Source organism: Salminus brasiliensis, chromosome 4 (genome assembly GCF_030463535.1).
Source record: "Salminus brasiliensis chromosome 4, fSalBra1.hap2, whole genome shotgun sequence".
Classification (NCBI taxonomy): domain Eukaryota; kingdom Metazoa; phylum Chordata; class Actinopteri; order Characiformes; family Bryconidae; genus Salminus; species Salminus brasiliensis.
The window spans coordinates 14485400-14557198 of NC_132881.1; the positions used below are offsets into that span (position 1 = coordinate 14485400).

Genomic DNA, 71799 nt, shown 5'->3' on the forward strand with positions numbered 1-71799 from the left:
TTGGCTTGGGTGTCATCAGGTGCTTCACTTTTCTCAATGTTGTACACCTCATATGGCAATTTTAATGTTGCCAAGTAACAACATCCTGTCCACCCATATGGCAAAAATATATATGCCTTATCATCACAAACCCACCAAAGATCTTTAAAATTTCCTAGGGTCACATTACCTGGCAATGTTTCATGATGCACCCTCACTATTTTATTCTGGCCACGTGGTAGCCGGAAAATCACTTCAAACAAACCATCCCTATTTTTATGTTTATTATCCAAATGTATCGTATAGCTGTCACAATCTGAAATTCCCATAAATGTTCCAGACCCACCATGAGTATTATTAGAAGAAAAACAACCTTTAGCCTTTACTGCCTTTTTCTTCCATTGAATCAGGGACTGCTGTCTGTACATGTTCATGCTGATCATTTATGTTTACATATGGTAATTGCCTCATCCAACTACACTTCTCTCCAGGTCTAAACAAACCCACTGATTTAGCCATCCATATATCATATGCTGCTTGCTGTTTGTAGAACAGCCATGATAATGCATAATACTGACATTCTGTACTTAAAGGTTCAGGAACTGTTTCCAAAATAGAAGGCCAAGTGCCTGGTGTCAGGACTTTCACCACACATGGACCACTAATTTGTTTGCTTGTTCTTACAGAATGTGTTATCTGCTGAAACCATACGTTCCTGGCTGCCCAAGGGTCAGATATTTGCAACACAGATGAATCAAATCCATATGCCTTCCACTTAGCGCCTCTCTTTTTCAGTGCTCGATTCTGATCTATCACATCTACTGGAATCCAGTCTAAATCCTGTAATACATTTGTCACCTTGATAGAAGGCTCATGCATCATTACATCTCTACTTCACTCTCTCCCACTCTATCTCCAACACTCTCATCATTATTGCTTTCACCCCGTTCTATGGTTACTAACAATTTCTCAGTTGTATTTACTTCATCTTGCAGTGTTACTAATGTCATATTAGATGGATGGGTCACTTTTGCTACTTCCATTACTGGTGTTGTTATCCCTGTACCATTCACTGCAGTTGAGCTTGTTATATTTTCACTAGTTCTATTCCCTAAAGTGACACCTACAGGCGTTCTTGTCATCATTGTGATTTTTACAGGTTCTGTATTATTTATGATTACAGTAGTAACCTGACCTGTAACATTAACACTTTTAGTTGTTTCTGGAGCTACAGTTGTGACCTGCCTTGGCACAGTTTTTACCCCTGAGATGGTTATTACAGGAAATTGTTCCTGGTCCCCTTTTATCTCCTGTGGAGCTCTCAGTTAAGCTTGAGTTTTTAATGTTAACTATCATCTTACGAGTTACATACTCCTGTTTCCACACTTTTTGCACTGGTACAAAGCTGAACTCTGGCTCAAAGTAAGTACATGTATACTCCCCTTGATCTTCCCATGTAACATTACGCATAAGAATTGAACAATCATATTTAACTCTGAACCACCTCATGTCATTGGACAAAACATACTTTCTTTGATTGTAAGGCACCATATCAACTGTAGGCCCTGCTAACACAATCTCTTCACCACCATTTCTCCACTCAGGGGGATCATTACCTCCAGTATTAAATCTTCCACACCTACATGGAAGAAGAACTGATCTGCCTGGTTTGACTGTAATTACCAACTGCACAGGAGTTACTGTTACTGGAATCACCTGAATAGCTGATTCTGGTGGATGTGACACATTTATGCTTTTAGTAATATTTAATGTTAATAAAGTGGAATTTCTCACTGATACATTTACCTCAATCTTCGTAACGTTTAGGTTAGACCCTTTTTCGAACTGGTCTTGGATGTCTATTTGACTCTCTGACTTCCCCTATAGAGGAATCAGTGCCCTCAGCAGCCTTTGGTGCTTCACACTCCCCTGAAATGATTCCTGCTGTTTCTTGGACATCCCTAACCTCAATGTTCTCAAACCTTCTTTCCTGTTGATTAATTGCAGAGTCATTTCCGGCATCATCAGCAATGCCCACAGAGTCATCACCATTGTCCACATCATGGACAATCTCCTCTTCTGGAATTTGACCCTGGAGATCTTCCTGCCTTTCTCCTTCTGTGTGGCGTCATATGCAAATCATGCAGCTCACTTGAGCGACACACCATTAATGCCAATGGAAGTGCATCAACCCAATTCAAACCTGTGTGCTGACAGATTTTCACAATGCAGTTTTTCAAAACACCATTCATTTTCTCACAAATTCCCTGACTTTGAGGATGATATACTGCCCCAAGACACTGTTTTATCCCCAGTTTTTGCCAAATTAATTTCACTGTCTTATCCACGAACTCCTTCCCATTATCTGAGGATATCCGATCTGGAAGTCCCCACCTGCTTATGACTTCTCTGCACAGAAAGTTGGCAATGGACTGTGCATCTTTCCGTTTGGTTGGACAGGTCTCTGGCCACCTTGAAAAGCGGTCCACTACAACGAACATGTATCTCTTCCCTCCTATTGGTTTTATCATGTCAACAAAGTCCACTACTAACTCACGCATAGGACCCCTTGGAGTTGGGATGTGACCAGGTGGAACCATTACACCCCTTCGAACATTGTTTTTCAAGCAAATTGTGCATCTACCAATGACAGTCTATCTGCTCAAGCAAATATGGTGCCCAAAACCCATACTCCTTAATAATCTTCCTCCTTACCTCGCCCCTTGCCACATGGGCTAAACCATGCGCTTCTTGAATCAGCAGACCCAACAGGTCATGAGGTGCTACTACCAGCCCCTCATGATTGCTCCAAAGGCCAGTAGAGTCTTGAGTGGATCCTCGATCTCGCCACAACTGTTTATCTATCTCAGGAACTGCTTCCTGCATTAAGGTCACATCCTTAATTGTTATTCTGTCTTCCATGTCTACCTCATGTGTAACCAAAAAGACTTCACCCCATTTGTCTGCTCCTGTAACTGCCTTTGCAGCTTCATCAGCCGCTTTATTCCCCTGTGTGACCCTTGACATATCCCTTTTATGTGCTGCACATTTAGCAATAGCAATTTCTTTGGGTTTCATCATGGCATGTAACAATTTCATTATTTGCTCATGATGCTGTATAGGGGAACTATCTGTTTTCTTAAACCCTCGGTTCTTCCATACTGCCCCAAACAGGTGACACACACTATGTGCATAGGCAGAATCAGTGTAGATAGTCACTCGCTTACCTTCTGCCAATAAACATGCTTCTGTCAACCCTACAAGTTCAGCAAGTTGTGCTGAAGCCAGCTGTGGTATGACTGCAGCCTTCTCAACCACAAAGTTTTCTCCTTGGGCTTTTACTACTGCATAACCCACACACAATTTGTCTCCTCTCCTATAGCAGGACCCATCAGTCCAATATTCCAGGTCTGCCTTCTCCAGTGGGAGGGCTTTTAAATCTGACCTAAGCCTTGAGTATTTCTCAGCTTCTTGCACACAATCATGTGGCTCACCATCTTTTGGAGTTGGCAAAGTTTCAGCTGGATTCACTGTGGCACACCTTACTAGGGTGACATCTTCCTGCTCTAAAAGCCTATAATAATCTCTAAGCCTTGGCATAGTCAGTGTATATTTGCCATGGTTCAGTAGGTTTCTAAGGCTATGATGGGTAAGAATTGTTACTGGCTAACCCATCGTGATTGCTGATGCTTTGTCATACATTAGATAAACCCCTACCATAGCTCTATAACACAATGGCAGTCCCAACTCAACTTCTGAATAAGCTGTGGAATAATAAGAAACAGGCTGTGGACTTGTTCCTGTACCTGTCGCTTGACAGAGGACTGCACATGCATATTTACCTCCAGTAGAAGCAGACACATACAGTAAGAAACATACAGCAGACACATACAGTAAGAAATTCTTGGAGTAATCTGGAAACGCCAATGCTGGAGAGTAACCTCTGTTTCACTGTCTCAAATGCTAAAAGACCCTCTTGTGTCCAGGAAAGATTACAATGGAGTTTGGCATTTCCAGTATCTTTAATCATAGCCCTCAAAGGCCCCATTAAATGTATTGCCTTTTTGTTGTCTTACAGGCGTTCCATTGCAACTGTGTGTGTGGCTCGCTATCTATCTGTCTGCAAGTGTGTAACAGGTAGGTGATCATTCAGTTTCTATTCATGTATTGACTTTTTGTTGTCCTACAGGCTTTCAAGATCAATGGCTCCCCCCTTCCTGATGGTGGATCTGTCCTTCAAGGGTCTGTGCATCGGCAACTGTGTGTGACTCGCGACTATCCGTGTGGAAGTGTGTAACAGGTGGATGATCATTCAGTTTCTATACATGTATTGACTTTCTTTTTTTGTGTTACAGGTTCTCAACAAGTCAATCAACCTCTTCTTCTCCCTGAAGGTGTATTCTTCTAACAAATATATTTTCATCTGCAACTGTGTGTGATTCGCTGTCCATCATTCTGCAACTCTGTAACAGGTAAGTGATCGCTCAGTTTCTATACATGTATTTTCTTTTTTTGTCTTACAGGTTCATGACCCCATGAGCCCCTCCCTCCCTGACCATGCATCCAGCCACCACAGTCTGTCCATCTGCATCTGTGTATGGCTCACTGTCTATCTTTCTGCAACTGTCTAACAGGTAGGTGATCATTCAGTTTCTATACATGTATTGACTTTTTTTTTTTTTTTTTTTGTCCTACAGGTTCTGATGGTGGATCTGGTGGACAAGGGACTGTCCATGTGCAACTGTGTGTGTGTGACTCGCTATCTATCTTTCTGCAAGTGTGAAAGGTTAGTGACCATTCCATTTCAAAACTTGTCGGCTTTCCATTTTTTGTCTTGTAGGTTTTCAGGACCCCATCGTGATGGTAGATGTGGGCAACAAGGGTCTGTCCTTCTGCAACTGTGTGTTTTTTGCTTTATATCGGTTTGATTCTGTGTAACACATAGGTGATCATAAAGTTTCTATATATGTATTGTCATTTGTTTTGTCTTAGGTTCATAGGACGCCCCCCGGGCAACAAGGTTCTGTCCATCTGAATCTTCTTTTTGTGCTTCTTGATTCAGACTGTTGTCAGTCCACCCACTGCTTCTGACTCAGTCCCAGTGATGAGCTCCACTGGTAGAGAGACCTCACTTCTGGTTCTGTGGTGGACCCTCTGCTCAGAACTCCATCAGGACATCTCCATCCCTACAGGCTGCAGCTAGGCCAAGAAATTAAGCAGCGCCTGTGGGAGGAGTGCCGTTGTCCCGCTCGGAGTATGGAGGTCCAGATCGCAGAGGTCTTCAGCTCACCAACTGGGACAAGCTTCGCCCCTCACTTTGAACTGGACACAAGCAGAGAGCCACTGCCTAAGCAACCCAAGAGGAAAAGGAGGCAAAGACACTGAGATCAGGAAAAGCAGCAAACATGACTTTTAACTCATTTTACTATTTTAACTACTTTTCTTCTTCTTCTTTTTCTTCTTCTTCTTCTTCTTCTTATTATTATTGTTATTAAAATGTACTTTTTTTCTCTCATAACTGATGTACCGTCATGAACTTTGGCACAGAAATGTGCAATTGTGAAATATAAGCTTAATAATAGAACTGTAAATTTTACATTAGGGTTCACACCCTAATCTATAAACCTATTCTAAAGAAAAGTTCTTTAGAACTGAGCTTCTAAATTTCACTGAACCAAACTGGATTTAACTTCAACAAAGTACGGATACATAACATGCTTACCATTTGCACTATGATTATTTGCACAGCTGTACAGATGTTAAGTTTCTGTAGATGTTTATCATATCTGTACATAATAGTTTGTATATAGATGTCTACTCGGGCTACATATTGATGTACAGTATTCATACCTGTACAAGTACAGATTTCTGATTACAGATTTTTTACAGCTCTTTGTTACTTTTTAACTTATTATTTATTCGATTTATTGTTTCGTGTATTTTTCTCTTTTAGTATAATACTTGTTAACGGTCTGGTTTTTTGTTACATGTCATAGTTGTGTTGCTCTCACCAAGTAAAATTGTAAAATAGTTGGCAGAATAAAGAGATTCTGAGATTTGGGGTTTACTGTGTAAAGTGGTCTGTTTTCATCTATTTCCAGAGGTAAAAAGTAACATTCCCACTTCTTTTATTACAGTAGTTTTAATAAAGTATGAGGACATCACATATTTGGGCCTAGGTCATCTTCATTCATCTTTTTATAAAAGGCTATTAATCATCAGCTGCCAACGATGCCTCCCAAAACCTGTTAAAAAAATCTCTACTTTTCCAAACTGAGGATTACATCTTCATCTAAAATGGTTTAAACTGGTTTATGCTGGTCTGGTTTGCTTGTGTTTTCTGTTTTTTTTCTAGAAGGGCAGTTTCTCAAAGGTTTATAGTCTTTGTGATGCTCTTATATTGTAACACCTGCTGGTGCGAGGTGCATTCCACTGATGTGTCTGTGTGCATTTTTCACCACTTAAATAGTAAATAAGCCTGTTAAAGAATTGATTGTCCATAAAATACTCTTATGAATTATTCACACAGGATTATGAATTCTTTCTAGAAAACAAGCAGTACATTCTAATACACCAAATACAATAATAATTAATAAATACAATAAATTAAAGTCTAAATGAACTAAAATGACAATCACTTGTTAGTGTTACCTTTATGGTAATAGAAGGGAAGTGGTATTTTGAGGAACCAATATTCTGTAGTCAACAGTAAACAATTATTTAAATATACTTTTGGTATTATATTATAAATATAATATATAATATTATATATAATAATTATATATAATATATAAAATAAATATATATTTTCATTATGTAATATAACATAATTATATTATGATTAATTCATACTTATATGCCAGATTAAAATTTATGGAAAGATATTTATTGATCATTACTGAGATGTTTTTCTCTGAATAAAGTTTTGCTTTTATCTTAATATAAATGTATCTTTATTAATCAAATGTTAAACACTAGCATGTTAAACTGATGTAATACTGTTGTTGCTACACTGGCATTTAAAACTGATACTAACAGGTAAAGCTAGTGTGACCCATACTAAGGGTATTACAGTAGAAGAGCAAGTACACCTTTCTAATTGTTTGCTCCAATTATCATTTGGTTCAGTGCCAGGGACATGTGCAGGTAGCAGGAGGAGAGCTCTCGTTAAAGTTTAGCACAGCTTGGAATTCTTCATTCGGACGGTTTGGAGGATGTGGAGGAGTGAACTGCTGTACAGGTCAGGGAGTCCGGTATGCAGCATTGAAGGCCAGATGCAGGTATTTGCTGTTTGTTGGTTTTAGTAGTTGATGCTGTAACGGAGTCACAGTATCTGCTGCTGTTCAGCTTGTGTGAAAGCAGGTGTCTGTTGGTTCTAGTGTGCAGCAGCTTGGACTGCAGTTTTAGTGAGGCTTTGAGGGCTTCATTTAAAATGGATGGTGTTTGTGGCATTGAACCCGGTCTGCAACAGTGAGGCCTAGATACAGGTCCCTACTGTTTGTGTCCAAGTGAGCATGTAGCAAATGTAGAGTCTGCTCACTAATGCACTTGTCTTTAAAGCAAACTCTTACTGACTGCAGCGTGTAGCAGTGCCTGGGGTTTGGGACTGAGTCTGGGTTAGTGAGCAGAGAGCAGAGCTCTAAGGCAGATGCACTAAACCTTTGGTTACAGGTGTGTAAATGTATGTAATTGACTGGGGGTTTTGGTGGAAGCTAGAGAGCATTAATGTAGTGTGTTTCCCCTTACAGGAGTCGAATCCCCTGCTAGTTTAAATGAATCACTGCTCTTTCCTTCCCCTTTACATGCTTTTATAAATAAGAGTCTTAATCTCATTGTTTTATTGAGTGCCAATATTTTAGACCAGTGTTATCTTTAGATTAGTTGTTTCAATGTACAACAATTAGTAAATGAAAAGTAGTAACTCCTTTTTTTCTTTACTGTAACATCGTACATCGAAGTGAGTAACAAGCTTTGGGTCATTGTGGAATGTATAATTCACATGTATTTATAATTTGGTGGTTTTGTAGTGAAGTTTGTAGTGTTCACTTATTTATTTAATTAATTTATTTTATTTTATTGTTGTTGTGCTCTTTAAGTTCTTGTATCTCATTGTGTTTGTTTCATGGTTGTGCTCCTGACTTCCTATATATCCAGTTAAATGGATAATTGGTACTTGAGGTTGTAATACGACACTGTCTCATTTTTACTCATTTTTATGCGCAATAATTTTACACTAGTTATCGTGCGCTTGCTATCCGCTATCGAGCTAACCTTGTGTAAGATCATCAGATAATTGGGATCCAAATAAAATAATAAAGCAATAAAAAACAACTACCACTAGATAAAACACACTGTGGGGGGGGGGGGGGGACTCAGCTGGCTAAGCAGTAGCATGCTAGCTAATACAATCCAAGAGAACTTGTAGTGATGAGAAATATCAGAGACCCCCTACTGAGGACATTATATGACCTATACTATTAGACATTATTCTAAATGGATGAACCACTTGATTATGCCTTCCGTTTTGTTCGGACCCTAGAGGGCGCTCAACCACAAGTCCAAAATGAATGGGTCCATACAGAGCTTTTGTACAAAAGTAATAATGATTTTGATATAGATAACTGCTCACATTCTCCACACAATACATCATAAAACAACTCAACACACATTTTAATCAATTATAAGACATCATTTAAGACGTCAGTGAGTCTGACCAGCCAATAAGCAGTTCAGTTCACCAGTCAATCAGCACTCAGCAGCCAGAATGGGAGCGGTTTCTGCTCTACATCTGTTTCCTGTAGGGCAGGACGTGTGTGCTGTTACATTTTTTTCTTATTAATTTATGTAAGGATTTCTTCTGCTTTAGTAATTAAAGATTAAAGATGATTCCTGCCTGAAAGACCAGAAAAACATTCAAACATTTTTAACCACTGAAACCACTGAAGTCTTATAATTGTTGATTAAAAGTGTGTTGAGTTGTTTTCCTCTGTTCTGTGTTACAGTGAGAGCTGTTATCTGTATAAAAATGATGAATCATTTATAAATGACAATTTTGGGTCTCTGGTAATTCTTGTTCCTCCAGCAGCAGCAGAGTCACTGGGTCAAACGAAACGAGCCTCGTCATTTCTTTTACGATTGATACAGTCAGTTACAGATTCTGGCCGCTAGACGGCGACAAAGCGCCAATTACACGGGTGTTACTCCAGTAAGGGCAGACATATGTTTGTCGTAGCATCTCTGTTTCTGGTAAACGTGTTATTTATAACTGTATATTCAGTGCCAGCATTTAATAATTTATCTGGCGCCCTGGTGGTGTCCAGCACTTTTCTGATACAATCAACGAAAAAATCACCAATTTAATTTAATTTAATTTAAAAACATCTGTTAAAAGCCACCACTGTTAATACATTTAAATTCATGTAAAATTATTGATTGAATAATTCAATATCAGTATAATTGAAAAATGTTAAAAATGATAAACGCTGTGAGGGGAAAATACAGCGCTGATGTAATGTGGTTAAGTGACCAGCAGATGGAAAATATACCGTTTAATATCAGACTGAGTTAAACCTGTGTTAAAAGACCAGCAGCTGGAAAGCTCCAGTAGAAATCCTGATTTAATGATCATATAAATGATCAGGACAGACGAAGAGGTTCGTTAAGCAGGGTGACCAGACGCCCTCTTTTTACCGGACATGTTCTCTTTTTGGGATGTGAAAAATGTGTGCGCATTTATTTCACATCTGTGTCTCTTTCTACAGTCACTACTCAGTCTGTGTGCGGATTTATACACTGGAGTTTAATATTAGAGAACAACACACAATTTCCTAAAGGTCAAGGTCAGGAGTGAGCAGTATTTTAAACATACTTCATGAGTTGCATATATTCTAATGCACAGTATAAAAACGTAAATGAGGTATTTGAAAAAGAACACTGATCAAAATTAGAGAACACTCTCAGACACCTGCAAATTGTTGGTGTTAATCTGGCACGTGGTGCTAATTTCCTTAATTATCTGACAAACCCTATTTAACTGGCAGCATAACTTTCCTGTTTTCACTGACTTTGCAAAATGGAAAGCCGTTCCAAACCCTATCAGCCATAGCAAGAGAAGTTGGTCGTATCCCAAGTCTGTGATTTCTAGAATACTGCATCTTTACAACACCACAAACTCATTCAAGTCCCCCAAGAAGGCTGGTCGTCCACGAAAGACAAATGCAAGAGAGGACAGGATAATGTGGAGAATCTCCATGGGCAATCGGTTCAACACTGCAGCTGGAATTGCTCACCAGTTCAACGTTTACAAGCATTTGGACTGAAATCCCACTCTGCAGTGACCAAACCTCTCATTAGCAGAAAGAATCAAAAGGCTAGATTAACCTTTGCTGAGGAGCATGTTGTGTGGACAGAGGAAAAGTGTTCCAGATTTCACTTTAGTGATGAAAGCAAGTTTCATTTATTTGGGTCTGATAGGAAACATTATGTTCGTCGACAAGCTGGGGAAAGACTGAACCCAAAGTGTGTAAAGAAGTCAGTAAAAGGTGGAGGAGGAAATGTCATGGGTTGGGGAATGTTTTCAGCAGCAGGAGTTGGGCCTCTCATACAGCAGAGTGAATGCAAGTGTGTATCAGAACCTTCTTCAACAACACGTGGTTCCTTCCTTGAATTTGTCACTCAGTCAGCCAGCAATTTTCATGCATGACAATGCCCCCTGTCACACAGCAAAACGGGTAAAGCAGTTCCTTGAAACTGAAAACATTGAAACAATGAAATGGCCAGCTCAGAATCCTGATCTAAACCCAATAGAAAACATCTGGAAAATCCTTGGTGATAAAGTTATGGCCAAGAAACCCACTACAGTCACCGAACTGTGGAAGAAACTGCAAGAAGAGTGGACCAAAATCACACCAGAGCAGTGTGAGAGACTAGTGATGTCCTGTGGCCGCAGATGTGCTGAAGTCATATAAAGCACATGCCTGTACACTTCCTACTGACTGGTGACTGTTGTAACCTTCAGAAAATTTAGTTGTAATCTTTCTCTGTGCTACAGTCATTGCTGTTCTCTAATTTTGATCATTGTGTTTTTGTGAAATAAAGATTTGTTGTTGAATACTTTGGTTATTTTGTTAAACACTGTTTTGTTAAACACTCACAAGGATTTGAAATCCTTCAAATGTTGACCAATGAAGATTGCATTATTTCTGCAAAAATCAAGTGTTCATACATTGTTCTCTAATTTTGATTTCCAGTGTACAGCTTTAAACATGCCTGTTGAAGCCCCGCCTTCTCACCGACACGATTAGTCTACATGTACAGGGGTCTACAGCAACCATTGGTCAAACTGCTTCTCACCACAGTAGATTGGCCACAGCCTAAAACACAAATGTAAATAAACACAAATGAGCTCTTCTGTATCTGAGTTTTTTATTTTATTTAGGAATTTGTTTATATATTTTACATTGACATGAATCTGAAAAACTTAAGTAAACGGTGGTAAAAGTAAAACTTTGTTTTTAATTATTTTACTTGACACTCAAGTTGGACTGAAAGGAGATGATTTGGCCCTGTAAGCAGAGTAAGGCTATTTATTAGTTTTGTTAAATGAGTAAATGTACGTGCTTTAATGTTCATAAACAAACTTGCTTGAGATATTAAACATTACATATTAATGTCCTTCTCTTACTAAAATGACACTCAGTGGAGTAATAGTCATACTGTTCAGTAATGACAAACACTTCAATTAAAATAAAACCTTTATTCATTTTTAAGCTTCTCAGGCTGCAGCAGATTAGGGCTATTTTTACAATCGAATAATCTGACAATTATTCAAATAAATAACTGATTTAGCTTGAGGTAGTTTAAGGTATTTGCTAAGTAACAATTAAGTTCATAAAAAATTAATAACTTATTCAGAAATTCACTGTGTTAATGAATTACGCTGCTAATATAAAAGTTATATAATATAAAAGATTAATAAAACTCCAATACCTTTTCTCTTTTAAATTTTAAACCCAAGGATTAGTAATGTAGCAGCAATAAAATATAACAAAAATAGATCAGTTTTCCCTTAATCAGTTTTCATATACATTTTTGGATGAACAACAAAATAAAAGTGGAAGTGGGAATTAATGTAAGACAGTAATTTTCTCAGTCAAAAAGTATTTTATGTTGCAGATTCGTTTGTATTAGTCACTTTTATTTTGTGGGGTCTGGCCAGAGCCACAAAGTAGTCGAGAGACTTTAGCTCGTTACCGGAGAGCGGGACATAATCTGTAAGCAGCAACCTGATTGGTTGTTTTTGTTGAAGGGCGGGACATAAAGTAGCTGAAAGCATTGTTTAGAAGGGGTGTCCACAAATATTTGGACTTAGACACTGCTTAATTTACCAGCCTAGGACTGGAGGACTGGAGAGTGATCCATATTGAGGCCATGGAACAGCAGGGAGGCTCTCCACCAATGAAGCTCGTCTCTGGGACTGAATCAGGAGCAGTGGGTGTTCTGAAGGCAGTCTGAATCAAGAAGCACAACAAGAAAATTCAGAACCTAATTTCTGAACATCTTCAGTTGAGTCATGTATGATTGTTCCTGATCTGTTTCTTCAACTAGTTGTTTTTGGACCTAAATCTACATCTACAGAGGAGCTTCCATCTACTACCTCTGCTCTGAAGGAGGAGTATATTAAATGAGGGAGGATCATAGATGAAGGGTTTCTAGGTTGAGCTGGTGTGTGGTTTACCTGCTGAGGAGTACTGATAGACGTGGAGATGCAGACTAGGGCTGCAACTAACGATTATTTTAATAATCAATTAATCTGTCGAAAAAAAATACATTTCCATGTCTTTATTTAAAAATAGAACATTGAATAACAGAGCAAATAAGTGTGTACAATAATTCAATAATAATAGATTACATTATTAAATAAATTAAATAAATTACAAATAAAATAAATGAAATAATAAAGAAAAATAAGTGCATTGCTGATGCAAACACTGCACTGTATTGGAGTGAGGCGTGAGACAGGATGAATTGCCTTTAGTTTGTATGTTTTTTTTTAAAACTTTTATAAAGCACATTTAAACACTGCTTAAGCGAATTACACAGATAATAAAAGTAACACACACACACACTTACACACTCTATCATTGTCATTGTCCAGTTAAGCAAAAAACAGCATGTGCCGTGTTACACCGGTTCACATAGTGTGAGTGCACCGTTATGTTTCCTCACTTCAAAACAGAACTAACTGGGGTTATTGTAGTGACTGTGCTCCCACATTGGTGAGGATTTAAGCTGAACTTCTGTTCTGCGTCATTCATGTTTAATTTTTTGGAATATTTTTACTTCTTGATGTTAAATTTATTTTAAAGATTACGCCTCCGCTCTGACTCGCTTCGCTCATCTCCCTCTTATTTATTAATTTTTTCCAGAGTAGACAAAGCGCCACAGGTAACGTAAGCGGAGATGAGCTGATATGACAAGGCGAGTAACACATACATCGTGCGACACAACAAATCCATAATGAAATTCGTTGCCAACACTTTTAATAATCGATTATTATCAATTTTATAGATTCAGTGTAGCAGCTCTAATGCAGACATTTCCTCCAAGTCAGCCGTTTTGTAGATACTAGTGTCCTTCTGAAGCCGTACTGGTCTGCAGAGGAATGATTCCTTGAATTCTGAAACTAAAATACGAATGTTTAATTATTATTATTAATTATTTTGCACAGTTTAAAATATTACTATTTTTTACATATAAATGTACCATTTCTGTACAAGATGTTAAGGTTGTATAGAGGCCAAACCTTAATCCACTGCATTCAACCGATACTCACTTCGTAATCAATGCTAAACGAGTCTGCTTTCACTAAAGCTTTCTCTTCTTTTAAGCATATCATGAGTTTTAACTCTTTAAACAGTTTAAGAACTAGAGCTCAAGTTGTACGCACCTCTCCTCAGCCGTGCCGCAGAAGACTGGTGTTCTGCCGATTTCTACCCATCCAAATGTGACCTGTGCAAGCGCGGACCCACAACCCACCAACAAATGCTTTCATGTGTTTTTTTTTTATGATAAATCTGTTTTTCTCACGTGCAAAATACAATCTCAGCAGACATGTAGAAAGTACTAGAGACCCAGACTTGAGTAAAAGTACAAGTGCTCTATCAAAAAAGTGACTTGAGTAGAAGTAGAAGTGTCTTTAAGCTCCAGACTTAAGTGGAAGTACTTAAGTATTGCATGTAGTTACTTAAGTACTGAAAGTAAAAGTACAGTATTGTGTTCTGTAGTTCTTACAGAAAGCAGTCAAAAGTCTGAGTATCAGTGTTTCTATTATTTCAAATGCTCAGACTTAAGTACTGTCACAGTTCCTCTGGCTGTAGTAGAAGGACAGAACTGTAGAAGACTGAGTTCATGAACATGAACCATTCGGCCACATATGAGTATTTGAAGGTGGGGAAGGTGGTGTTTCTTCTAGTGGTTCTTCCATCTCGGAATAAACTACAGAGCTCTAGCGTTAGTGTCCTCACTGCAGCTGCAGCACATAAACATCTAACGGAGTAAAAGTATTAAACTCATCCAAAATATGTAGTGAAGTAAAAGTGGAAGTAGGAGATAAAATAATCCTCCAGTAGATACAGATACAGTATTTTAGTACTTAAGTACAGTACTGAAGTAGTTCTACTTCATTACTATATATCTCTGAATCTGAGGATTTACTTGGGTGTTAATATATATAAATATATAAAAATGATTTCTTATTACCATTATTAGCTTATATTTACACTGACATGGTGATTTACACTCTCCTGCTGGGAGCGTTCTCTCATATAATGATTTTAGTCTGTTATCATTTCCTACTTACTGGTGTATTTAGGCAGCTTTACCTGTAAATATACACTATGGTAACATTGACAGAAAACGTGATCCATGCACAAACCGTTCCTGGTTAGTGCGAGAAACATGAGTGATGACATCAACTAATTTTTTTTATTTAACTAAATGTAAAACTAACCTTAGTTGTTGCACCCAGACCTTGCAGAATAGTGTAAAATAGTGTGTATTTATGTGTATAGATTCTGGATTTGAATTTGTGTATCATATACTATATAATAAAAGTCACTTGACTTGATTTAGGTAAGCAGCCACTGAATCTGGATCATGATAATATTGTTAATGGTGATAATTCTGCAGATGATGCAGATCATTTGTCAGCCTGATAATGTCTCTGTCTGTCTGTCTGTCAGTCAGTACACACAGTGGCGGGGAAGGTGCAGGGACCCTGTCAACAGATCAGTGAAATGTGAGTACACACACACACAGACTAGCTTTCATCGAGCGTACCATCATCACCATCTCAGTGTATGTTCAACAGGGTAAAGTTAGTTAAAGGTTTTGGATTGGAATTAGGTTTATGAGTAGTGTTATGCTTTATTTTATAGGTGTTTGAGGTGTAGGATAAGTGAGACTCATGCACTACATGGACAGATGTATTGGGACACCTGCTCATTCATTCTTGATGCTGTTTTATTGGATTGACTGTCTCTAGTGTCTAGGGAAGGCTGGAGACAGCTTACTAGATTTTGGAGCATTGCTGTGAGGATTTGATTGCATTCAGCAAGAAGAGCATTGGTAAGGTCAGGATGTTAAATAATCACCACCCCAACTTATTCCAAAAATATTGGATGAAACACCATTAATCACTCCAGAGAATGTGTTTGAGCTGTGGCGCAGTGGAACATTCCACAGTTCCACTGTGCCACAGCTCAATACTGGGGGGCTTTATACCCCTCTGCCCCACGACTGGCATTAGGCAGCATGGTGCCAATAGATGAATGCTCCAGAGAGTCCTATTCTGTTGGCACTACTTCTCTACAAAGACTAAAGTGTGTGCATTTGCATATATGTGCAATGGGTGCAATTTAAAGTAGCTGAATGCATTTATTAGAAGGGGTGTCCACAAACATTTGGGCATATAGTGTGGGTTAAGTGAAAGGGTTTGCAAGTAGTTTTAGACAACCCAAATTTTACAAATATTTTTACAGTAAAATGTTACAATATCTGCAGTTTATTGAACAATTCTTCATGCAGCTCATGATTAAACATGAGAGAAAAAGTACATTTATTTACAAGAGAAGTGATCATTAAAGTGCAGTGGTTGAATGCAGCACCACAGTCTTCACCTCTTCTTCTTGTCCTGCTCAGGCATCCACTTGCGTGTTCCAGAGGGTGACCTGAAGACCTAAGTGATGCGGACCTAAATTTCCACACTTAATTAGTGTTGGACAGCGGACCTCCTCTTACAGACACTGCTAGATTTTTTTGGCCCAGCTGCAGACTGTAGGACTGGAGATGTCCTACCACATTCTGGTAGTCCCTCACACTGAGGTCATGGACCAGCCCGTCCGGGGGGCAGCCCGTCTCTGTGACTGAATCAGGAGCAGTAGGTGGTCGGCAGGCAGTCTGAATCAAGAAGCACAACAAGAAGATTCAGAACCTGATTATTGAACATCTTCAGTTGAGTCATGTATGATTTTTCCTGATCTGTTTCTTAAACTGGTTGCTTTTGGAAGTAAATCTACATCTACCTCTGAAGGAAGAGTCTGTTCATGAGGTCAGTATGGTCCAGCCTGGAGCTCAGCACCTGTATTGGAAACTAGGTACACCAGCACAACCTAGAAACCCTTCATCAATTCTCATTGATTTAATAGACTCCTCCTTCAGAGCAGAGGTAGTAAAGCTCCTCTGTAGATGTAGATTTAGGTCCTAAAACAACCTGTTTTTGTTGGATGTCTTTAGTGTCCAGGGAAAAAAGACTCTCTACTAGATTTTGAAGCATTCAGCCACAAGAGCATTAGTGAGGTCAGGATGTTGGATGATGAACACCCCACAGTTCCACAGTTTGCACATATGTGTCAAAAGTGTGTGCAACATAAAGTAGATGAATGCATTTCTAAGAAGGGGTCTCCACAAACATTTGGACATAAAGTGTAAGTTAACTGAAACGCTTGGTTTTAGGGGCAGCGGTGTCTCAGCGGTTAGAGCGTCTGGCTATCGATAACAGGGTTGTGGGTTCAATTCCTGGGCTTGGCAAGCTGCCAATGTTGGGCCCTTGAGCAAGGCCCTTTAACCTCTCTGCTCCCTGGGTCGCTGGAGTTGGCTGCCCACCGCTCGGGGTGTGTGTGTACTCCCTGCCCCTAGATCACTAGTGTGTGTGTGTTCACTACCACAGATCGGTTAAATGCGGAGGACACATTTTGCTGTGCAGTGACAAATACATGCACCTTTACCTTTTTCTTTTTTGGTAGGTCTGAAAGTAGGTTAGTTTTAAACAACTGAAAAGGAGAAATTTGAAAAAGATCTTTTTACAATAAAATTTAACAATATCTGCATTTCATTGTACAATTCTTCATGCAGCTCATGATTAAACATCTGTTCTGAGAGAAAAAGTACATTTATTTACAAGAGAAGTGATCATTAAAGTGCAGTGGTTGAATGTTCTTCACCTCATCTACAGAGGAGCTTTACTACCTCTGATCTGAAGGAGGAGTCTATTAAATGAGGGAGGATCATGGTTGAAGGGGTTCTAGGTTGTGCTGGTGTGTGATTTACCTGCTGAGGAGTACTTACAGACTTGGAGATGCAGCTGTAAGTGTGGACCAGCCTGGAGCTCAACACCTGTATTGAGATCTCTGGAGCTTTGGCCTTAGAAAGTCTACTTTTTAGCTGCAAGTACTTCAGCCGTCTAGTAGGTACTAGTTTCCTCCTGAGGCCGTACTGACCTGCAGAGGAACGATTCCTCAAATCCTGAAACTAAAATATGTATATTTAATAATTACACACAGTAACAATAATTAGTCTAATTTAATAAAAATACACCTCAGAAGATAAATGTACCATTTCTGTAGGAAATAAATCTTGCTGTTGTTAAAACAACCCTTGAGGAGCAGATCTGTGATACTCATCACACTGGTTCCTACAACAGCTTGCACTGCTAATGACAGAAAGAACAGAAAAACCAGAGGAAGCTGAAGGTGTGGAAGGCGATGCCAAGGCCCAGCTCATTTGTGTGACTACTTGATTTCAGATCCCCTGAGGTGGTGTACTGAAGCTAAATTACACACATTCAGTCACTGTCCAATTACTTATGACCCTGATTGTATTTAAATCAGCCCAACATTTTAAGCTCTAATGTTTATCTAATCTTGGTCTTGTCCATGGTTAGGTTTGGAGTCTGACTGTTTGAGGCTGTGGACAGGTGTCTTTTATACAGATAACAAGGTCAAACAGGTGGCATTAATACAGGTAACAGGTGGAGGACAGAATAGCTTCCTAAAGAAGAAGTTACAGGCCTGTGAGAGCCAGAAATCTTGCTTGTTTGTGGGTGACCAAATACTTATTTTCCAACATAATTTACAAATAAATTCTTTAAAAATTCTACCATCTGATTTCCTGGATTTGTTTTCCTCATTGTCCTCCCTTGTCTTTCATAGTTTCACACACCTCTTATTGTTCTAAGTAGGAGAACTTGCACAATCAGTGGCTGACTAAATACTTTTTTTGTCTCACTATAAATGATTATTAAATACAACAAATGAAAATCAAAATAAATGAACTAAAATGAAGAATGACGTTCACCTGTTAATGTTATTGTCATGGCGTGTACGGCCAGACCTGAAGGGATGAACACTCGCAGAAATGGAAATCGAAGCAAGATACTTTATTAACCAAATACAAAACAATGGGATCCAAAAAGCAAAGTGCAGCAACATGGGCAAAACCATGAACAGAACCAAAACGCAACAAGTCAGATGGCAAACAAAACAAACCTGGGACTGGGAGGAGCAGGGAGCTAAACGAGAGTGAAACGAGGGGGAAAACTAAAGGGGTATAAACACAAAGCCACAAACCTCGCTTGGGCAGAGAGGGGAGATACTAAGGACAGAGCCGAGCTCTGTGTACAAACAAAGGTAGCGGGGGAACCAGCTGCCAGACCAGAAAGCAAGGCCGACCTAACCTGAACCTGTAGAGTACTGCCTAGAACTTGGTTCACCATGGAACCTGAGCAGGAAGCGAACGTACCTGGCTTGCCTCCGAGTCGGACAGAGAATCTCTCCTAAACATGGGCCGCAAAACTAGAGCTGACCTGAACACGGCGGTAACGTGTGAGGAATCCCAGAGCGTCACAGGGATTCCAGTAGAGTCAATTCACGGCAGTGAACAAAGGGAACTACGCTCCTTTAGTACTCCCAGTCCCAGGTGAAACACATGAACAATGAATCAACACAAATGAACAGAAACGAACAGGAAGTCCTTATTATTATTACTATTATTATTTAATATCTTTTAATTATAATAATATTATTTTTGAACATCCAGTGAACAGTTTAAACTCACCTGGCATATCAAGAATCTCTACACCCAACTGAATGACGTGTGGAAGAAACGCCATCTAGCGATCATTATATGTCAGTAACAGCTTCCTTGTATAAATATAAAGTGGTATGAGGAGTTTAATTGAACCCTACGCCACTGTTTCCTTAAACTAGAAGCTGAGTGAATATTTACTGCTGGGAGGTCTAATTTACATTGGAGAGTGATATCATTTTTCTTTATGCTTTAAAAATTTAATTCTTTAGAAATTTTTATTCAGTTTTTATTACACACTGTGCTGTAATGGCTCTTGCAAGCTTAAGACTCTCCACAGGGGGTGCCATTAGTGCACAACTAGCTCTGTTTGAGTCGATTCTGCGCATGCATGGACCAATTATTTTTACAGTTGTCATGTGTTTTTCATGATAATTCTGTTATTCTCATTGCTTCATGCAATCTCTGCTTAGCGTTAATATTTGCTAGAGTGAAAAAGTGTAAACTGTGATTAAAAAAATAAAAGTAATAAAAAACGATTTCTTATCACCTCTGTTACCTCATAATTATTACTCTCATATAGTCACTAACACTATATCTCTCATATACGTCTGCTGGGAGCATTCTCTGATATGATGCTTTTAGCCTGTAGAAATATCCCACCTACTGGTTCATTTAGGCACATTTACCTTCATAAAGAAACACATGGCTGCACAACTCGACCGGACCGCCATCGTCTGCATAGCAATTATCAAACAGGTACAAACTACATCCTCTCCTTATTAGAAGTACTTGAGCAGCTTTGGTGTAGAGATGGTTATTGAGAAGCTTTTCAGAGTATTAACACAGTTCAGTGCTGTTGAAGCATTTGACTCCTGACTCCATGCTGCCATCTAGCGTCTAGTTTCATTTCCTACAATGACTGTTTCTGTCCTTTAATACAATGTAAATGTCAATTTGATATTTTCTAAATTAAATTAATATACCACTGACATAATTCTCATTCTTATTAACAACCTATAAAGATAATAAAATAAACTTTATTTTACCTAAAAATGTCTCTCTCTTTTTTCTTTTTTTACACACTTTCACACACTCTGGAAAGTGGGCGTCAGAGTGACTGCATTCAACCCATATTCACTTCCTAATCAATGCTAAACGAGTCTGTGTGTGTCTGTTGGGATTGTTGGGCCCTCATCTGTTTAGACGCATGCTATCCTAATTGCTGCTGCCCTAACATTGCATTTAAACCACTCCCATTTGTTCAGAGGTGAAATTTCCAGTAGTGAAATATCTTCAATTAAGTAAAAGGTTACCATTAAATTTCCAAATTGAATTCAAAGGTGATTTACATTTGTTCCCAAGAGAGGAACAAGGTAACTGAACAGTGATCAGTTAAAGGAGATGCTGAAATTTCACAGCTTAAAATACTATCCGTCACATTGTGAGGGATTAACCAGAAGTGTAGCCTTGAACACTGACCGTTATTGGAAGCATTAAACCAGGTGTACTGTCTGGCATTGGGGTTTCTTGTCCTCCAACAGTCTGTCAGATTAGTATTGGAGACTAAGTTATTGAAAATATAATCAAAAAGATGATGCTGCCCTCTAGAGGGAAGACGGTCAACTGAGCCATCTGGAACTACATTAAAGTCTTCTCCTATAACAACCTGATCTGTCGAGTATTTTACCTTCCATTACTTTATCTTCCTACAAAGGTCTGCTTCTAATATTTGGTTAATCGCAATACTGTTAATCGCATATACACAAACTAAAATGAATTTTGCTCCATCAGTATTCACAACTACCGTTGACCAATGACATCTGTATCACATACATGGTCCAATAAATCTACACTATGGTAGCTTGCTTTGACAAGTAAGTGAAACTCACCAGAACATGTGATCCATGTACGAACGGTCCTAGTTAGCACAAGAAATATGCGTGGTGACGTCAACAACTAATCGTCTATTAAATACTAATGAACTAATTGGGTCGTCGATTTTTGTAGACTATGTCGATTAGCTGTTGCACCCCTACAGCAGATATTCTGTCTGGTTTGTTCTGTAAAGTAATGAAATAAAAACAGTAATATTACTAATATTAGAATCTAAACAGTTGGTAATTATGTGGAATATTATATGGAAATTATATAAACATCAGGGAAAATATGTAAAATTGGTATATTTGGAATAGTACAATAATATATGTTGTTTATATCCTGTAATATAACCTTATTTTCTACTACAGACTCACTCACTATAAGAGCTTATATGTAAATATGTTTATTTGGAACAGATCGTGCATAATAGTGTAAAATAGTGTATATGTTTATATATTCTGTATTTGAATGTGAATATTGTATACTTGGTCACTATAAAAGATTTTTAAATATAAATATAAAAGACTATAAAAGATTTTAGGGAAGCACTCATTTGTTAGCCTGATAATGTCTCTGTCTGTCTGTCTCTCAGTAAAGGCTGAAGAGGCCATGGACCAGCACAGAGGTCCCTCCACCAGTGGAGCTTGTCTCGGACTGAGTCAGAAATAGTGGGTGGACTAACGTAAGTCTAAATCAAGTGTGATTCAGAACCTGATTTCTGAACATCTTCAGTTGAGTCATGTATGAATGCTGCTGATCTGTTTCTTAAACTGGTTGTTTTTGGAACTAAATCTACATCCACAGAGGAGCTTTACTACCTCTGATCTAAAGGAGAAGTGTATTCAATGAGGGAGAAGCATAGTAATGAGGCCGCCCTGACCTGCAGACAAACGATTTCTCAAACCCTGAAACTAAAATATGAATATTTAATCATTATGTACATTTAAAAATATTTATCTAAATTTCATAAAAATATACCTCAGAAGATAAATGTACCATTTCTGTAGGAGATGTTCCCAAATAAATCTTGCTGTTGGTAAAACAACCATTGAGGAGCAGATTGTGGTACTCATCATCCATAAGGAGCTGAAGGTCTGGACAGCGATGCCAAGGTTCCTATTTTCCTGTTATTTAAACAATTATTTTTTAAACCAGATATGAACCAATTATGGTTACCTGGTGGATTTGATTGCATTCTGCGACAACAGCTTTAGTGAGGTCAGTATATTGGTTGATCACCCCACCTAATCATCCCCAACTCTCCAACCCATCTCTAAAATTTTGTATGGAGCACCATCCATCATTTCAGAAAACACAGTTCCACTGCTCCACAGCTCAATCTAACCTACAGGGGCTAGACAAGCTGTGTGTGTGTGCATTTGCACATCTGTGTCAGCAATGGGTGCAACATAAAGTAGCTGAAAGCATTGTTTAGAAAGGTTGTCCACAAATATTTGGACTTATTGTGTAAGTTAAGTGAAACGCTTGGTAGGTTTGAAAGTAGGTTACTCTCAGACAACCCTGAAAAAAGTGCAGTGGTTGAATGTTCTTCACCTCAGGCATCAGCTCTCCACTGGTGTCCAGTTCAATATGGAGGGTGAAGCTTGTTCCGGTGGCCTCAGTGATACAGACCAGAACTTCCACACTCTGTTGGACAGCGGATCTCCTCCCATAGACACTGCTTGATTTACCAGCCTAGGACCAGAGGACCGGAAAGTGATCCATACTGAGGCCATGGAACAGCAGAGATGTCTCTCCACCAATGAAGCTCGTCTCTGGGACTGAATCAGGAGCAGTGGGTGTTCTGAAGGCAGTCTGAATCAAGAAGCACAACAAGAAGATTCAGAACCTGATTTCTGAACATCTTCAGTTGAGTCATGTACAGGTGCTGGTCATAAAATTAGAATATTTTGAAAAAGATGATTTATTTCAATTCCATTCAAAAAGGTAAACTTGTATATTATATTAATTCATTACACACAGACTGATATATTTCAAGTGTTTATTTATTTTAATTTTGATGGTTATAACTGACAACTAATGAAACCCCAAATTCAATATTTATATTATATCTATCAATATATATATATATATATATATATATATATATATATATATATGGAAACTCAGTTGTTTCTGATGTGGACATGAAGCGGACTTACTGAGAAGCAATGCACTGTAAAAAGTGGGACTGGGGTTCATTAATATTTACTAAATAATTAAAAGTTACCAACACATAATAAAATAAGAATATATGTAGTTTAAAATCAAATCGAGTTTTTAATGTTTTTATTAATTGTATGTAACACAAATATTGCTTTAATTATAAAATTAGCTGAGTAGAATTTACTTAACGGCAATATTATATATATATAAGTTGCTAGTACTCGGACATCACGAAGCGCTGTTGATTCTGATTGGGTTGTTATGCTCTGCATACTGTTAGTCATAGTCTGACGCCAATAAAAAGGGTTGATTTACTCATTGTAGCAGTTACTGATTAAAGATTACCCAAGGAAAATGCACTGTTGGGATTCAAGCCCAGGATCTCCTGTGTACTAGACAGGCACTACAACCAACTAAGCCACTGCGCCCTACCTGAAAGGTAATCTATATCAATACAATATAGCTTCAGGCAAATTCAAAAACATTCTCTTGCATACAAACTTCACACAGACAGAAAAAACAACTTCCCTGAATAGGAACCTCTGCATTTTCCAGAAACAAAAAACATCACATGTACATATACATGTACAGAGTAGGAGACCTGGTCACACAGAATGTACACACAAAAGCTTAGCATCTTTTGTTTAGCCTTCAGGTTCCATTTAAACATCTTTTAATGGATCAGCAAACATCATTCTGATTCAGAAAAGGCTAAAATCCAAAATTTCAAACTGCTTCCTCTCACTTTTCACAAATACATGCAGAATCTTCTGCAGCACAAATATGTTCCAATACCCCAACATCAAACAGAATATTTCTGAAAGTTTGAAATTGCTATTAATTAGGTAAAAAGACTAGACCAAATCTTGCAAATAAAAGTACAAAAAGGTAGTAGACAGAGCTATAAAGAAGAGGAAACACTCTCGACTCTGGTGGGACTCAAACCCACAACCTTTGAATTGCTCCAGCTATTTATCTAGAAGTCCAATGTGCTATCCATTGCATCACAGAGGCTAGTTTATGAAATGGGTTCCTTGGCCAACCTTCCTATAAAATAACAGTAGTGCTGCTAATATTTGAGGCAAATAATGAATTTACTATGCATATGTAAATCCCAGTGGTCTGATGATTATCTGCAGGTCTAAGCAAACACCAATGCTCTGCATACTGTTAGTCATAGTCTGACGTCAATAAAAAAAAGGGTTGATTTACTCATTGTAGCAGTTACTGATTAAAGATTACCCAAGGAAAAAGCACCGCTGGGATTCAAACGCAGAACCTCCTGTTTACTAGACAGGCGGTACAACCAACTAAGCCACGGCACCCTACCTGACTGGTTTTCTATATCAACACAATATAGCTTCAGGCAAACTCAAAAACATTCTCTTGCATACAAACTTCACACAGACAGCTAAAACAACTTCCCTGATTAGGAACCTCTGCATTTTCCAGAAACAAATAACATCAACTCTGAAAGCTTGTCTCAATTGCTTAAACCTATCATATACATGTACAGAGTACTAGACCTTGTCACGCAGAATGTACACACAAAACTTAGCATCTTTTGTTTACCCTTCAGGTTCTGTTTAAACATCTTTTAATGGATCAGCAAACATCATTCTGATTCAGAAAAGGCTAAAATCCTACATTTCAAACTGCTTCATCTCACTTTTCACAAATACATGCAGAATCTTCTGCAGCACAAATATGTTCCAATACCCCAACATCAAACAGAATATTTCTGAAAGTTTGAAATTGCTATTAATTAGGTAAAAAGACTAGAGAAAATCTTGCAAATAAAAGTACAAAAAGGTAGTAGACAGAGCTATAAAGAAGAGGAAACACTCTCGACTCTGGTGGGACTCGATCCCACAACCTTTGAATTGCTCCAGCTATTTATCTAGAAGTCCAATGCGCTATCCATTGCGCCACAGAGCCCAGGTGAAGAAACGGGTTCCTTGGCCAACCTTCCTATAAAATAACAGTAGTGCTGCTAATATTTGAGGCAAATAATAAATTTACTATGCATATGTAAATCCCAGTGGTCTGATGATTATCTGCAAGTCTAAGCACACACCAAAGCTCTGCATACTGTTAGTCATAGTCTGACGCCAATAAAAAAAGGGTTGATTTACTCATTGTAGCAGTTACTGATTAAAGATTACCCAAGGAAAAGGCACCGCTGGGATTCGAACCCAGGATCTCCTGTTTACTAGACAGGCGCTATAACCAACTAAGCCACGGCGCCCTACATGACTGGTTTTCTATATCAATACAATGTAGCTTCAAGCAAACTCAAAAACATTCTCTTGCATACAAACTTCACACAGACAGCAAAAACAACTTCCCTGATTAGGAACCTCTGCATTTTCCAGAAACAAATAACATCAACTCTGAAAGCTTGTCTCAATTGCTTAAACCTATCATATACATGTACAGAGTACTAGACCTTGTCACGCAGAATGTACACACAAAACTTAGCATCTTTTGTTTACCCTTCAGGTTCTGTTTAAACATCTTTTAATGGATCAGTAAACATCATTCTGATTCAGAAAAGGCTAAAATCCTACATTTCAAACTGCTTCATCTCACTTTTCACAAATACATGCAGAATCTTCTGCAGCACAAATATGTTCCAATACCCCAACATCAAACAGAATATTTCTGAAAGTTTGAAATTGCTATTAATTAGGTAAAAAGACTAGAGAAAATCTTGCAAATAAAAGTACAAAAAGGTAGTAGACAGAGCTATAAAGAAGAGGAAACACTCTCGACTCTGGTGGGACTCGATCCCACAACCTTTGAATTGCTCCAGCTATTTATCTAGAAGTCCAATGCGCTATCCATTGCGCCACAGAGCCCAGGTGAAGAAACGGGTTCCTTGGCCAACCTTCCTATAAAATAACAGTAGTGCTGCTAATATTTGAGGCAAATAATAAATTTACTATGCATATGTAAATCCCAGTGGTCTGATGATTATCTGCAAGTCTAAGCACACACCAAAGCTCTGCATACTGTTAGTCATAGTCTGACGCCAATAAAAAAAGGGTTGATTTACTCATTGTAGCAGTTACTGATTAAAGATTACCCAAGGAAAAGGCACCGCTGGGATTCGAACCCAGGATCTCCTGTTTACTAGACAGGCGCTATAACCAACTAAGCCACGGCGCCCTACATGACTGGTTTTCTATATCAATACAATGTAGCTTCAAGCAAACTCAAAAACATTCTCTTGCATACAATCTTTACACAGACAGCAAAAACAACTTCCCTGATTAGGAACCTCTGCATTTTCCAGAAACAAATAACATCAACTCTGAAAGCTTGTCTCAATTGCTTAAACCTATCATATACATGTACAGAGTACTAGACCTTGTCACGCAGAATGTACACACAAAACTTAGCATCTTTTGTTTACCCTTCAGGTTCTGTTTAAACATCTTTTAATGGATCAGCAAACATCATTCTGATTCAGAAAAGGCTAAAATCCTACATTTCAAACTGCTTCATCTCACTTTTCACAAATACATGCAGAATCTTCTGCAGCACAAATATGTTCCAATACCCCAACATCAAACAGAATATTTCTGAAAGTTTGAAATTGCTATTAATTAGGTAAAAAGACAAGAGAAAATCTTGCAAATAAAAGTACAAAAAGGTAGTAGACAGAGCTATAAAGAAGAGGAAACACTCTCGACTCTGGTGGGACTCGAACCCACAACCTTTGAATTGCTCCAGCTATTTATCTAGAAGTCCAATGCGCTATCCATTGCGCCACAGAGCCCAGGTGAAGAAACGGGTTCCTTGGCCAACCTTCCTATAAAATAACAGCAGTGCTGCTAATATTTGAGGCAAATAATAAATTTACTATGCATATGTAAATCCCAGTGGTCTGATGATTATCTGCAAGTCTAAGCACACACCAAAGCTCTGCATACTGTTAGCCATAGTCTGACGCCAATAAAAAAAGGGTTGATTTACTCATTGTAGCAGTTACTGATTAAAGATTACCCAAGGAAAAGGCACCGCTGGGATTCCAAGCCAGGATCTCCTGTTTACTAGACAGGCGGTACAACCAACTAAGCCACGGCACCCTACCTGACTGGTTTTCTATATCAACACAATATAGCTTCAGGCAAACTCAAAAACATTCTCTTGCATACAAACTTCACACAGACAGCAAAAACAACTTCCCTGATTAGGAACCTCTGCATTTTCCAGAAACAAATAACATCCACTCTGAAAGCTTGTCACGCAGAATGTACACACAAAACTTAGCATCTTTTGTTTACCCTTCAGGTTCCGTTTAAACATCTTTTAATGGATCAGTAAACATCATTCTGATTCAGAAAAGGCTAAAATCCAACATTTCAAACTGCTTCATCTCACTTTTCACAAATACATGCAGAATCTTCTGCAGCACAAATATGTTCCAATACCCCAACATCAAACAGAATATTTCTGAAAGTTTGAAATTGCTATTAATTAGGTAAAAAGACTAGAGAAAATCTTGCAAATAAAAGTACAAAAAGGTAGTAGACAGAGTTATAAAGAAGAGGAAACACTCTCGACTCTGGTGGGAGTTGAACCCACAACCTTTGAATTGCTCCAGCTATTTATCTAGAAGTCCAATGCGCTATCCATTGCGCCACAGAGCCCAGGTGAAGAAACTGGTTCCTTGGCCAACCTTCCTATAAAATAACAGTAGTGCTGCTAATATTTGAGGCAAATAATGAATTTACTACGCATATGTAAATCCCAGTGGTCTGATGATTATCTGCAAGTCTAAGCACACAACAAAGCTCTGCATACTGTTAGTCATAGTCTGACGCCAATAAAAAAAGAGTTGATTTACTCATTGTAGCAGTTACTGATTAAAGATTACCCAAGGAAAAGGCACCGCTGGGAATACAACCCAGGATCTCCTATTTACTAGACAGGCGCTATAACCAACTAAGCCACGGCGCCCTACCTGACTGGTTTTCTATATCAACACAATATAGCTTCAGGCAAACTCAAAAACATTCTCTTGCATACAAACTTCACACAGACAGCAAAAACAACTTCCCTGATTAGGAACCTCTGCATTTTCCAGAAACAAATAACATCAACTCTGAAAGCTTGTCTCAATTGCTTAAACCTATCATATACATGTACAGAGTACTAGACCTTGTCACGCAGAATGTACACACAAAACTTAGCATCTTTTGTTTACCCTTCAGGTTCTGTTTAAACATCTTTTAATGGATCAGTAAACATCATTCTGATTCAGAAAAGGCTAAAATCCTACATTTCAAACTGCTTCATCTCACTTTTCACAAATACATGCAGAATCTTCTGCAGCACAAATATGTTCCAATACCCCAACATCAAACAGAATATTTCTGAAAGTTTGAAATTGCTATTAATTAGGTAAAAAGACTAGAGAAAATCTTGCAAATAAAAGTACAAAAAGGTAGTAGACAGAGCTATAAAGAAGAGGAAACACTCTCGACTCTGGTGGGACTCGATCCCACAACCTTTGAATTGCTCCAGCTATTTATCTAGAAGTCCAATGCGCTATCCATTGCGCCACAGAGCCCAGGTGAAGAAACGGGTTCCTTGGCCAACCTTCCTATAAAATAACAGTAGTGCTGCTAATATTTGAGGCAAATAATAAATTTACTATGCATATGTAAATCCCAGTGGTCTGATGATTATCTGCAAGTCTAAGCACACACCAAAGCTCTGCATACTGTTAGTCATAGTCTGACGCCAATAAAAAAAGGGTTGATTTACTCATTGTAGCAGTTACTGATTAAAGATTACCCAAGGAAAAGGCACCGCTGGGATTCGAACCCAGGATCTCCTGTTTACTAGACAGGCGCTATAACCAACTAAGCCACGGCACCCTACCTGACTGATTTTCTATATCAACACAATATAGCTTGAGGCAAACTCAAAAACATTCTCTTGCATACAAACTTTACACAGACAGCAAAAAAAAAAACTTTCCTGATTAGGAACCTCTGCATTTTCCAGAAACAAATAACATCAACTCTGAAAGCTTGTCTCAATTGCTTAAACCTATCATACACATGTACAGAGTACTAGACCTTGTCACGCAGAATGTACACACAAAACTTAGCATCTTTTGTTTACCCTTCAGGTTCCGTTTAAACATCTTTTAATGGATCAGCAAACATCATTCTGATTCAGAAAAGGCTAAAATCCTACATTTCAAACTGCTTCATCTCACTTTTCACAAATACATGCAGAATCTTCTGCAGCACAAATATGTTCCAATACCCCAACATCAAACAGAATATTTCTGAAAGTTTGAAATTGCTATTAATTAGGTAAAAAGACTAGAGAAAATCTTGCAAATAAAAGTACAAAAAGGTAGTAGACAGAGCTATAAAGAAGAGGAAACACTCTCGACTCTGGTGGGACTCGAACCCACAACCTTTGAATTGCTCCAGCTATTTATCTAGAAGTCCAATGAGCTATCCATTGCGCCACAGAGCCCAGGTGAAAAAACTGGTTCCTTGGCCAACCTTCCTATAAAATAACAGTAGTGCTGCTAATATTTGAGGCAAATAATAAATTTACTATGCATATGTAAATCCCAGTGGTCTGATGATTATCTGCAAGTCTAAGCACACACCAAAGCTCTGCATACTGTTAGCCATAGTCTGACGCCAATAAAAAAAGGGTTGATTTACTCATTGTAGCAGTTACTGATTAAAGATTACCCAAGGAAAAGGCACCGCTGGGATTCCAAGCCAGGATCTCCTGTTTACTAGACAGGCGGTACAACCAACTAAGCCACGGCACCCTACCTGACTGGTTTTCTATATCAACACAATATAGCTTCAGGCAAACTCAAAAACATTCTCTTGCATACAAACTTCACACAGACAGCAAAAACAACTTCCCTGATTAGGAACCTCTGCATTTTCCAGAAACAAATAACATCCACTCTGAAAGCTTGTCACGCAGAATGTACACACAAAACTTAGCATCTTTTGTTTACCCTTCAGGTTCCGTTTAAACATCTTTTAATGGATCAGTAAACATCATTCTGATTCAGAAAAGGCTAAAATCCAACATTTCAAACTGCTTCATCTCACTTTTCACAAATACATGCAGAATCTTCTGCAGCACAAATATGTTCCAATACCCCAACATCAAACAGAATATTTCTGAAAGTTTGAAATTGCTATTAATTAGGTAAAAAGACTAGAGAAAATCTTGCAAATAAAAGTACAAAAAGGTAGTAGACAGAGTTATAAAGAAGAGGAAACACTCTCGACTCTGGTGGGAGTTGAACCCACAACCTTTGAATTGCTCCAGCTATTTATCTAGAAGTCCAATGCGCTATCCATTGCGCCACAGAGCCCAGGTGAAGAAACTGGTTCCTTGGCCAACCTTCCTATAAAATAACAGTAGTGCTGCTAATATTTGAGGCAAATAATGAATTTACTACGCATATGTAAATCCCAGTGGTCTGATGATTATCTGCAAGTCTAAGCACACAACAAAGCTCTGCATACTGTTAGTCATAGTCTGACGCCAATAAAAAAAGAGTTGATTTACTCATTGTAGCAGTTACTGATTAAAGATTACCCAAGGAAAAGGCACCGCTGGGAATACAACCCAGGATCTCCTATTTACTAGACAGGCGCTATAACCAACTAAGCCACGGCGCCCTACCTGACTGGTTTTCTATATCAACACAATATAGCTTCAGGCAAACTCAAAAACATTCTCTTGCATACAAACTTCACACAGACAGCAAAAACAACTTCCCTGATTAGGAACCTCTGCATTTTCCAGAAACAAATAACATCAACTCTGAAAGCTTGTCTCAATTGCTTAAACCTATCATATACATGTACAGAGTACTAGACCTTGTCACGCAGAATGTACACACAAAACTTAGCATCTTTTGTTTACCCTTCAGGTTCTGTTTAAACATCTTTTAATGGATCAGTAAACATCATTCTGATTCAGAAAAGGCTAAAATCCTACATTTCAAACTGCTTCATCTCACTTTTCACAAATACATGCAGAATCTTCTGCAGCACAAATATGTTCCAATACCCCAACATCAAACAGAATATTTCTGAAAGTTTGAAATTGCTATTAATTAGGTAAAAAGACTAGAGAAAATCTTGCAAATAAAAGTACAAAAAGGTAGTAGACAGAGCTATAAAGAAGAGGAAACACTCTCGACTCTGGTGGGACTCGATCCCACAACCTTTGAATTGCTCCAGCTATTTATCTAGAAGTCCAATGCGCTATCCATTGCGCCACAGAGCCCAGGTGAAGAAACGGGTTCCTTGGCCAACCTTCCTATAAAATAACAGTAGTGCTGCTAATATTTGAGGCAAATAATAAATTTACTATGCATATGTAAATCCCAGTGGTCTGATGATTATCTGCAAGTCTAAGCACACACCAAAGCTCTGCATACTGTTAGTCATAGTCTGACGCCAATAAAAAAAGGGTTGATTTACTCATTGTAGCAGTTACTGATTAAAGATTACCCAAGGAAAAGGCACCGCTGGGATTCGAACCCAGGATCTCCTGTTTACTAGACAGGCGCTATAACCAACTAAGCCACGGCACCCTACCTGACTGATTTTCTATATCAACACAATATAGCTTGAGGCAAACTCAAAAACATTCTCTTGCATACAAACTTTACACAGACAGCAAAAAAAAAAACTTTCCTGATTAGGAACCTCTGCATTTTCCAGAAACAAATAACATCAACTCTGAAAGCTTGTCTCAATTGCTTAAACCTATCATACACATGTACAGAGTACTAGACCTTGTCACGCAGAATGTACACACAAAACTTAGCATCTTTTGTTTACCCTTCAGGTTCCGTTTAAACATCTTTTAATGGATCAGCAAACATCATTCTGATTCAGAAAAGGCTAAAATCCTACATTTCAAACTGCTTCATCTCACTTTTCACAAATACATGCAGAATCTTCTGCAGCACAAATATGTTCCAATACCCCAACATCAAACAGAATATTTCTGAAAGTTTGAAATTGCTATTAATTAGGTAAAAAGACTAGAGAAAATCTTGCAAATAAAAGTACAAAAAGGTAGTAGACAGAGCTATAAAGAAGAGGAAACACTCTCGACTCTGGTGGGACTCGAACCCACAACCTTTGAATTGCTCCAGCTATTTATCTAGAAGTCCAATGAGCTATCCATTGCGCCACAGAGCCCAGGTGAAAAAACTGGTTCCTTGGCCAACCTTCCTATAAAATAACAGTAGTGCTGCTAATATTTGAGGCAAATAATAAATTTACTATGCATATGTAAATCCCAGTGGTCTGATGATTATCTGCAAGTCTAAGCACACACCAAAGCTCTGCATACTGTTAGCCATAGTCTGACGCCAATAAAAAAAGGGTTGATTTACTCATTGTAGCAGTTACTGATTAAAGATTACCCAAGGAAAAGGCACCGCTGGGATTCCAAGCCAGGATCTCCTGTTTACTAGACAGGCGGTACAACCAACTAAGCCACGGCACCCTACCTGACTGGTTTTCTATATCAACACAATATAGCTTCAGGCAAACTCAAAAACATTCTCTTGCATACAAACTTCACACAGACAGCAAAAACAACTTCCCTGATTAGGAACCTCTGCATTTTCCAGAAACAAATAACATCCACTCTGAAAGCTTGTCACGCAGAATGTACACACAAAACTTAGCATCTTTTGTTTACCCTTCAGGTTCCGTTTAAACATCTTTTAATGGATCAGTAAACATCATTCTGATTCAGAAAAGGCTAAAATCCAACATTTCAAACTGCTTCATCTCACTTTTCACAAATACATGCAGAATCTTCTGCAGCACAAATATGTTCCAATACCCCAACATCAAACAGAATATTTCTGAAAGTTTGAAATTGCTATTAATTAGGTAAAAAAGACTAGAGAAAATCTTGCAAATAAAAGTACAAAAAGGTAGTAGACAGAGTTATAAAGAAGAGGAAACACTCTCGACTCTGGTGGGAGTCGAACCCACAACCTTTGAATTGCTCCAGCTATTTATCTAGAAGTCCAATGCGCTATCCATTGCGCCACAGAGCCCAGGTGAAGAAACTGGTTCCTTGGCCAACCTTCCTATAAAATAACAGTAGTGCTGCTAATATTTGAGGCAAATAATGAATTTACTACGCATATGTAAATCCCAGTGGTCTGATGATTATCTGCAAGTCTAAGCACACAACAAAGCTCTGCATACTGTTAGTCATAGTCTGACGCCAATAAAAAAAGAGTTGATTTACTCATTGTAGCAGTTACTGATTAAAGATTACCCAAGGAAAAGGCACCGCTGGGAATACAACCCAGGATCTCCTATTTACTAGACAGGCGCTATAACCAACTAAGCCACGGCGCCCTACCTGACTGGTTTTCTATATCAACACAATATAGCTTCAGGCAAACTCAAAAACATTCTCTTGCATACAAACTTCACACAGACAGCAAAAACAACTTCCCTGATTAGGAACCTCTGCATTTTCCAGAAACAAATAACATCAACTCTGAAAGCTTGTCTCAATTGCTTAAACCTATCATATACATGTACAGAGTACTAGACCTTGTCACGCAGAATGTACACACAAAACTTAGCATCTTTTGTTTACCCTTCAGGTTCTGTTTAAACATCTTTTAATGGATCAGTAAACATCATTCTGATTCAGAAAAGGCTAAAATCCTACATTTCAAACTGCTTCATCTCACTTTTCACAAATACATGCAGAATCTTCTGCAGCACAAATATGTTCCAATACCCCAACATCAAACAGAATATTTCTGAAAGTTTGAAATTGCTATTAATTAGGTAAAAAGACTAGAGAAAATCTTGCAAATAAAAGTACAAAAAGGTAGTAGACAGAGCTATAAAGAAGAGGAAACACTCTCGACTCTGGTGGGACTCGATCCCACAACCTTTGAATTGCTCCAGCTATTTATCTAGAAGTCCAATGCGCTATCCATTGCGCCACAGAGCCCAGGTGAAGAAACGGGTTCCTTGGCCAACCTTCCTATAAAATAACAGTAGTGCTGCTAATATTTGAGGCAAATAATAAATTTACTATGCATATGTAAATCCCAGTGGTCTGATGATTATCTGCAAGTCTAAGCACACACCAAAGCTCTGCATACTGTTAGTCATAGTCTGACGCCAATAAAAAAAGGGTTGATTTACTCATTGTAGCAGTTACTGATTAAAGATTACCCAAGGAAAAGGCACCGCTGGGATTCGAACCCAGGATCTCCTGTTTACTAGACAGGCGCTATAACCAACTAAGCCACGGCACCCTACCTGACTGATTTTCTATATCAACACAATATAGCTTGAGGCAAACTCAAAAACATTCTCTTGCATACAAACTTTACACAGACAGCAAAAAAAAAAACTTCCCTGATTAGGAACCTCTGCATTTTCCAGAAACAAATAACATCAACTCTGAAAGCTTGTCTCAATTGCTTAAACCTATCATACACATGTACAGAGTACTAGACCTTGTCACGCAGAATGTACACACAAAACTTAGCATCTTTTGTTTACCCTTCAGGTTCCGTTTAAACATCTTTTAATGGATCAGCAAACATCATTCTGATTCAGAAAAGGCTAAAATCCTACATTTCAAACTGCTTCATCTCACTTTTCACAAATACATGCAGAATCTTCTGCAGCACAAATATGTTCCAATACCCCAACATCAAACAGAATATTTCTGAAAGTTTGAAATTGCTATTAATTAGGTAAAAAGACTAGAGAAAATCTTGCAAATAAAAGTACAAAAAGGTAGTAGACAGAGCTATAAAGAAGAGGAAACACTCTCGACTCTGGTGGGACTCGAACCCACAACCTTTGAATTGCTCCAGCTATTTATCTAGAAGTCCAATGAGCTATCCATTGCGCCACAGAGCCCAGGTGAAGAAACTGGTTCCTTGGCCAACCTTCCTATAAAATAACAGTAGTGCTGCTAATATTTGAGGCAAATAATAAATTTACTATGCATATGTAAATCCCAGTGGTCTGATGATTATCTGCAAGTCTAAGCACACACCAAAGCTCTGCATACTGTTAGCCATAGTCTGACGCCAATAAAAAAAGGGTTGATTTACTCATTGTAGCAGTTACTGATTAAAGATTACCCAAGGAAAAGGCACCGCTGGGATTCCAAGCCAGGATCTCCTGTTTACTAGACAGGCGGTACAACCAACTAAGCCACGGCACCCTACCTGACTGGTTTTCTATATCAACACAATATAGCTTCAGGCAAACTCAAAAACATTCTCTTGCATACAAACTTCACACAGACAGCAAAAACAACTTCCCTGATTAGGAACCTCTGCATTTTCCAGAAACAAATAACATCCACTCTGAAAGCTTGTCACGCAGAATGTACACACAAAACTTAGCATCTTTTGTTTACCCTTCAGGTTCCGTTTAAACATCTTTTAATGGATCAGTAAACATCATTCTGATTCAGAAAAGGCTAAAATCCAACATTTCAAACTGCTTCATCTCACTTTTCACAAATACATGCAGAATCTTCTGCAGCACAAATATGTTCCAATACCCCAACATCAAACAGAATATTTCTGAAAGTTTGAAATTGCTATTAATTAGGTAAAAAAGACTAGAGAAAATCTTGCAAATAAAAGTACAAAAAGGTAGTAGACAGAGTTATAAAGAAGAGGAAACACTCTCGACTCTGGTGGGAGTCGAACCCACAACCTTTGAATTGCTCCAGCTATTTATCTAGAAGTCCAATGCGCTATCCATTGCGCCACAGAGCCCAGGTGAAGAAACTGGTTCCTTGGCCAACCTTCCTATAAAATAACAGTAGTGCTGCTAATATTTGAGGCAAATAATGAATTTACTACGCATATGTAAATCCCAGTGGTCTGATGATTATCTGCAAGTCTAAGCACACAACAAAGCTCTGCATACTGTTAGTCATAGTCTGACGCCAATAAAAAAAGAGTTGATTTACTCATTGTAGCAGTTACTGATTAAAGATTACCCAAGGAAAAGGCACCGCTGGGAATACAACCCAGGATCTCCTATTTACTAGACAGGCGCTATAACCAACTAAGCCACGGCGCCCTACCTGACTGGTTTTCTATATCAACACAATATAGCTTCAGGCAAACTCAAAAACATTCTCTTGCATACAAACTTCACACAGACAGCAAAAACAACTTCCCTGATTAGGAACCTCTGCATTTTCCAGAAACAAATAACATCAACTCTGAAAGCTTGTCTCAATTGCTTAAACCTATCATATACATGTACAGAGTACTAGACCTTGTCACGCAGAATGTACACACAAAACTTAGCATCTTTTGTTTACCCTTCAGGTTCTGTTTAAACATCTTTTAATGGATCAGTAAACATCATTCTGATTCAGAAAAGGCTAAAATCCTACATTTCAAACTGCTTCATCTCACTTTTCACAAATACATGCAGAATCTTCTGCAGCACAAATATGTTCCAATACCCCAACATCAAACAGAATATTTCTGAAAGTTTGAAATTGCTATTAATTAGGTAAAAAGACTAGAGAAAATCTTGCAAATAAAAGTACAAAAAGGTAGTAGACAGAGCTATAAAGAAGAGGAAACACTCTCGACTCTGGTGGGACTCGATCCCACAACCTTTGAATTGCTCCAGCTATTTATCTAGAAGTCCAATGCGCTATCCATTGCGCCACAGAGCCCAGGTGAAGAAACGGGTTCCTTGGCCAACCTTCCTATAAAATAACAGTAGTGCTGCTAATATTTGAGGCAAATAATAAATTTACTATGCATATGTAAATCCCAGTGGTCTGATGATTATCTGCAAGTCTAAGCACACACCAAAGCTCTGCATACTGTTAGTCATAGTCTGACGCCAATAAAAAAAGGGTTGATTTACTCATTGTAGCAGTTACTGATTAAAGATTACCCAAGGAAAAGGCACCGCTGGGATTCGAACCCAGGATCTCCTGTTTACTAGACAGGCGCTATAACCAACTAAGCCACGGCACCCTACCTGACTGATTTTCTATATCAACACAATATAGCTTGAGGCAAACTCAAAAACATTCTCTTGCATACAAACTTTACACAGACAGCAAAAAAAAAAACTTCCCTGATTAGGAACCTCTGCATTTTCCAGAAACAAATAACATCAACTCTGAAAGCTTGTCTCAATTGCTTAAACCTATCATACACATGTACAGAGTACTAGACCTTGTCACGCAGAATGTACACACAAAACTTAGCATCTTTTGTTTACCCTTCAGGTTCCGTTTAAACATCTTTTAATGGATCAGCAAACATCATTCTGATTCAGAAAAGGCTAAAATCCTACATTTCAAACTGCTTCATCTCACTTTTCACAAATACATGCAGAATCTTCTGCAGCACAAATATGTTCCAATACCCCAACATCAAACAGAATATTTCTGAAAGTTTGAAATTGCTATTAATTAGGTAAAAAGACTAGAGAAAATCTTGCAAATAAAAGTACAAAAAGGTAGTAGACAGAGCTATAAAGAAGAGGAAACACTCTCGACTCTGGTGGGACTCGAACCCACAACCTTTGAATTGCTCCAGCTATTTATCTAGAAGTCCAATGAGCTATCCATTGCGCCACAGAGCCCAGGTGAAAAAACTGGTTCCTTGGCCAACCTTCCTATAAAATAACAGTAGTGCTGCTAATATTTGAGGCAAATAATGAATTTACTACGCATATGTAAATCCCAGTGGTCTGATGATTATCTGCAAGTCTAAGCACACAACAAAGCTCTGCATACTGTTAGTCATAGTCTGACGCCAATAAAAAAAGAGTTGATTTACTCATTGTAGCAGTTACTGATTAAAGATTACCCAAGGAAAAGGCACCGCTGGGAATACAACCCAGGATCTCCTATTTACTAGACAGGCGCTATAACCAACTAAGCCACGGCGCCCTACCTGACTGGTTTTCTATATCAACACAATATAGCTTCAGGCAAACTCAAAAACATTCTCTTGCATACAAACTTCACACAGACAGCAAAAACAACTTCCCTGATTAGGAACCTCTGCATTTTCCAGAAACAAATAACATCAACTCTGAAAGCTTGTCTCAATTGCTTAAACCTATCATATACATGTACAGAGTACTAGACCTTGTCACGCAGAATGTACACACAAAACTTAGCATCTTTTGTTTACCCTTCAGGTTCTGTTTAAACATCTTTTAATGGATCAGTAAACATCATTCTGATTCAGAAAAGGCTAAAATCCTACATTTCAAACTGCTTCATCTCACTTTTCACAAATACATGCAGAATCTTCTGCAGCACAAATATGTTCCAATACCCCAACATCAAACAGAATATTTCTGAAAGTTTGAAATTGCTATTAATTAGGTAAAAAGACTAGAGAAAATCTTGCAAATAAAAGTACAAAAAGGTAGTAGACAGAGCTATAAAGAAGAGGAAACACTCTCGACTCTGGTGGGACTCGATCCCACAACCTTTGAATTGCTCCAGCTATTTATCTAGAAGTCCAATGCGCTATCCATTGCGCCACAGAGCCCAGGTGAAGAAACGGGTTCCTTGGCCAACCTTCCTATAAAATAACAGTAGTGCTGCTAATATTTGAGGCAAATAATAAATTTACTATGCATATGTAAATCCCAGTGGTCTGATGATTATCTGCAAGTCTAAGCACACACCAAAGCTCTGCATACTGTTAGTCATAGTCTGACGCCAATAAAAAAAGGGTTGATTTACTCATTGTAGCAGTTACTGATTAAAGATTACCCAAGGAAAAGGCACCGCTGGGATTCGAACCCAGGATCTCCTGTTTACTAGACAGGCGCTATAACCAACTAAGCCACGGCACCCTACCTGACTGATTTTCTATATCAACACAATATAGCTTGAGGCAAACTCAAAAACATTCTCTTGCATACAAACTTTACACAGACAGCAAAAAAAAAAACTTCCCTGATTAGGAACCTCTGCATTTTCCAGAAACAAATAACATCAACTCTGAAAGCTTGTCTCAATTGCTTAAACCTATCATACACATTTACAGAGTACTAGACCTTGTCACGCAGAATGTACACACAAAACTTAGCATCTTTTGTTTACCCTTCAGGTTCCGTTTAAACATCTTTTAATGGATCAGCAAACATCATTCTGATTCAGAAAAGGCTAAAATCCTACATTTCAAACTGCTTCATCTCACTTTTCACAAATACATGCAGAATCTTCTGCAGCACAAATATGTTCCAATACCCCAACATCAAACAGAATATTTCTGAAAGTTTGAAATTGCTATTAATTAGGTAAAAAGACTAGAGAAAATCTTGCAAATAAAAGTACAAAAAGGTAGTAGACAGAGCTATAAAGAAGAGGAAACACTCTCGACTCTGGTGGGACTCGAACCCACAACCTTTGAATTGCTCCAGCTATTTATCTAGAAGTCCAATGAGCTATCCATTGCGCCACAGAGCCCAGGTGATGAAACTGGTTCCTTGGCCAACCTTCCTATAAAATAACAGTAGTGCTGCTAATATTTGAGGCAAATAATAAATTTACTATGCATATGTAAATCCCAGTGGTCTGATGATTATCTGCAAGTCTAAGCACACACCAAAGCTCTGCATACTGTTAGTCATAGTCTGACGCCAATAAAAAAAGGGTTGATTTACTCATTGTAGCAGTTACTGATTAAAGATTACCCAAGGAAAAGGCACCGCTGGGATTCCAAGCCAGGATCTCCTGTTTACTAGACAGGCGCTTGTTGTGTTGACTTGTCGTTCAGAGTCAGACATTAACCACACGTGATAATGGAACAGAGAGCTTACTATTTTGTTTATTCTTCCCCTCCTTTCCTCTCTTCTTTCTCTTACCTCAAACAGTCCACTAGTGCTCCCCAGTGTCCTAAATCCGTAACAACGAATTTGTTTAATATATGCATTAAACACATTGCATATGGACACAACATCTTCCCTCTTGAACAAAGAATACCTTCTTGTAACTCAGAAGAACCTGACAGTATTATTAATGTAACAGTAACGCTTTAACTAAAACCTGAATATTGTAAATCACATTTTATGATCATTCCATAACAAAATCTTTAGTCCAGCTAGGTGCATTTCTAATTCTGACAGGTCTGGACTGGCTAACCGAGTCAGAGTTAGTTATTTGGTCAGTCCCTGTATCAGTACAGTCCATTGCCCTATCAGAATCCACATCTGTGCTCAAGTTGGGAAGTACGGACAGATGTGAGGAGTTCCAGGTTCTTCCATCATCCAACAAGTATGTATCCGGTCCTTTCTTTGTCACGATAGTTCTAGGTTTAGAAAACTTCAGTTCTCCTTTCTTCACTTTCCATGGTTTCCTCACCCTCACTTTGTCACCAGGCCGGAAGTTGGAAGACTTGGCATGTCTTTGCTGATCGATGTACGCTTTCATTTTCTGTTGTTTACTCCCCACTCTTTCTCGCATCGCTTTCTTCTCTGTTAGTGGGGCAGGCATATCGATCACCTGTAGCTTTGTTCTCATTCGCTGGCCATGGAGCAGTTCTGATGGGGATACTCCAGTGGTTGAATGAGGAGTTGCTCTGTAGTCCCTCAGGTAAGTTCTCAGGAATGACTTCCAGGGTTCTCCTTGAATGGATGCAGTCTGTAAGCAGTCCTTAACGCTTCTGTTGAATCTCTCAACTTCTCCATTAGCTCTTGGGTAGTACACTGAAGATCTCAGGTGTTGTATTCCACTCTCTTTGAGAAAGTCAGCAAACTCAGCAGAGAGAAATTGAGGACCATTGTCACTTATCAGCGTCTTTGGGATTCCTTCGAGAGAAAAGGGCAGTCAGGAACTGTATAATAGTAGCTGTGTCAACGCGGTGAGCAAACGCTACTTCAGGCCATTTACTAAAGTAATCTACCAGTGATATGGCAAATCTACAATCAGGAGGAGCTTTCTCAAATGGGCCTATGATGTCTACGGACACCTTTTCCCAAGCAGCAGCTGGTAGGGGAACTGGTTGCAGTGGAGCATCATGGGTGACAGTTGTCTTGTCATTCTGTTGGCAGGTTGAGCAGTTCTTAATGCATATTTCTATCTGAGAGTCCATTTTGGGCCACCAGTACAACTCTCTAAGGCGTTGTTTGGTACGCACAATACCCTGGTGGGTTTCATGGGCTAGCACAATGAGTCTTTTCTGCAATGACTCTGGCACAAGTAATCTGTGAGACCCTCTGACTATGCATTCATTCATGACAGCAAGTTCATGGCGAATTGGAAAGTATGGCTGTATGTTGAGTATGGCAGCCACTGACTCAATCTCTTCTGCGTATGCAGTGTCAGTTTCAGGCAGTGGGAGTCTCGACAGGCAGTCAGCAACATGGTTCAGGGACCCTGTTCTGTATTCAACGTCATAGTCAAACTCTAGGAGACGAGCAGACCATCGGGTAATGCGGAGACCAGCACGGTTATTGCCTTTGGTAGTCAGCAGCGTGGTAAGTGCTTGGTGATCAGTGCGTAACAGGAATCTCCTTCCCCACAGCCATGTCCGCCATTTCTCGGCAGCCCAGACGCAAGCTAGCGCTTCCTTCTCGACTATAGAGTATTTCCTCTCTGCCTCAGAAAGACTGCGAGATGCAAAAGCAACAGTCTGCTCTGCCCCGTTACTGTCCATCTGAGTCAAGACTGCACCTACCCCATAGTCTGAGGTATCTGTTGAAACAATGGTTGACTTACTGGGGTCAAACATCACCAGTGCAGTGCTATGCACAATCAACTGCTTGACTTGCTTAAATGCTGCTTGAGCTGTCTTGTTCCAGTGAAATGAACAATCTTTTCAAAGAAGAGCTCTCATGGGCTCAACGACAGTTGCGTAATTTGGCACAAACTTGCTGTACCATGCACTCAGGCCAAGGAAAGAGCGCAAGGTTGTAGGATCGGAAGGGGACGGTGCATTCAGAATAGCAGCAACGTGAGAGTCATCTGGCAGCAGACCCTCTGGTCCAATCTTTTGACCAAGGAAGCTTAGTGTGGTTTGCCGGAGTTGGCATTTGTTAACATTGAGCTTCAGTCCAGCATCATTGATTTTGCGCAACACCGCACTCAGGTTGGCGTCATGCTCCGCCTCTGACGATCCATATGTAATGACGTCATCAAGGTAGCATTGCACCCCCTTCATGCCACTGAGAATCTGCATCATCATCTTTTGGAAAGCTGCTGGGGCTGAACACAGTCCATATGGGACTCTGCAGTACCGGTACAGTCCTTCATGTGTAATGAAAGCAGTGAGCCCCCTACTCTCTTCATGCAGCGTCAGTTGATGGTAAGCAGATTTCAAATCCAGAGTTGAGAACATCACGGCGCCACGCAGTTCTGACAGAATGTCCTCAATCAGTGGCAATGGATGGCTATCCCTAATCACAGCCTTGTTAAGTTCCCTCAGGGCAACACACATGCGTATGCCACCAGTTCTCTTTTTTGGTGACCACAATTGGAGAGACCCATTCAGACGCATCAATTTTCTCAATTATGCCGTGATTTTCCAGGTCCTTGAGTTCCGCGGAGACAGCATCGCGAACTGAGAGAGGTAAATGTCGGAGGTTCTGTCGTACAGGCTTCACATCAGGCCGGAGCTTCACTTTGTGCACGAAGTTTCTCGCACATCCGAACGTGGCAGGTGACCCACCATCATGTTCAAAGTGAGTAGATGGAGCTTTGGCTTGGTGGAGCGTTGCACAGATTTCCGACGCCTGTGTTAGTAACTGTCCTCCTTTAATCTGCAGCTGGAGAGCAGTAACCAGGTCCATGCCCAGTACAGGTGTCCCTGTCTTCACTATGTAAAAGTCAGTAGAGGCAGTACTACCATTGTGAGTAACGTCAGCTCTAAGACATCCTATCACATTCAGTTTTTCCTTAGAATACGTCACAAGCTGCACTTTTGGATTATGCAGTTTAACTGAGCTAAAATTAGCATTGTAAATACTATTAGGCAGTATAGAAACGCCAGATCCTGTATCAACTAGCAATTTTACATTACATGCAGCAGTAGTATTTGGTAGAGTGATGGTAACAGGGCACATTAGTTAAATTGCATCAACAGTGAAATTATTTTCAACACTTAAAACACACATTTCAGGCACAGTCACTTCATTAACTGGCTTTCGAGAGGACTTGCATACTCTTGAGAAGTGTCCCAATTTTCCACATGACTTGCATTTAGAGTTTGTTGCAGGGCACGACTTGTCATTTGCTTTGTGCTCAGCAGCACCACACCGGTAGCATGACGTAGCACCATCAGTTTTACGAGCAGGTTTTTTTTGGGGTTACGTGCCTTCTTTTGCACTTGCACAGCAGCAACGGGCTTTGTATCAGTCACAGAAATCGCTAACAGCTATAGCGGCTTCAGTACGCCTGGCTACATCCAGAGTTTTATCCAGTGTCAAACCTTCTTCCATTAAAAGTCTTTCACGGATGCGGGAACTGTTTGTTTTCTCTACAATTTGATCCCGAAGCATCTCATCCTCCATAGCTCCAAACTGACATTTTTTTACCAGTTCACGCAATGCTGCGACATAGTGATCAATTGACTCACCTACAGCTTGTGCTCTTTGCCTAAAGCGGTATCTTTCTGCGACAATGTTTAGTTTTGGACTGAAGTGCTTCTCCAAAGCCTTTACTGAGCCCTCATAGTCATCTTTTTCGAGTGGTAAGGTGCTGTAGATTCGGTTACCCTCCGTTCCCAAGCAGTGAATAAGCAAGGCTCTCTTCCTCTCGGCAGGAAACTCGCCTCCCCCGACAGCAAGCAGATAGTTATCGAATAGCATTTTCCAAGTAGCAAATGGAATTGTCGGGTTGCCTGGGCAGTCCAGGAACACAGCAGGAGGTTGCAAGGAGAGCAGAGCCATGTCTGTATCTTCACTCCTTCTCTCGTCGCCACTTTGTTGTGTTGACTTGTCGTTCAGAGTCAGACATTAACCACACACGATTATGGAACAGAGAGCTTACTATTTTGTTTATTCTTCTCCTCCTTTCCTCTCTTCTTTCTCTTACCTCAAACAGTCCACTAGTGCCCGCCAGTGTCCTAAATCCGTAACAACGAATTTGTTTAATATATGCATTAAACACATTGCATATGGACACAACAAAGTTACAGCAGCTTCAAGAAAAATGACATTCACTGGCCTGATGGTGGCGTTACAACAAAGCATTAAGCGTTTTTATTCAATAGCATCTGGTCTGTAGCTTCTGTGTCCTACACACAAAATTCATTTTTTTTTTTTTTTGGGGGGGGGGTGTTTTCTTGATCCTTTCTACTTCAAGAATTTTTTTGCCAATCCTCACACATCTGGTAGCAAAATACCTGCAATATTTATAATTAATAATAATTATAAGGAATAACTTGTACCTTTTGAACACTTTGACTTTGAACAAGCCCATTTTAACAAAATCTGTTCAGCACATTATTTTGAGGGGGTATGTCAAGTTTGGTGGACATTTGTCACAAGAAAGCGAGGCCAATAGTACATAACTCTTAGAAACCATTCATCCAGTCAACCTACAATTTTACATGCTGCATCTTTAGCCTGTTCTATAATAGTCTGACCAGAGGACTTGATATGTCAATTATTGTGGTTGGTATTAGCCAATCACATTCAAGCATACATTTGACATGCTAAACATTCACCAATCAGGGTGAAACTTAAGGGGATTTATCAATGTAGGCATATTCTATTAACCAGTGAAGTTGCCAGAAATGCCTTACAATAATGCTGTCATATGCTGTTTCCTATATGTTACATTTACAGATACACCATACATAATCGATACCAATACATAAACTTATTGATCGATACACAGTACCGATCCGATACTATTGTTAAATAAATAAACCGTATACCTCACCATGTGGGAGAGATTTAAAGCATCAGGATTGATGTAAACATTATCTCACTAACTTTGTAAAATAGTTATAAATGTATTAAATTGCTATTTATTTGTCACTAAAATAAGAAACAATTGTGCAGGACCTTGGCACAGCATTCACCTTACAATGTGTTCATTTATTTATAAGTATTTATAGGACACAGTCACACATGCCAGATTTAGTTCTTTTCAAAGGATACAAAAGTCTTCATATGAGATATGACTTTTAACAGAATGTTTTTTTTTTAGTTGAAAATGCAATAATTTTGATGATTGGTTATGTGTATTGATTTGTAATGATCATTATCATTGGGCCTGTTGTGCTGGTTCTTTAGGTATCATTGGGCCTGTTGTGGTTGGAACTTTAAGCCACTTGCCTATTGTCTATTTTCTAAATTTGCATTAAAAAAATCCTAAAACTTAGGCCTACTTGAAGCCATAGCTGACACTCGTGTGACTCCAGTGTTGTGACTGTTTTTTTTCATGGTAATTCCTACTCCATCCACTATGTGGCAGTATATTGGAAGTAGGCCAGGTTACAAGCCAAAAGGGAGGGAACTATGAAGCAGCAAGGTGGTTTAGATGTGGCTCACTTCAGGCCTCACTGTAATGAAGATCCTTACTGGTGGAACTACAGGTTCTAACACTCACTGTAAGTTTGCTATCATTTAATTCTTTCTATATTCAGTCAAGCTTTGTGTATGTTTTATTCATGAGGTTTTGTGCTGTTCTGTTTTTGCAGAAAGCTTCACTTTTGTCTTGTTTTCTGTTTGTTTGTTTGTTTCTCTATTTGCAGTCCTTACAACTAACTTGCTCTTCTTATGGACATTGGGATAAACTTTACACACAGAAGATAAATGTATCACTCCTGAATTGACTCTCATCTCCTCAAACCAGGGATTTCCATGGTTTAGACTTTCCTTTCACAAGGAAACACCCAGGATTATAAACTGTTATCAGAAAGAAGGATGTCTGGAATACAAACCACTTTGTGAGAGCTTGGCACAGCATTCACCTTACAATGTGTTCATTTATTTATAAGTATTTATAGGAGACAGTCACACATGCCAGATTTAGTTCTTTTCAAATGATACAAAAGTCTTCATATAAGATGTCTATTAACAGAATGTTTTTTTTAGTTGAAAATGCAATAATTTTGATGATTGGTTATGTGTATTGATTTGTAATTATCATTATCATTGGGCCTGTTGTGCTGGTTCTTTAGGTCTCATTGGGCCTGTTGTGGTTGGATCTTTAAACCACTTGCCTATTGTCTATTTTCTATATTGGCATAAAAAAAAAATCCTAAAACTTAGGCCTACTTGAAGCCATAGCTGACACTCATTTGACTCCAGTGTTGTGACCTTTTTTCATGGTAATTCCTACTCCATCCACTATGTGGCAGTATATTGGAAGTAGGCCAGGTTACAAGTCAAAAGGGAGGGAACTATGAAGCAGCAAGGTGGTTTAGATGTGGCTTCATGAGGTATTGTTCTGTTCTGCTTTTGCAGAAAGTTTCACTTTTGTCTTGTTTTCTGTTTGTTTGTTTCTCTATTTGCAGTCCTTACAACTATTATGGACATTGGGATAAACTTTACACACAGAAGACATATGTATCACTCCTGAATTGACTCTCAGCAACTCAAACCAGGGATTTCCATGGTTCAGACTTTCCTTTCACAAGGAAACACCCAGGATTATAAACTGTTATCAGAAAGAAGGATGTCTGAAATACAAACCACTTTGTGAGAGCTTGGCAACTCCTATGTTTTGGATTGGTTCTATGGACTTCAAGTAAGCACCGTTAATAAGAGGGTGAGTACAGACAAAATTTTACCTACCTTCAAGCACTAGTGAGCAGTCCACAAGAAATCTGCAGGCTCTCTTAAATACTTTGTTTGTAAATTGTGATCTGGCTATTCTAAGGGTAGTAGTATATTTCAGATGTCTCTCTACACTACAGGTGATTTTGGATTTTTGTGCTTTATGGATGTTTAACTGGAACAATATTACATTAAAATGGTTAAAATAGGCATATTGTTCGATAGTGTCACAGTAGTGATTTATTCATTATGAAAATGCACTACATGCATGTTTAGAACCTCTAAAGTGCAAAAAAAAATCTGTTTGTTGAAGAAGTTAAGGTTTGTCATTGATTTTAATTTCTTCTCTGTTCTTCAGTAGGTTTGTTTGTCTTTAAGTAACACCAGCAGCTCTTTATCTCTGAGAGTTTTTGATTTCCGCACATTTTGTCTTTTACCATCAACAGCACCTGTTGCAGGAATTCTGGCTATTCTGATTAAATATCCTTGTCAAAATGGAAAGACTGGAAATGTTGAGGAAATATAATGAGTGTAGTTTCTCTGTTCTCCATCGTATTTTTTAAGTCATGTTTGAGGTTTTAGGGGATTTGTTTGTGAGTGAGAGGAGGGGCAAAGTGAATATCTAATGATCCAATATCAAACTAAGTTGGCTGAGCTTTCCAAACTTAAGGTTCTTAAACTCAAATGTGCTTGGATTTACAAACAAGTGACTGTGTTTTTTAGCTCATTAGTAAGACAGCCCGATTAATTTCTGTGAAGTTTCATTTACTAGTGTTTGCAAATGCAGCTTCTCCTAGTCTGAGAAATATGTGGAAATAGTACCACCAGTTAAAGTGATGAAATTGGGTATGACGTCCGGTCCTCTATCACAGAGAAAGGCTTCACCTCTGCTGCCTGGAATCTGTTGTGCTCTCCGAAAACATCGAGAAGGTGCTACACCAAGACCTTACCCAGTCACACCAGTCAGGTAAGTGATGATTTACTTTATTCAAATCTTTTTTCAGTCAAATGATTTTTAGTTGCTGGACCAGGAATAAAAATAGTTTATTTCTAGTGTGTTTTGGACCTAAAAGGAGAACTTCTGTTTTGTTACTGTTAAGAAGAAAGAAGTTATGTGACATCCAGAGTTTTATATCCTTTACACAGTCCTCCATTTTCTTTTTATCTGAATTTATCAACATGTTGGGCTGATATATACAGCTGTGTGTCATCTACAATGGCAATGGAAATTATAACTGCCCAGTGGTAACATGTATAATGTAAATAATAGCAGTCCTAAAATAAAGTATTGTGGAACTCCATATCTTACTTGTGTAATTTGATGATAAATCTTTTATCTTTATAAACTGATAGTGTTCCCTTAAATATGATTTGAACCACGGTAGGGCTGTTCCTGTGATTCCAACCATTTTCTCTAATCTTTCTAGTAGAATAGTGTGAACTATTGTATCAAAGGCTGCACTGCGGTCTAGTAGGGCTAATAAAGAATACGTAGCCTTGATCAGAGGCAAGAAAGAGATCTTTGTAATCTTTACTAGGGCTGTCTCTGTGCTATGATGGGGTCTGAATCCAGATAGGAATTTCTTATTCATGGATGGACTAGGAGATTTGGTTTCTTAATTAAAGGTTTCATGACTGCTAATTTAAGGGTTTTGGGTACATGCCCTAAGCTAAGGGATGAATTTACTATTGTTAAAAGAGGTCTGATTATAATTGGGAGTATTTCGTATAGTATAGTATTTTAGAGGGAATTGGGTCAAGTGTACAGGTTGTGCAATTTGCTGAGGAAATCTTTTTCTAGTTCTGGCTGTGGAAGTGGGTAGAAGGCTTCCAGCCTTTATTCTACAACCAAGTTATGTTCTAAAGCAACTATACCAGGCAATTTTGATTTAAGGTCAAATGTTTGATTTAATAAGGAGTGTTGGAGTTGTTGTTTAATGCTTTCTATTTTATTATTAAAATAGTCCATAAAAACATTACTGATTAAAGAAGCTGGAATCTGGGGTTGAGTATCTGCCTGGCTTTCAGTAAGTTTAGAGATCTCACTAAAAATACTCTGGGATTGTTTTTTGTAATTATCGATCAGTGAGGCCAAATACGCTAAGAGAGATTTAATGAGTCCCTTTCTATATTGACTAAGGCTGTCCTTCCAGGCAGAGTGGAACACTCTAGTTGGGTCGTCCACCATTTTCGCTCTAGTTTCTGCGCTGTTTGTTTTAAGGTACGAGTTTGATCACTGTACCACTGTGCGAGCGGAGCCACTTTATCTAAGGTTAATTGAAGGGTATTTTAAAGACCGTTTGTTAATCTATCTAGCTATGTTTAATCTGACGGAGTGTAAGCTAAGGTCGGTAGGTCTGGGAGGTTTTTAGTAAACTGTACAGCGGTCATTGGGTTATTGCATGCTTTAGAAAGTGGCAAGGGGCCAAATTAACATTTTGCCTAAGATGTAGCTCATAGGAGATTAGATAATGGTCTGATGTTACTAAGCTTGAGGTAGAATATTTAGATTATCAATGCTAACACCCAGGGTCAGGACTAAATCTAGGGTATGATTACAGTAACGTGTGGGTCCAGTTACAGTTATCTAAGATTGATGCAAGGGATCGTCTGCTTTTTCAAAATGAATATTAAAGTCTCCTACTATTATAAATTGTTGCACACTGCCAGCAAAACCACTCAATTCTTTTAAAAATTCAGAGTGTGATGCTGGAGGCCTACAAATAATAGTGTGAATGTATTTTTATTTGTGGCTGGATTTGATATATTAATGTAGAGAATCTCAAACAAAGTGAATTTGATAGTGTTTTTGAATATCAAGCGTTTTCTGGTAGATTATGCATACTCCACCTCCTCTGCCTGATAATCTAGGGCTATGTACATATTTTTAACCTGCGGGGGTGGCTTCATTTAGTGCTGAATATTGATCAGGTCTAATACAGCTTTTCAGACATCTGTAGTAGAGATGTGTTCATTCTCCATCTACCTCTTCTAAGCCTGTCTGAATGTATATTCACACAAAGCTAAACAAGTGCATGGTCCTACAGGGAAATAGCAGTGATAGTGCTATCAATGATATTATTGGTTAGACTCTGGGAGATCAAAATCAAGGTCAAGTCTTGGGTAGGAATTATGGCAGTGGTAGTAAAATGTGCATTCCTGGTTTCTAGGATTGAATCAGGTCATTGTCCACCATCAGCATGTGAATGGCAGCTTTATCCTTCGGCGTTGAGGTACCTGATTATTTACTTTTATCTAATATCCCATTTAAGACCTAATTGAAGTCCTGCCAAAAGCATTTGTCCTTGGGCATTTCCCAATTTATTAACTCCATGAAAGAAAGATGGATCCTCCATGTTAGGGGCATAGATATTACACGGTGTTATTTACCCCCCCCCCCCCCCCCCCCATTTATATTGGCTTCTATATAAATAACTCTACCATTACTATCCTTATACTCTCTCAGCAAAGTTCAAACTCCTATGGACCAAAGTAAGAACTCCATAAGAACCATTAATATTCCAGGAAACTACCTTAACATAAGCACTATTTGCCATTCATATGATAAGATAACAAAACTCAAATAAAAGATTGGCATAGCAATCGTTCTATCTGACCTTCCTAATTTCAAAATATATACTGCTTTTGTACCAGTGAACATTATTAGGATACCTGTAATTCTAAATAGAACCAGCATAGCCAAACAGGCCAACAAAAATCTTGAACAGAACAGAAAAATGTCTCCAGTAGCCAGCTGAGGATTCTATTCTTGTTAAATTCATGTCCACAAAACTAACAACAAAGAGAAAAAAAGAAGGAAAAAAAGAAGAGAACTTAACTTGGGTCAGTGGAATGTCTGAGACGTCTACTAGGTTATAGCCTAAACAGCTACACAAAGCTATCCAGACCAATCATACCTCTCAGTCTCCTTGTGCTAGTGGATGTTTTATAGTTTATTCTTCATCAGTAACTTGCTTCTTGATGAACTTGACGGCTTCTGTTGTGACGTCAAACTTTGTTTCTCCTCTTCCACGCAAACTGGAGCGCTGCAGGAAACCTCACTTTCTTGTCACGCAGCAGCTGTTTCGCCAATCAGAACGTTTTCCTCCTCTCAACCAGCTTCTTCGACATGTATGGAAACAAGGAAATGTTGCTTCCACTCCACACTACACCTCCTTTCTCCCTCACAGCTTTTAAGACATTATCTCCCTAACTAACTTCTGTGTTTACTTTCGAGGAATATGGTGGCCATGGAGAGGCACTGGGAGCATCAGCGTGACCAGGGCCAGCCCAAGACTTTATGGGGCCCTAAGCAGATTGTCATTTGGGGCCCCCATACCACTACCTTAGCACCAGATGCTTCATCATTCCGTATGCTGCACTGTGTGTATTGTACCCATTAGCATTTTTTGTAATTAGCTTACATCGTACACAAAAATGTTCTAATTAATTTTTACTTTTAAATACAGAGTGATGTATACATGTTCAGTATCATTAGCAGACAAGACACTGCATTTACAGTAAACAAGTTAATGAGTTAATTTTCTTAATTTTTTCTTCAACAGATGTGTGAGAAAGGCACCTATTATTGACAGGTCCCCTAACTCTGACCACCTCTGCATATTGCGCAATTTCCTTTTTCTCCCTGGGCCAGAAAAAAGAAAAACAAAAAAAAAAGTGGAAGGCCTAAGGTGGGAGCTGATGTTTATTTATTTTTTTCTTTGAGCGATTTGCTGAGAGAGATATTGTTCAACGCTGAAATAACTGGGTCTTTATCAACTTTGTCTATGGCTCTGCATGCTCCAGCAGAGAGGGCAACTACTCCAGACAGTGTTCTCATTGATGGAGATTTTATTGTAAGACCCTATTAAATATCGTGCCCAAAGAGTAATGCTGCGGTACCTGTGGCCTGGAAGACCTCTAGTACACTAAATTCCAGACACCGTTTGGAAGAAAACGGACGCCAGGATCGAGGAAGCAAGCCATTCAGCTGACTCTTCGTGCTCCACTGCTGACTGCAGGTTTGACATTCTGTACTCTGTCCATTCTGTCAGGTAAGTGATGATTTACTATATTCAAACCATTTGTTCTGCCCTTTCTCTGCTTGTATTAAAAACGTAATATTAGTATCACTTGCTCACATTTAAACAAACCCTGCAGTATCGAGCATATATTGAGAACAGAAAATTGGTTTCAACAGTCTTAGGGGAAAAAAGGAAACCTACGTATCAATTCTTACCAGTACCACTAACTTCCACAAATAAATTTAAATTTAGACTGTTAAATATACAACGTAAGTCAGGTATGCTGGGCAGATTCTCAACCCCAGATCCCTACTACCTTAACCAGTAATATTTTTATAATAAAATTTTAATAATAATATAGAAAACATTTGACAGCCATGTTTGCTATTAAGGAGTGTTGGATTTGTTGTCACCTGGTGTAGCTGATTTAGAACATGAGTTAAAATATTTGTTGCAGAACAAAGGCTGGAAGTCTTCTACCCACTTCCACAGCCAGAACTAACAAAAAACTTTTTCCTTTTACAACCTGTACACTCGACCCGATTCCCTTTAAAATACTGACAGAATTACTCCCAATTATAATCAGACCTCTTTTAACAATAGTAAATTCATCCCTTACCTAAGGCCATGTACCCAAATCCCTTTAATTTGCAGTTTTAAAACCTTTAATTAAGAAACTACATCTTGGTCCTGGTGTACTTTCAATTACAGACCCATCTCAAGCCTGACATTTCTGTCCAAGATATTAGAAAATGCTGTGGCTCAACAACTCTGCTTATACCAGAGTAAAAATGAAATGTATGAGAAATTCCAATCTGGATTCAGACAGCCCAAGTGAAGATTACAAACGATCTCTTCTTGCCTCTGATCAAGGCTACGTGGCCCTACTCGCCCTCAGTTTAGCCTTTGACACTATAGATAACACTATTCTCTTTGAAAGATTAGAGAACATGGTTGGAATCACAGGAACAGCCCTATTGTGGTTCAAATCATATCTAAACGAACCCTATCAGTCCGTATTTCTAAATTACACAGATGTCCGATATGGAGTTCCACAATGCTCTATTTAAGGGCATCTATTATTTACATTATAGATGTTACCACAGGGCAGTTATAAGCAGACAGGATGTTAACTTACAGATGCAGAGGACACTGCTCTATATATCAGCCAAACCTGATAGTCCTCAATTTTCTTTAATCTAGAGTTACTGTGTGAAGGATGTACTCTGGATGCCACATGACTTCGTTCTCCTTAACAGTAACAAAACATAGGTTCTCTTTTTAGGTCTGAAAAACACTAGAAGAAAACTCTAAATGTTAGTCTTGGCTGTTGTTTTGCATTATTCTGGGTCCAGCAGCTAAAAATCTTGGTGTCTTATTTGTTTAGGATCTATAATTTCAGCAACATATAGCTAAATAACTAGGACAGCCTACATTGCCAAACTAAGAAATTCCTTTTCTACAGGATGCAGAAAAGCTAGTACACACTTAACCTCACGGTTAGATTATTGCAACACACTTTTATCAGGCTGTTCCAGCAGGTACCTCAATAAACTTTGTCGTGGTTCTTCTACTTCTTCTTCTGAGGACTTCTTTTGAAAGGAGACTCAGTTGTAACAATGAAACATTTTATTCCAATCAAAAGTACAATGTGGAGGGAGTTTGCCAATTCTGGGTGCCCCTCTTCTCTCTCTCCCAGACAAAGGAATACCTTATGTTTTATACCCTACTATACGTCATATGTTGTTAGACTGTTCTCATATGCAGGATGTCTGCAGCACGTAGACCATGTAAGTAATGGTGGGGGCTAATGATGATTCCTTATGGATGAAATGCAGACACAGCTGGACCCCTTAACATCTCTTTTACGTTATGTTTGTTCAGTTCATGTACAGTTTCTCACATTAGGTCTGGGAACGAATCCCACTCTCCTTTCCAAGACTACCCCATGGGTCTCACTATATTCAGTTTCTATACATGTATTGACTTTCTTTTTTGTGTTACAGGTTCTCAGGAACCCCATCGACCCAACAAATGTATTTTCATCGGCAACTGTGTGGCTCACGGTCTGAACTGTGTGTTCTGCAACTCTGTAACATATAAGTGATCATTCATTTCCATACATGTATTGACTTTCTTTATGGTCTTACAGGCTTTCTGGACCCCATGACCCCACCCCCCTCCTCCATCCTAATGGTGGATCCAGCTGAGAAGGGTCAGTGCATCTGCAACGGTGTATGGTTCGCTGTCCATCATTCTGCAACTCTGTAACAGGGAAGTGATCGTTCAGTTTCTATACATGTATTGCCTTTTTATTTGTCTTACACGCTTTCTAGACCAATGGCTCCCCCCTTCCTGATGGTGTATACAGCCAACAATAGTCTGTCCATTGCAACTGTGTGTGGCTCAGGTAAGTGTGGTAACTGGTAAGGTAAGTGTGTAAAAGGTAAGGGATCATTCAGTTTCTATACATGTATTTTTTTTGTCTTACAGGTTTTTCGGACTGCATGTACCAAGGGTCTTTCCATCGCCACTGTGTGTGTGGCTCGCTATCAATCTGTCTGCAAGTGTGTAACAGGTAGGTGATCATTCAGTTTCTATACATGTATTGACTTAATTTTTTTGTCTTACAGGTTTTTCGGAACGCATGAACCAAGGGTCTGTGCATCTGCAACTGTGTTTGACTCGCTACTATCTGTCTGCAAGTGTGTAACAGGTAGGTGATCATTCAGTTTCTATACATGTATTGACTTTCTTTTTTTTGTCTTACAGGTTTTTCGGACCGCTTGAACCAAGGGTCTTTCCATTGCCACTGTGAGTGAGTTGCTACTATCTGTCTACAAGTGTGTAACAGGTAAGTGATCATTCAGTTTCTATACATGTATTGACTTTCTTTTGTTGTCTTACAGGTTTTTCGGACCACATGAAACAAGGGTCTGTGCATCTGCAACTGTGTGTGACTCGCTACTATCTGTCTGCAAGTGTGTAACAGGTAAGTGATCATTCAGTTTCTATACATGTATTGACCTAATTTTTTTGGCTTACAGGTTTTTCGGAACGCATGAACCAAGGGTCTGTGCATCTGCAACTGTGTGTGATTCGCTACTATCTGTCTACAAGTGTGTAACAGGTAAGTGATCATTCAGTTTCTATACATGTATTGACTTTCTTTTTTTGTCTTACAGGTTTTTCGGACCACATGAACCAAGGGTCTGTGCATCTGCAACTGTGTGTGACTCGCTATCTGTCTGCAAGTGTGTAACAGGTAGGTGATCATTCAATTTCTATACATGTATTGACTTTCTTTTTTTGTCTTACAGGTTTTTCGAACCGCATGAACCAAGGGTCTTTCCATTGCCACTGTGTTTGTGGCTCGCTATCAATCTGTCTGCAAGTGTATAACAGGTAGGTGATCATTCAGTTTCTATATGTGTATTGACTTTCTTTTTTTTGTCTTAAAGGTTTTTCGGACCGCATGAACCAAGGGTCTGTGCATCTGCAAGTGTGTAACAGGTAGGTGATCATTCAGTTTCTATACATGTATTGACTTTCTTTTTTTGTCTTACAGGTTTTTCGGTACGCATGAACCAAGGGTCTGTGCATCTCCAACTGTGTGTGACTCGCTAATATCTGTCTGCAAGTGTGTAACAGGTAGGTGATCATTCAGTTTCTATACATGTATTGACTTTCTTTTTTTGTCTTACAGGTTTTTCGGACCGAATGAACCAAGGGTCTTTCCATTGCCACTGTGAGTGAGTTGCTACTATCTGTCTGCAAGTTTGTAACAGGTAGGTGATCATTCAGTTTCTATACATGTATTGACTTTCTTTTTTGTCTTACAGGTGTTTCGGACCACATGAACCAAGGGTCTGTGCATCTGCAACTGTGTGTGACTCGCTATCTGTCTGCAAGTGTGTAACAGGTAAGTGATCATTCAGTTTCTATACATGTTTTGACTTTCTTTTTTTGTCTTACAGGTTTTTCGGACCACATGAACCAAGGGTCTGTGCATCTGCAACTGTGTGTGATTCGCTACGATCTGTCTGCAAGTGTGTAACAGGTAGGTGATCATTCAGTTTCTATACATGTATTGACGTTCTTTTTTTGTCTTACAGGTTTATCGGACCACATGAAACAAGGGTCTGTGCATCTGCAACTTTGTCTGACTCGCTACTATCTGTCTGCAAGTGTATAACAGGTAAGTGATCATTCAGTTTCTGTACATATATTGACTTTCTTTTTTTGTCTTACAGGTTTTTCGGAACGCATGAACCAAGGGTCTTTCCATTGCCACTGTGTGTGTGACTCGCTACTGTCTGTCTGCAAGTGTGTAACAGGTAGGTGATCATTCAGTTTCTATACATGTATTGACTTTCTTTTTTTGTCTTACAGGTTTTTCGGAACTCATGAACCAAGGGTCTGTGCATCTACAACTGTGTTTGACTCGCTACTATCTGTCTGCAAGTGTGTAACAGGTAAGTGATCATTCAGTTTCTATACATGTATTGACTTTCTGTTTTTGTCTTACAGGTTTTTCGGACCGCATCAACCAATGGTCTTTCCATTGCCACTGTGTGTGATTCGCTACGATCTGTCTGCAAGGGTGTAACAGGTAAGTGATCATTCAGTTTCTATACATGTTTTGACTTTCTTTTTTTATCTTAAAGGTCTTTCGGACCACATGAACCAAGGGTCTGTGAATCTGCAACTGTGTTTGACTCGCTACTATCTGTCTGCAAGTGTGTGATAGGTAGGTGATCATTCCGTTTCTATACATGTATTGACTTTCTTTTTTTGTCTTACAGGTTTTTCGGACCACAAAAACCAAGGGTCTGTGCATCTGCAACTATGTGTGACTTGCTACTCTCTGTCTGCAAGTGTGTAACAGGTAAGTGATCATTCAGTTTCTATACATGTATTGACCTAATTTTTTTGTCTTACAGGTTTTTCGGACCGCATGAACCAAGGGTCTGTGCATCTGCAACTAATTGGTTGGTGATCATTCAGTTTCTATACATGTATTGACTTTCTTTTTTGTCTTACATGTTTTTCGGACCGCATGAACCCAGGGACTTTACATTGCCACTGTGTGTGTGGCTCGCTATCAATCTGTCTGCAAGTGTGTAACAGGTAGGTGATCATTCAGTTTCTATACATGTACTGACTTTCATTTTTTGTCTTACTGGTTTTTCGGACCGCATGAACCAAGGGTCTGTGCATCTGCAACTGTGTGTGACTCGCTACTATCTGTCTGCAAGTGTGTAACAGGTAGGTGATCATTCAGTTTCTATACATGTATTGACTTTCTATTTTTGTCTTACACATTTTTCGGACCGCATGAACCCAGGGACTTTACATTGCCACTGTGTGTGTGGCTCGCTATCAATCTTTCTGCAAGTGTGTAACAGGTAGGTGATCATTCAGTTTCTATACATGTATTGACTTTCTTTTTTTGTCTGAAAGGTCTTTCGGACCTCATGAACCAAGGGTCTGTGCATCTGCAACTGTGTGTGACTCGCTACTGTCTGTCGGCAAGTGTGTAACAGGTAAGTGATCATTCCGTTTCTATACATGTATTGACTTTCTTATTTTGTCTTACAGGTTTTTCGGTACGCATGAACCAAGGGTCTGTGCATCTGCAACTGTTTGTGACTCGCTACTATCTGTCTGCAAGTGTAACAGGTAAGTGATCATTCAGTTTCAATACATGTATTGACTTTCTATTTTTATCTTACAGGTTTTTCGGACCGCATGAACCAAGAGTCTTTCCATTGCCACTGTGAGTGAGTTGCTACTGTCTGTCTGCAAGTGTGTAATAGGTAGGTGATCATTCAGTTTCAATACATGTTTTGACTTTCTATTTTTGTCTTACAGGTTTTTCAGACCGCATGAACCAAGGGTCTGTGCATCTGCAACTGTGTGTGACTCGCTACTATCTGTCTGCAAGTGTGTAACAGGTAGGTGATCATTCAGTTTCTATACATGTATTGACTTTCTTTTTTTATCTTAAAGGTTTTTCGGACCACATGAACCAAGGGTCTTTCCATTTCCAATGTGTGTGGCTCTCTATCAATCTGTCTGCAAGTGTGTAACAAGTTGGTGATCATTCAGTTTCTATACATGTATTGACTTTCTATTTTTGTCTTAAAGGTCTTTCGGACCACATGAACCAAGGGTCTGTGCATCTGCAACTGTGTGTGACTCGCTACTATCTGTCTGCAAGTGTGTAATAGGTAGGTGATCATTCAGTTTGTATACATGTTTTGACTTTCTTTTTTTTGTCTTAAAGGTCTTTCGGACCACATAAACCAAGGGTCTGTGCATCTGCAACTAATTGGTTGGTGATCATTCAGTTTCTATACATGTATTGACTTTCTTTTTTTTGTCTTAAAGGTCTTTCGGACCACATGAACCAAGGATCTTTCCATTGCCACTGTGTGTGTGACTCGCTACTCTCTATCTGCAAGTGTGTTACAGGTAAGTAATCATTCAGTTTCTATACATGTTTTGACTTTCTTTTTTGTCTTACAGGTTTTTCGGACCTCATGAAACAAGGGTCTGTGCATCTGCAACTGTGTGTGACTCGCTACTATCTGTTTGCAAGTGTGTAACAGGTAGGTGATCATTCAGTTTCTATACATGTATTGACTTTCTTTTTTTTGTCTAAAAGGTTTTTCGGACCACATTAACCAAGGGTCTGTGCATCTGCAACTGTGTGTCTCGCTACTATCTGTATGTAAGTGTGTTACAGGTAAGTAATCATTCAGTTTCTATACATGTTTTGACTTTCTTTTTTTTGTCTAACAGGTTTTTCGGACCGCATGAACCAAGGGTCTGTGCATCTGCAACTGTGTGTGACTCGCTACTATCTGTATGCAAGTGTGTTACAGGTAAGTGATCATTCAGTTTCTATACATGTATTGCCTTTTCGTTGTCTTACAGGCTTTCAGGGCCAATGGCTCCCCCCTTCCTGATAGTGGCAATGGAAAGACTATTGTTGTCTGTATGCACTGTTTGTGTGGCTCACTATCAATCTGTCTGCAAGTGTGTAACAGGTAGGTGATCATTCAGTTTCTATATATGTATTGACTTTCTTTTTTTGTCGTAAAGGTCTTTTGGACCGCATGAACCAAGGGTCTGTGCATCTGCAACTGTGTGTGACTCGCTAGTATCTGTCTGCAAGTGTGTAACAGATAGGTGATCATTCAGTTTCTATACATGTATTGACTTTCTTTTTTTGTCTTACAGGTTTTTCGCACCACATGAACCAAGGGTCTGCATCTGCAACTTTGTGTCTCGCTAGTATCTGTCTGCAAGTGTGTAACAGATAGGTGATCATTCAGTTTCTATACATGTATTGACTTTCTTTTTTTGTCGTAAAGGTTTTTCGGACCGCATGAACTAAGGGTCTGTGCATCTGCAACTGTGTGTGACTCGCTACTATCTGTCTGCAAGTGTGTAACAGGTAGGTGATCATTCAGTTTTTATACATGTATTGACTTTCTTTTTTTTGTCTTACACGTTTTTCGGACCGCATGAACCAAGGGTCTGTGCATCTGCAACTGTGTGTGACTCGCTACTATCTGTCTGCAAGTGTGTGATAGGTAGGTGATCATTCCGTTTCTATACATGTATTGACTTTCTTTTTTTGTCTTACAGGTTTTTCGGACCACAAAAACCAAGGGTCTGTGCATCTGCAACTATGTGTGACTCGCTACTCTCTGTCTGCAAGTGTGTAACAGGTAAGTGATCATTCAGTTTCTATACATGTGTTGACTTTCTTTTTTTTGTCTTAAAGGTTTTTCGGACAGCATGAACCAAGGGTCTGTGCATCTGCAACTAAAAGGTTGGTGATCATTCAGTTTCTTTACATGTATTGACTTTCTATTTTTGTCTTACAGGTTTTTCGGACCTCATGAACCAAGGGTCTGTGCATCTGCAACTGTGTGTGACTCGCTACTATCTGTTTGGAAGTGTGTAACAGGTAGGTGATCATTCAGTTTCTATACATGTACTGACTTTCATTTTTTGTCTTACAGGTTTTTCGGACCGCATGAACCAAGGGTCTGTGCATCTGCAACTAATTGGTAGGTGATCATTCAGTTTCTATACATGTACTGACTTTCTTTTTCTGTCTTAAAGGTTTTTCGGAACGCATGAACCAAGGGTCTGTGCATCTGCAACTGTTTGTGATTCGCTACTATCTTTCTGCAAGTGTGTAACAGGTTGGTGATCATTCAGTTTCTATACATGTATTGACTTAATTTTTTTGTCTTAAAGGTTTTTCGGAACGCATGAACCAAGGGTCTGTGCATCTGCAACTGTGTGTGATTCGCTACAATCTGGGTGCAAGTGTGTAACAGGTAAGTGATCATTCAATTTCTATACATGTATTGACTTTCTTTTTTTTTGTCTCACAGGTTTTTCGGACCGCATGAACCAAGGGTCTTTCCATTGCCACTGTGAGTGAGTTGCTACTATCTGTCTACAAGTGTGTAACAGGTAAGTGATCATTCAGTTTCTATACATGTATTGACTTTCTTTTTTTGTATTACAGGTTTTTCGGACCACATGAACCAAGGGTCTGTGCATCTGCAACTGTGTGTGACTCGCTATCTGTCTGCAAGTGTGTAACAGGTAGGTGATCATTCAATTTCTATACATGTATTTTCTTTCTTTTTTTGTCTTACAGGTTTTTCGGACCGCATGAACCAAGGGTCTTTCCATTGCCACTGTGTTTGTGGCTCGCTATCAATCTGTCTGCAAGTGTGTAACAGGTAGGTGATCATTCAGTTTCTATACATGTATTGACTTTCTTTTTTGTCTTACAGGTTTTTCGGACCGCATGAAACAAGGGTCTTTCCATTGCCACTGTGTGTGTGGCTCGCTATCAATCTGTCTGCAAGTGTGTAACAGGTAGGTGATCATTCAGTTTCTATACATGTATTGACTTTCTTTTTTTGTCTTACAGGTTTTTCGGTACGCATGAACCAAGGGTCTGTGCATCTGCAACTGTGTGTGACTCGCTACTATCTGTCTGCAAGTGTGTAACAGGTAAGTGATCATTCAGTTTCTATACGTGTATTGACTTTCTTTTTTTGTCTTACAGGTTTTTCGGACCGCATGAACCAAGGGTCTTTCCATTGCCACTGTGTGTTTGGCTCGCTATCAATCTGTCTGCAAGTGTGTAACAGGTAGGTGATCATTTAGTTTCTATACATGTTTTGACTTTCTTTTTTTTGTGTTACAGGTTTTTCGGACCACATGAACCAAGGCTCTGTGCATCTGCAACTGTGTGTGACTCGCTACTCTCTGTCTGCAAGTGTGTAACAGGTAAGTGATCATTCAGTTTCTATACATGTATTGACTTTCTTTTTTTTTGTCTTACAGGTTTTTCGGACCGCATGAACCAAGGGTCTTTCCATTGCCACTGTGAGTGATTTGCTACTATCTGTCTACAAGTGTGTAACAGGTAAGTGATCATTCAGTTTCCATACGTGTATTGACTTTCTTTTTTTGTATTACAGGTTTTTCGGACCACATGAACCAATAGTCTGTGCATATGCAACTGTGTGTGACTCGCTACTATCTATCTGCAAGTGTGTTATAGGTAGGTGATTATTCAGTTTCTATGCATGTATTGACTTTCTTTTTTGTGTTACTTGTTCTTAAGAAGTCCATCAACCTCTTCTTCTCCCTGAAGGTGTATCCTTCTAAGAAATATATTTTAATCTGCAACTGTGTGTGACTCGCTACTATCTTTCTTCAAGTGTGTAACAGGTAGGTGATCATTCAGTTTCTATACATGTATTGACTTTCTTTTTTTGTCTTACAGGTTTTTCGGACCGCATGAACCAAGGGTCTGTGCATCTGCATCTTTGTGTGACTCGCTACTATCTGTCTGCAAGTGTGTAACAGGTAGGTGATCATTCAGTTTTTATACATGTATTGACTTTTTTTTTTTTTCTTACACGTTTTTCGGACCGCATGAACCAAGGGTCTGTGCATCTGCAACTGTGTGTGACTCGCTACTATCTGTCTGCAAGTGTGTAACAGGTTGGTGATCATTCAGTTTCTATACATGTATTGAATTTCTTTTTTTGTCTTAAAGGCCTTTCGGACCGCATGAACCAAGGGTCTGTGCATCTGCAACTGTGTGTGACTCGCTACTATCTGTCTGCAAGTGTGTAACAGGTAAGTGATCATTCAGTTTCTATGCATGTATTGACTTTCTTTTTTTGTCTTAAAGGTCTTTTGGACCACATGAACCAAGGTTCTGTGCATCTGCAACTGTGTGTGAATCGCTACTCTCTGTCTGCAAGTCTGTAACAGGTTGGTAATCATTCAGTTTCTATGCATGTATTCACTTTCTTTTTTATCTTACAGGTTTTTCAGACCTCATGAATCAAGGGTCTGTGCATCTGCAACTGTGTGTGTCTCGCTACTATCTGTATGAAAGTGTGTTACAGGAAAGTGATCATTCAGTTTCTATACATGTATTGCCTTTCGTTGTCTTACAGGCTATCAGGGCCAATGGCTCCCCACTTCCTGATAGTGGCAATGGAAAGACTATTCTTGGCTGTATGCACTGTGTGTGTGGCTCGCTATCAATCATTCTGCAAGTGTGTAACAGGTAGGTGATCATTCAGTTTCTATACATGTATTGACTTTCTTTTTTTGTCTTAAGTCTTTCGGACCACATGAATCAAGGTTCTGTGCATCTGCAACTGTGTGTGACTCGCTACTATCTGTCTGCAAGTGTGTAACAGGTAAGTGATCATTCAGTTTCTATACATGTATTGACTTTTCTTTTTTTGTCTTACAGGTTTTTCGGACCACATGAACCAAGGCTCTGTGCATCTGCCACTTTGTGTGACTCGCTACTATCTGTCTGCAAGTGTGTAACAGGTAAGTGATCATAACAAGTAGGTGATCATTCAGTTTCTATACATGTATTGACTTGCTTTTTTTGTCCTACAGGTTTTTTGGACCGTATGAACCAAGGGTCTGTGCATCTGCAACTGTGTTTGACTCGCTACTAACTGTCTGCAAGTGTGTAACAGGTAAGTGATCATTCAGTTTCTATACATGTATTGACTTTCTTTTTTTGTCTTAAAGGTCTTTCGGACCACATGAACCAAGGGTCTGTGCATCTGCAACTGTGTGTAACTCGCTACTATCTGTCTGCAAGTGCGTAACAGGTAAGTGATCATTCAGTTTCTATACATGTATTGACTTTCTTTTTTTTGTCTTACAGGTTTTTCAGACCACATGAACCAAGGGTCTGTGCATCTGCAACTGTGTGTGACTCGCTACTATCTGTCTGCAAGTGTGTAACAGGTAAGTGATCATTCAGTTTCTATACATGTATTGACTTTCTTTTTTTGTCTTACAGGTTTTTCGGACCACATGAACCAAGGCTCTGTGCATCTGCAACTGTTTGACTCGCTACTAACTGTCTGCAAGTGTGTAACAGGTAAGTGATCATTCAGTTTCTATACATGTATTGACTTTCTTTTTTTTGTCTTACAGGTTTTTCGGACCACATGAACCAAGGGTCTGTGCATCTGCAACTGTGTGTGACTCGCTACTATCTGTCTGCAAGTGTGTAAAAGGTAAGTGATCATTCAGTTTCTATACATGTATTGACTTTCTTTTTTTGTCTTACAGGTTTTTCGGACCACATGAACCAAGGCTCTGTGCATCTGCAACTGTGTGTGACTCGCTACTCTCTGTCTACAAGTGTGTAACAGGTAGGTGATCATTCAGTTTCTATACATGTATTGACTTTCTTTTTTTGTCTTACAGGTCTTTCGGACCACATGAACCAAGGGTCGGTGCATCTGCAACTGTGTGTGACTCGCTACTATCTGTCTGCAAGTGTGTTATAGGTAGGTGATCATTCAGTTTCTATACATGTTTTTACTTTCTTTTTTTGTCTTACAGGTTTTTCGGACCACATGAAACAAGGGTCTGTACATCTGCCACTTTGTGTGACTCGCTACTATCTGTCTGCAAGTGTGTAACAGGTAAGTGATCATAACAAGTAGGTGATCATTTAGTTTCTATACATGTATTGACTTGCTTTTTTTTGTCTTACAGGTTTTTTGGACCGTATGAACTAAGGGTCTGTGCATCTGCAACTGTGTTTGACTCGCTACTAACTGTCTGCAAGTGTGTAACAGGTAAGTGATCATTCAGTTTCTATACATGTATTGACTTTCTTTTTTTTGTCTTACAGGTTTTTCGGACCACATGAACCAAGGGTCTGTGCATCTGCAACTGTGTGTGACTCGCTACTATCTGTCTGCAAGTGTGTAACAGGTAAGTGATCATTCAGTTTCTATACATGTATTGACTTTCTTTTTTTGTCTTACAGGTTTTTCGGACCACATGAACCAAGGCTCTGTGCATCTGCAACTGTGTGTGACTCGCTACTCTCTGTCTGCAAGTGTGTAACAGGTAGGTGATCATTCAGTTTCTATAAATGTATTGACTTTCTGTTTTTTGTCTTACAGGTTTTTTCGGACCGCATGAACCAAGGGTCTGTGCATCAGCAACTGTGTGTGACTTGCTATTATCTGTTTGCAATTGTGTAACAGGTAGGTGATCATTCAGTTTCTATATATGTTTTGACTTTCTTTTTGTTTCTTACAGGTTTTTCGGACCGCATGAACCAAGGTTCTGTGCATCTGCAACTGTGTGTGACTCGCTACTATCTGTCTGCAAGTGTGTAACAGGTAGGTGATCATTCAGTTTCTATACATGTATTGACTTTCTTTTTTTGTCTTACAGGTTTATTCGGACCACATGAACCAAGGGTCGGTGCATCTGCAACTGTGTGTGACTCGCTACTAACTGTTTGCCACTGTGTGTGTCTCGCTATCAATCTGTCTGCAAGTGTGTAAGAGGTAGGTGATCATTGAGTTTCTATACATGTATTGACTTTCTTTTTTTGTCTTAAAAGTGTTTCGGACCACATGAACCAAGGGTCTGTGCATCTGCAACTGTGTTTGATTCGCTACTAACTGTCTGCAAGTGTGTAACAGGTAAGTGATCCTTCAGTTTCTATACATTTATTGATTTGCTTTTTTTGTCTTACAGGTTTTTCGGACCACATGAACCAAGGGTCTGTGCATCTGCAACTGTGTTTGATTCGCTACTAACTGTCTGCAAGTGTGTAACAGGTAAGTGATCATTCAGTTTCTATACATTTATTGACTTGCTTTTTTTGTCTTACAGGTTTTTCGGACCACATGAACCAAGGGTCTGTGCATCTGCAACTGTGTGTGACTCGCTACTATATGTCTGCAAGTGTGTAACAGGTAAGTGATCATTCAGTTTCTATACATTTATTGACTTTCTTTTTTTGTCTTACAGGTTTTTCGGACCGCATGAACCAAGGGTCTGTATATCTGCAACTGTGTGTGACTCGCTACTATCTGTCTGCAAGTGTGTAACAGGTAAGTGATCATTCAGTTTCTATACATGTATTGACTTTCTTTTTTTTGTCTTACAGGTTTTTCGGACCACATGAACCAAGGGTCTGTGTATCTGCAACTGTGTGTGACTTGCTACTATCTGTCTGCAAGTGTGTAACAGGTAGGTGATCATTCAGTTACTATACATGTATTGACTTTCTTTTTTTGTCTTAAAGGTTCATGACCCCATGAGCCCCTCCCTCCCTGACCATGCATCCAGCCACCACAGTCTGTCCATCTGTAGCTGTCTTGCTCGCTGTCTAATGTTCTGCATCTGGGTTAAAGGTAAGTGATATTTCAGTTTCAAAACCTGTATTGACTTTATTTGTTGTCTTACAGGTTCTGAGGATGTTATTATCCCCTCCCTCTCTGATGTTGGATCTGTCCATCAAGGGTCCATCCATCCATCTGCATCTGTGTATGGCTCACTGTCTATCTGTCTGCAACTGTCTAACAAGTAGGTGATCATTCAGTTTCTATACATGTATTGACTTTCTTTTTTTGTCTTACAGGTTTTTCGGACCACATGAACCAAGGGTCTGTGCATCTGCAACTGTGTGTGACTCACTACTATATTTCTGCAAGTGTGTAACATATAGTAACATATAGTAACACTACAGTCATTATTTATTATCCTCTGTCTGTACTGTGTTGTCTGTCCGCACTTGTTTGTTTGTGTTGCACTTGTGTCTTGTATGCACTGTCTATGTTGCACCATGGTCCGGGAGGAACGTTGTTTCGTTTCACTGTGTACTCTGTATGTAGTTGAAATGACAATAAACCCACTTGACTTGACTTGACTTGACTTGATCATTCAGTTTCTATACATGTATTGACTTTCTTTTTTTGTCTTACAGGTTTTTCGGACCGCATGAACCAAGGGTCTTTCCATTGCCACTGTGTGTGTGGTGCGCTATCAATCTTTCTGCAAGTGTGTAACAGGTAGGTGATAATTCAGTTTCTATACATGTATTGACTTTCTTTTGTCTTACAGGTTTTTCGGACCGCATGAACCAAGGGTCTGTGCATCTGCAACTGTATGTGACTCGCTACTATCTGTTTGCAAGTGTGTAACAGGTTGGTGATCATTCAGTTTCTATACATGTATTGACTTTCTTTTTTTGTCTTACAGGTTTTTCGGACCGCATGAACCAAGGGTCTGTGCATCTGCAACTGTGTGTGACTCGCTACTATCTGTCTGCAAGTGTGTAACAGGTAAGTGATCATTCAGTTTCTATACATTTATTGACTTTCTTTTTTTGTCTTACAGGTTTTTCGGACCACATGAACCAAGAGTCTGTATATCTGCAACTGTGTGTGACTCGCTACTATCTGTCTGCAAGTGTGTAACAGGTAAGTGATCATTCAGTTTCTATACATGTATTGACTTTCTTTTTTTTGTCTTACAGGTTTTTTGGACCGCATAAACCAAGGGTCTTTCCATTGCCACTGTGTATGGCTCGCTATCAATCTGTCTGCAAGTGTGTAACAGGTAGGTGATAATTCAGTTTCTATACATGTATTGACTTTCTTTTGTCTTACAGGTTTTACGGACCGCATGAACCAAGGGTCTGTGCATCTGCAACTGTGTGTGACTCGCTACTAACTGTCTGCAAGTGTGTAACAGGTAAGTGATCATTCAGTTTCTATACATTTATTGACTTTCTTTTTTTGTCTTACAGGTTTTTCGGACCACATGAACTAAGAGTCTGTATATCTGCAACTGTGTGTGACTCGCTACTATCTGTCTGCAAATGTGTAACAGGTAAGTGATCATTCAGTTTCTATACATGTATTGACTTTCTTTTTTTGTCTTACAGGTTTTTCGGACCGCATGAACCAAGGGTCTGTGCATCTGCAACTGTGTGTGACTCGCTACTATCTGTCTGCAAGTGTGTAACAGGTTGGTGATCATTCTGTTTTATAAATGAATTCATCTGCAACTGTGTGTGACTCGCTATCAATCTGTCTGCAAGTGTGTAACAGGTAAGTGATCATTCAGTTTCTATACATTTATTGACTTTCTTTTTTTGTCTTACAGGTTTTTCGGACCACATGAACCAAGAGTCTGTATATCTGCAACTGTGTGTGACTCGCTACTATCTGTCTGCAAGTGTGTAACAGGTAAGTGATCATTCAGTTTCTATACATTTATTGACTTTCTTTTTTTGTCTTACAGGTTTTTCGGACCACATGAACCAAGAGTCTGTATATCTGCAACTGTGTGTGACTCGCTACTATCTGTCTGCAAGTGTGTAACAGGTAAGTGATCATTCAGTTTCTATACATGTATTGACTTTCTTTTTTTTGTCTTACAGGTTTTTCGGACCGCATAAACCAAGGGTCTTTCCATTGCCACTGTGTATGGCTCGCTATCAATCTGTCTGCAAGTGTGTAACAGGTAGGTGATAATTCAGTTTCTATACATGTATTGACTTTCTTTTGTCTTACAGGTTTTACGGACCGCATGAACCAAGGGTCTGTGCATCTGCAACTGTGTGTGACTCGCTACTATCTGTCTGCAAGTGTTTAACAGGTAGGTGATCATTCAGTTTCTATACATGTATTGACTTTCTTTTTTTGTCTTACAGGTTTTTCAGACCACATGAACCAAGGGTCTGTGCATCTGCAACTGTGTTTGATTCGCCACTAACTGTCTGCAAGTGTGTAACAGGTAAGTGATCATTCAGTTTCTATACATTTATTGACTTTCTTTTTTTGTCTTACAGGTTTTTCGGACCACATGAACTAAGAGTCTGTATATCTGCAACTGTGTGTGACTCGCTACTATCTGTCTGCAAATGTGTAACAGGTAAGTGATCATTCAGTTTCTATACATGTATTGCCTTTCTTTTTTTTGTCTTACAGGTTTTTCGGACCGCATGAACCAAGGGTCTTTCCATTGCCACTTTGTGTGTGGCTCGCTATCAATCTGTCTGCAAGTGTGTAAGAGGTAGGTGATAATTCAGTTTCTATACATGTATTGACTTTCTTTTGTCTTACAGGTTTTTCGGACCGCATGAACCAAGGGTCTGTGCATCTGCAACTGTGTGTGACTCGCTACTATCTGTCTGCAAGTGTGTAACAGGTTGGTGATCATTCTGTTTTATACATGAATTCATCTTCAACTGTGTGTGACTCGCTACTATCTGTCTGCAAGTGTGTAACAGGTAAGTGATCATTCAGTTTCTATACATGTATTGACTTTCTTTTTTTGTCTTACAGGTTTTTCGGACCATATGAACCAAGGGTCTGTGCATCTGCAACTGTGTGTGACTCGCTACTATCTGTCTGCAAGTGTGTAACAGGTAAGTGATCATTCAGTTTCTATACATGTATTGACTTTCTTTTTTTGTCTTACAGGTTTTTCGGACCACATGAACCAATGGTCTGTGCATCTGCAACTGTGTGTGACTCGCTACTATCTGTCTGCAAGTGTGCAACAGGTAAGTGATCATTCAGTTTCTATACATGTATTGACTTTCTTTTTTTGTCTTACAGGTTTTTCGGACCACATGAACCAAGGGTCTGTGCTTCTGCAACTGTGTCTGACTCGCTACTATCTGTTTGCCACTGTGTGTGTGGCTCGCTATCAATCTGTCTGCAAGTGTGTAACAGGTAGGTGATCATTCAGTTTCTATACATGTATTGACTTTATTTTTTTGTCTTACAAGTTTTTCGGACCGCATGAACCAAGGGTCTGTGCATCTGCAACTGTGTGTGACTCGCTACTATCTGCCTGCAAGTGTGTAACAGGTAGGTGATAATTCAGTTTCTATACATGTATTGACTTTCTTTTGTCTTACAGGTTTTACGGACCGCATGAACCAAGGGTCTGTGCATCTGCAACTGTGTGTGACTCGCTACTATCTGTCTGCAAGTGTGTAACAGGTAAGTGATCATTCAGTTTCTATACATGTATTGACTTTCTTTTTTTGTCTTACAGGTTTTTCGGACCACATGAACCAAGGGTTTGTGCATCTGCAACTGTGTGTGACTCGCTACTATATGTCTGCAAGTGTGTAACAGGTAAGTGATCATTCAGTTTCTATAAATGTATTGACTTTCTTTTTTTTGTCTTACAGGTTTTTCGGACCGCATGAACCAAGGGTCTTTCCATTGCCACTTTGTGTGTGGCTCGCTATCAATCTGTCTGCAAGTGTGTAACAGGTAAGTGATCATTCAGTTTCTATACATGTATTGACTTTCTTTTTTTTGTCTTACAGGTTTTTCGGACCACATAAACCAAGGGTCTTTCCATTGCCACTGTGTATGGCTTGCTATCAATCTGTCTGCAAGAGTGTAACAGGTAGGTGATAATTCAGTTTCTATACATGTATTGACTTTCTTTTGTCTTACAGGTTTTTCGGACCGCATGAACCAAGGGTCTGTGCATCTGCAACTGTGTGTGTCTCGCTACTATCTGTCTGCAAGTGTGTAACAGGTTGGTGATCATTCTGTTTTATACATGAATTCATCTTCAACTGTGTGTGACTCGCTACTATCTGTCTGCAAGTGTGTAACAGGTAAGTGATCATTCAGTTTCTATACATGTATTGACTTTCTTTTTTTGTCTTACAGGTTTTTCGGACCATATGAACCAAGGGTCTGTGCATCTGCAACTGTGTGTGACTCGCTACTATCTGTCTGCAAGTGTGTAACAGGTAAGTGATCATTCAGTTTCTATACATGTATTGACTTTCTTTTTTTGTCTTACAGGTTTTTCGGACCACATGAACCAATGGTCTGTGCATCTGCAACTGTGTGTGACTCGCTACTATCTGTCTGCAAGTGTGTAACAGGTAAGTGATCATTCAGTTTCTATACATGTATTGACTTTCTTTTTTTGTCTTACAGGTTTTTCGGACCACATGAACCAAGGGTCTGTGCTTCTGCAACTGTGTCTGACTCGCTACTATCTGTTTGCCACTGTGTGTGTGGCTCGCTATCAATCTGTCTGCAAGTGTGTAACAGGTAGGTGATCATTCAGTTTCTATACATGTATTGACTTTATTTTTTTGTCTTACAAGTTTTTCGGACCGCATGAACCAAGGGTCTGTGCATCTGCAACTGTGTGTGACTCGCTACTATCTGTCTGCAAGTGTGTAACAGGTTGGTTATCATTCAGTTTCTATACATGAATTGACTTTCTTCTTTTTTTCTTACAGGTTTTTCAGACCTCATGAACCAAGGGTCTGTGCATCTGCAACTGTGTGTGACTCACTACTATCTGTTTGCAAGTGTGTAACAGGTAGGTGATCATTCAGTTTCTGTACATGTATTTACCTTTTTTTTGTCTTACAGGTTTTTCGGACTGCATGAACCAAGGGTCTGTGCATCTGCAACTGTGTGTAACTCGCTACTATCTGTCTGCAAGTGTGTTACAGGTTGGTGATCATTCAGTTTCTATACATGTATTGACTTTCTTTTTTGTGTTACCGGTTCTCAAGAAGTCCATCAACCTCTTCTTCTCCCTGAAGCTGTATCCTTCTAGCAAATATTCTTTCATCTGCAACTGTGTGTGGTTCGCTGTCCATCATTCTGCAACTCTGTAACAGGTAAGTGATCATTCAGTTTGTATACATGTATTGCCTTTGTCGTCTCGGTTTGTCTTCCTCTGGAGATGGACTTCTTATTTAAAAAGGAGAGTCTGTAACCACCGTCTTTAGTAGTAACAATGAAATATTTTATTCCAATCAAAAGTACAGTGTGGAGAGAGTCTGCCAATTCTGAGTGCCCCTCGATCTCTCTCCTCGACATAGGAATACCTTGAGTTTTTATACCCTACTACACGTCATATTCTGTTGGATTGTTCCCATATGCAGAATCTTTGCATTTCATCCATAAGGAACACTCATCAGCCCCCACCATTACATACATGGTCCACAGACACATCTGGACCACGTTTAAATCTATGTCATGTACACCCAAAGCGATGTCCAAATCTAAACAGCATGGGGCAGTGGTGGCTCAGCGGTTAGAGCACCCTTGAGTAAGGCCCTTTACCCTCACTGCTCCCCGGGCGCTGGAGTTGGCTGCCCACCGCTCTGGGTGTGTGTGTACTCACTGACCCTAACACATGTGTGTGTGTGTGTGTGTGTGTGAGTGTGTGTTCACTAC

At 39.2% G+C, this 71799-nt stretch overlaps 19 non-coding genes across 19 annotated transcripts; all 19 read right to left on the bottom strand.

Annotated features, from left to right (window-relative positions):
• Positions 1 to 25236: 25236 nt before the first annotated feature.
• trnar-ucu (transfer RNA arginine (anticodon UCU)) lies at positions 25237 to 25326 on the bottom strand. The gene is given in 2 exon segments: positions 25237 to 25272; positions 25290 to 25326. It is a non-coding gene; the product is annotated as a tRNA-Arg (tRNA).
• Positions 25327 to 25562: 236 nt separating this feature from the next.
• trnat-agu (transfer RNA threonine (anticodon AGU)) lies at positions 25563 to 25636 on the bottom strand. The gene has a single exon. It is a non-coding gene; the product is annotated as a tRNA-Thr (tRNA).
• A 523-nt stretch (positions 25637 to 26159) lies between these two features.
• On the bottom strand, positions 26160 to 26249 carry trnar-ucu (transfer RNA arginine (anticodon UCU)). Its single transcript is given in 2 exon segments — positions 26160 to 26195; positions 26213 to 26249. It is a non-coding gene; the product is annotated as a tRNA-Arg (tRNA).
• Positions 26250 to 26485: 236 nt separating this feature from the next.
• On the bottom strand, positions 26486 to 26559 carry trnat-agu (transfer RNA threonine (anticodon AGU)). Its single transcript has one exon. It is a non-coding gene; the product is annotated as a tRNA-Thr (tRNA).
• Positions 26560 to 27082: 523 nt separating this feature from the next.
• trnar-ucu (transfer RNA arginine (anticodon UCU)) lies at positions 27083 to 27172 on the bottom strand. Its single transcript is given in 2 exon segments — positions 27083 to 27118; positions 27136 to 27172. It is a non-coding gene; the product is annotated as a tRNA-Arg (tRNA).
• Positions 27173 to 27956: 784 nt separating this feature from the next.
• Positions 27957 to 28046, bottom strand: trnar-ucu (transfer RNA arginine (anticodon UCU)). The gene is given in 2 exon segments: positions 27957 to 27992; positions 28010 to 28046. It is a non-coding gene; the product is annotated as a tRNA-Arg (tRNA).
• Positions 28047 to 28879: 833 nt separating this feature from the next.
• trnar-ucu (transfer RNA arginine (anticodon UCU)) lies at positions 28880 to 28969 on the bottom strand. Its single transcript is given in 2 exon segments — positions 28880 to 28915; positions 28933 to 28969. It is a non-coding gene; the product is annotated as a tRNA-Arg (tRNA).
• A 236-nt stretch (positions 28970 to 29205) lies between these two features.
• On the bottom strand, positions 29206 to 29279 carry trnat-agu (transfer RNA threonine (anticodon AGU)). Its single transcript has one exon. It is a non-coding gene; the product is annotated as a tRNA-Thr (tRNA).
• Positions 29280 to 30679: 1400 nt separating this feature from the next.
• trnar-ucu (transfer RNA arginine (anticodon UCU)) lies at positions 30680 to 30769 on the bottom strand. The gene is given in 2 exon segments: positions 30680 to 30715; positions 30733 to 30769. It is a non-coding gene; the product is annotated as a tRNA-Arg (tRNA).
• Positions 30770 to 31602: 833 nt separating this feature from the next.
• trnar-ucu (transfer RNA arginine (anticodon UCU)) lies at positions 31603 to 31692 on the bottom strand. The gene is given in 2 exon segments: positions 31603 to 31638; positions 31656 to 31692. It is a non-coding gene; the product is annotated as a tRNA-Arg (tRNA).
• Positions 31693 to 31928: 236 nt separating this feature from the next.
• trnat-agu (transfer RNA threonine (anticodon AGU)) lies at positions 31929 to 32002 on the bottom strand. Its single transcript has one exon. It is a non-coding gene; the product is annotated as a tRNA-Thr (tRNA).
• A 1401-nt stretch (positions 32003 to 33403) lies between these two features.
• Positions 33404 to 33493, bottom strand: trnar-ucu (transfer RNA arginine (anticodon UCU)). Its single transcript is given in 2 exon segments — positions 33404 to 33439; positions 33457 to 33493. It is a non-coding gene; the product is annotated as a tRNA-Arg (tRNA).
• An 833-nt stretch (positions 33494 to 34326) lies between these two features.
• trnar-ucu (transfer RNA arginine (anticodon UCU)) lies at positions 34327 to 34416 on the bottom strand. Its single transcript is given in 2 exon segments — positions 34327 to 34362; positions 34380 to 34416. It is a non-coding gene; the product is annotated as a tRNA-Arg (tRNA).
• A 236-nt stretch (positions 34417 to 34652) lies between these two features.
• Positions 34653 to 34726, bottom strand: trnat-agu (transfer RNA threonine (anticodon AGU)). Its single transcript has one exon. It is a non-coding gene; the product is annotated as a tRNA-Thr (tRNA).
• A 1401-nt stretch (positions 34727 to 36127) lies between these two features.
• Positions 36128 to 36217, bottom strand: trnar-ucu (transfer RNA arginine (anticodon UCU)). The gene is given in 2 exon segments: positions 36128 to 36163; positions 36181 to 36217. It is a non-coding gene; the product is annotated as a tRNA-Arg (tRNA).
• Positions 36218 to 37050: 833 nt separating this feature from the next.
• trnar-ucu (transfer RNA arginine (anticodon UCU)) lies at positions 37051 to 37140 on the bottom strand. The gene is given in 2 exon segments: positions 37051 to 37086; positions 37104 to 37140. It is a non-coding gene; the product is annotated as a tRNA-Arg (tRNA).
• A 236-nt stretch (positions 37141 to 37376) lies between these two features.
• Positions 37377 to 37450, bottom strand: trnat-agu (transfer RNA threonine (anticodon AGU)). The gene has a single exon. It is a non-coding gene; the product is annotated as a tRNA-Thr (tRNA).
• Positions 37451 to 38899: 1449 nt separating this feature from the next.
• Positions 38900 to 38989, bottom strand: trnar-ucu (transfer RNA arginine (anticodon UCU)). Its single transcript is given in 2 exon segments — positions 38900 to 38935; positions 38953 to 38989. It is a non-coding gene; the product is annotated as a tRNA-Arg (tRNA).
• A 236-nt stretch (positions 38990 to 39225) lies between these two features.
• trnat-agu (transfer RNA threonine (anticodon AGU)) lies at positions 39226 to 39299 on the bottom strand. The gene has a single exon. It is a non-coding gene; the product is annotated as a tRNA-Thr (tRNA).
• Between the last annotated feature and the right edge of the window lie 32500 nt (positions 39300 to 71799).